At 44.5% G+C, this 71081-nt stretch overlaps 2 protein-coding genes across 3 annotated transcripts; one reads left to right on the top strand and one right to left on the bottom strand.

Moving 5' to 3' along the window:
* The first annotated feature begins 20533 nt into the window (after positions 1 to 20533).
* LOC130855927 (caspase recruitment domain-containing protein 8-like) lies at positions 20534 to 58641 on the top strand. 2 transcript variants are annotated; one of them, XM_057740020.1, is made up of 17 exons: positions 20539 to 20800; positions 30474 to 30505; positions 34749 to 34793; positions 39629 to 39670; positions 40014 to 40043; positions 43593 to 43637; positions 43997 to 44044; positions 44197 to 44243; positions 44339 to 44388; positions 44682 to 44899; positions 45011 to 45261; positions 47402 to 47536; positions 50322 to 50460; positions 51716 to 51769; positions 52039 to 52119; positions 55058 to 55330; positions 56979 to 58641. In XM_057740020.1, the coding sequence occupies exons 1-17, from the start codon at positions 20769 to 20771 to the stop codon at positions 56996 to 56998; spliced, it is 1542 nt and encodes a 513-aa protein (XP_057596003.1). In that variant the 5' UTR covers positions 20539 to 20768; the 3' UTR covers positions 56999 to 58641. The 2 variants fall into 2 exon arrangements, 1 of the variants encoding a protein (XP_057596003.1); XR_009054394.1 differs by lacking the exons at positions 50322 to 50460; positions 56979 to 58641 and having other exon boundaries at positions 20534 to 20800; positions 55058 to 55195.
* A 5256-nt stretch (positions 58642 to 63897) lies between these two features.
* Positions 63898 to 70524, bottom strand: IL12A (interleukin 12A). The gene is made up of 7 exons (XM_057737805.1): positions 70509 to 70524; positions 69699 to 69853; positions 66632 to 66745; positions 66223 to 66264; positions 66105 to 66146; positions 65856 to 65999; positions 63898 to 64381 (listed from the first exon to the last, which is right to left on the bottom strand). Exons 1-7 carry the CDS (start codon positions 70522 to 70524, stop codon positions 64229 to 64231), a joined length of 666 nt encoding a protein of 221 aa, XP_057593788.1. The 3' UTR covers positions 63898 to 64228.
* Positions 70525 to 71081: the final 557 nt, after the last annotated feature.

Genomic DNA, 71081 nt, shown 5'->3' with positions numbered 1-71081 from the left:
AGATACAGAACTAGTAGGCTATCTCTACCACTGGGCAACACAGCTGAATTCACTGTCAATTCGAATCTTGCCAGATAGAGAGAAGGCAAAATGCAACCCACGAGGCCCTTAGGCATAAAGATTTAAAGGGTACAGTTACAATATCTTGCTTAGAGATCATCCCTGCTTCATCCTACTTCTAGGACCCGTAGTTGCAGCCCTGGTCCCAGAATCACTGCATCAGTTAGGAAGAAAAGGAAGTTGAGGTGATGTGGGGAATAACTGTATAGTAGTACTAGCATCATCTGCACACCCTCCCTCAACTCCCCCTAGAAAAGCAGAGGAAATCTACTGAGTGAGGAGCTCTCACTGGCCCCCCTCATGTTGAGTGTGAGCACACACTCAGGAAGGTGTGTAAACCAGCCCTATGTGCTTTTATCTCCCCCAGTTTTTGCAGTAAATGTTTCAATTGCCCCTGCCAATTCTCCATCAAATCACTGCTCTGAGGATGATAACATGATTTGTCTATCTGATGTGGTATCTCTTTGCCCACTCTTGGACACTACGGGCTGTAAAGTGTGTTCCTTGGTCTGAAGAAATGTAGCTCATTTCTTGGTCCAAATTGGTGCAGTATCTTCTGCTCCACTCCTTTTACAGTTTTTTGAGCATTTGCATCTACCGCTGGGTATGCAAAGCCCAATGTGAAGTAAGTGTCTATTTCTGTCAGGACCCATTTATAGCCTCCTGGGGCTACCGGCAGTGGCCCAATATAGTCTACTTGCCAGCTTTGCTCAGGAGTCCTTCTCCCTGGGAATCTGCCTCACAGCCACCTGTAGTCTCTGCCTTGTTGGCAGACAGGACATTTCTGGTTGGCATTGTGTGCCTCTGCGGGAGAAGGAGGATTAAGTCAACAATCAGCCTATCTCAGCATGACGGCAGCTCCCCCCAGAGCCACTCATTTCGTGGACCCCGTTGAACACCTTAAGTGAGTGCACCAAGATACCCACTTGCTGGTTCCAATCACAGTCGGATCCAGGAAAGAGGTTCTCCTGATGGGCATCGACACGTCCTATTTAATGCTCCCCTTAAATTCCCATAGTGATTTCCATAGGGCCACGCCCCATACGGACATCCACTTAGGAATCCAGTTTTCCATTGCCCGTCTGCCTGACCATATGGCCAAGCTACTGCCCAAGAGGAGGAATACGCCCAGACTTTGGGTCTCTAATTGTTCAATGCTTTCATCACTGCAAGGAAAACACATGCGATCCAGCCCATGCAGCTGCTTTGTTCTCAAATTTTTCAATTATAATTTTTCCATTAGTTGGTCACAGTGTGCAGCCTTCTATACAGGATGCTGCCCGTCCACTTTAGAACTGCCATCCATAAACCAAGCAGCTTTTTGTAGGTTACCTGAGAGCTATTCATAAGATACCACCCATGTGTCAATAGGATACGGTGGCCCCTCAGATGGTTCCAAAGCCGGCCCTAGAGGAAATGAGGCTACCTGCTTGTGAATATGATGAAAACCTCCTTGCATTTCTCCAGGAGCATGTTCCTGAGTAAACCATTTCCATTTTATTACAGAGCTCTTTTGGGCATTGGCTTCCTTATTGGAGTGTTTCTCCAACGTTACCCAAGACATTATGTGTGTTTCACGTTTCAAGATTATTTTACGTCTTTCAGTCATAGAGGCAGTTTCAATTAATGCCCAGTAATAGCAAACCAATCATTGCCTCTCAAGTGACATGTACCATACTACTGCATCTGAAAATTTTCTGGCCCAGAGGTCACCGCTGGGCAGTGTTCATGGGCTGTTGCCATAAACTCCAGTCTGTGTTATGTATGAGTTGAAGATACTTCGAAAATCATATCAGAGTATGAATCATAACGGCCCAGTTTTGATTGAGCCATTGCTTTTGGCTGTTGTTAAGGCTCGCATTCAAATACTGCCTTCTTTCAGGTAGTTTCATGAGGGGAGTTAGCAATGTCCCCAGGTGTGGAATATGCAGCCTCCAAATCCAGCCCCCAAAGACGCTGTGCTCCTTACTGAGGGCCAGGCATAGGTATGACACCGCTCATTTTTAGTTGCCTGTGGAATGTCAGGGGTGGCTTCTGCCCAGGTTATTCCTAAGAATGTCACCGTTTGGGTGGGCTCTGGGATCTTTGCTGGATTTGTCAGCTATCCTCTATTGGTCACGTGTGTCTCCGCTGCACTTAAATTGTGCTTGCTTTTTCCTCAGTTCCTGATATTATCATGATATTGTCAAGGTAGCATATTACCAAACCAAATTATGGCAGTCAGTTAGTGACTTCAAATAATCCTGGGGCTTTACAGCAAAGGTAAATTAGGATCCTCCCCAAGGGGTGGCAAACTGTGGTTGACTGTTCCCTTAAATTGTGATCAAGAAAAAGATTTGCAAGATCAATGACTGAGTACCAATCTCCTCTCCCTTGTATTTTTATACTGTTGCCACCATAGCAGGGACTGCTAATGCTGTAGGTGACACCACTTTATTGAAGCGTTGATAATCTACTGTTAGTCTCCACGAGATGTCCACCTTTTTCATGGGCCACACAGGGCTGATGCACAGAGAATGTGTTGGCACCAGCACTCCAACTTCTAATATGTCATTAATTAAAGTGGAAATCTCTTTCTGTCCACTAAGCATCCAACACTGTGTCAAATTAACCTATGTGCGGGCAAGCAAATCTATAGGTTCTCATTTAGTATGTCCAATTAATGAGAGCCAAAGGCAAACTTACACGCCTTCAGGTGGTCCAGTGGTTAAGAATCCGCTTTCCAATGCAGGGGACTCGGGTTCTATCCCTGGTCAGGGAACTAAGATCCCACATACCACGGGGCAACTAAGCCCGCGGGCCACAACTAGAGAGAAGCCCTAGAGCCGCAAAGAAGAGCCCATTTGCCTCAATGAAGATCACACATGCCGAAACTAAAACCCAACACGCTCAAATACATATATAAATTGAAATATTCATTAAAAAAAAACTTACATGCCTTCAGTTTTACAATACAAGATATAGGAAGTGTTCCACAGTCAGACGTAATAACCATCTCAGTAATACATTCAGGTGGAGGAAACATAACCACTTCATATTGTCTGTTCAAACATTCCAATTTTCATCCAAACTTTCACCTTAATCCCATCACCATTGCATCTCCACATGCTCCCACACTAACTGTGTCCTTCTGTGGGTTTTGAAATCACTCAGAATAGTTTTTGTCCACCCTCTGGCCAATTTACCCACACATATGCACATGGCCTTTGGTCCCCAGCTAGGGTTCAGGCCAGGGGACCCTGGCCCCATTGTCAATCTTCATCCTGATTAATTTCCTGACCATCACCCCCAGTGATACAAGGTCAGGCTTTTCATTGCCATCTTTGCTTTCCAGCTTTAAAAATTCCTCCAGACTAGAGTAGAGTGGGTTTGTTTAAGGCCCTTTACTATTGGGGCATCAGCAGGAGCTCCATCAGTCCACTCACCTTCCAACAGTGCCTCATTAGGATGTTTCGACCCCATCAATGTCCTCCATATTCTTCCCATTTCTTGATAACTACATGACTATTTCCACCCTGTTGAGACTAGCCGCTTTGAAAACCGCTAGGTGGCGTTTTGGGGGGGCTTTGAGGAGCTTCGGTTTTTTATGTTTTAGCTCAGAAAGAATTTAGCAAAAGGCAAAGTGGTAGATAAGAACTGATTTATTAGATTAGGACGCTTGTGAGGCTAACAAGCAGGCGGGTGAGAGGATGACACGCCCTGAGAACTTAGAGGGCTACAGTTTTATAATTAAAGGAAAAGAAAGGAGGGGGAAAGACCACCTCCTTCCTCATTCTTAAATAGATGTCATGCTTCCATCATCAGCTCCTGCTCCAGGTTAGGCAGGGGAGTTTTCTTGTCCCGATCTGGTCATGCCAGGACAGTCATGGCACTATGGAAATGAGCAAAAAGGTGGTAACATATGCTAAAAATGGTAAATCATCTCAGGTTTTAGTATGTCACCTTTTCCTTATATTTTTGTTTTTAATATGTCTTAGGAATCATTAACTTACTGAGCTCACTGGGCAGGATGTGGGTCTCATGTCATCATTGTTTTATTGTTTTGGGGCATGTCTCATGCGTCTGTTGGCATGGTTTTGTTGCTAAGAAGCCTGCCTGGTTTTGTGGTTTAACAAATATGCTTTCTGTGTGATCATTAACTTACAGGGGTCTTTCATACTTCTTTTTTTTTTTTTTTTAACTTACACTCCCCTAGTGGGATTAACTATTTAATTACCTACTTTGTCCCTTTCCTCTGTCCCTATCACCTTGATTATCCCTCTTTCTCCCCTTGTGCTTCTGTGAATGGGTCCAATTTCCTTAGACTGAGGGTAAACTGAGATAATTCTGATATGGTTTCTTGAACCGTTGCTTGATTTCGCAGCAGTAAGTTTATATGGGGTGTCTGTGCAAAAGCAGCTCCCTCATCACAGCATGTGCTATGACCTGAGTAGGGAGCATTTCATGTGGATGTACATCCTGGTCGTCACAAAGCCAATCCAGTGTGGACTGCACGTGCAGCATCTGAGCTGCCTCACCTGGGGAGTTCCACTCAGTTGACATTCTCAGGGAAAATAAATCTTATAGCAGCTTTTATCCAGTCCCTCAGGCTAGCTGTCCCTTCAGGAACAACCTACTGTGTGTTTGGATCACATATAGCCATCTCTGATTTCTGATTGTTCAATAGTAAGCTGCAGGTCCTGCATCAATCAAACATGCTCTTGTCCTCTGCCGCATTCTAAGCCAAGAAGACCACTCCTAAGTTGTCACAATCATTAGCCATTTTAGTAAAAGTTCAGGAAGCTGATGATATCGATCTACAAAATGAGACAGCTCCTTCACGCAATAGCCTTTGGCTTAGTAGTTTCTTGGCTTTGCACACCCTTAATACCTGGACTACTTCCTTGGTGACTAGAGGTTGTAGAGGTATTATCTGCTGTGGCAACATCATTTGTCTTTTGGGTAGCAGCCCTGAGGGTAGCAACCAGAGCTCTGACCCATCAAATCCAAATATGGCACAGTGCCAGGGTCTGCCCCAATGCTCCTTTTATTTTCATTTCAGTAATTACAGGTAAACATAACCAAGGGATTTTACATTTAACTTGTTTCTCATTGTTTTGCATTTTTTTCTGCATCTAGTTGGCTGACTCTCTGAAAGTTGGGTCTATCATTTCTAATTTCCCTTGGTAACCTTTATCTCAGTAACTGACAGGAGTGTAGCTGCTGTCTCATCCCTATTTTGAGAGATGAGAGAACTGAAGTGCAGAGAGGTTATGTAGCTTGCCCAAGGTCACACAGCAAGAGAATGCCAGAGCCAGTATTTGAAACCAGGCCTCTCTGACTTCATGGCCTTGCCTTTAACCATTAGCAACACTTCCTTCTATAAATAGATTCTAAACCTTAAAAACTAGAAGCTTCTCCCACCCCACTGGGCATTTCTTATATTATTCCATGGAAATTCCCTCTCTTCAACCACTCCCCTCTTCTCCCTTTGGGATTGGACAGTCCACTCAACCTTGCTTAGCTTCAGATGTGTGTTGGGGGCCAGGAAGGTCTTCGGGGCTCCTGTTTGGGCGTCTTATCTGTTTCTAGCCTAGGACCTTTGCTGGGCAGGAGGAGATGGCAGTTCAAATAGATGAGTGATTCTTAAACTTGCCTGTACATTAGAATTACCTAGCGATCTTTAAAAAATACTAATGCCCAGGTTCACTTCCTAAGGAGCCTGATTTAGTTGGTTGATATCTGTCTTGGTCTTTTTGGGCTGCTATAACAGAGTATCATAGACTGGGTGACTTGTAAAGAATGGAAACTTATTTCTCACAGTTCTGGAGGCTGTAAGAAAGTTCAAGATCAAGGTGGCAGCAATTTTGGCATCTGGTTAAAACCCACTTTTTGGTTTATAGATGGTCTGTTTTCTTTCTGAGTCTTCACATGGTGAAAAGGGTGAGGGACATCTCTGGAGCTGCTTTTATAAGGGCATTAATCCTATTCATGAGGGCTCCCCCCTTATGACCTAATCACCTCCCAAAGGCCTCACCTCCAAATACCATCACATCGGGAATTAGGTTTCAGCAAGTGAATTTCGGGCGGACATAAACGTCCTGTCTATAGCCACCATTCATGGGTTGAACAGTTATCCCCAAAAAGGTATGTTCACTTCCTAGAACCTGTGAATGTAATTGATTTGGAAAAGGTTCTTTGCTGGTGTAATTAAGTTCAGGGTATTAGGATGAGATCATCCTGGATTATCCCAGTGGGCCGTAATTCCAACAAGTATCCTTATACGAGACACCCAGAGGAGAGACACGTGGAGAAGAGGAAAAGGCCATGTGAAGATGGAGGCAGCTATGCAACCACAAGCCCAGGAACATCCGGAGCCACCAGAAGCTGGAAGAGACAAGGAAAATCCAACCCCCACTCCCACCCTCCCAGCCTTCAAAGGAAGTGTGGCCCTTTGACACCTTGATTTCAAACTTTCAGACTCCAGAACTGTGAGAGAATGCATCTCTATTGTTTTAAGCCACTGTGTTTGTGGTGATTTGTCGCACAGCCACAAAAACTAATACAGTTGGGGCATAACCTGAGCGATTCTAACACACAGTCAGGGTGGGAACCCCTGGAGTAGGGCGTTTTTTAACAAAATTTTTTGGAGTATAGCTGATTTACAACGCTGTGTTAATTTCAGGTGTATAGCAAGGTGAATCAGTTATACATATACATATATCCACTCTTTGTTTAGATTCTTTTCCTGTATAGGCCATGGAATAGGGCGTTTTGGAAGCATCTCCTCTAGCAGTTTTCCTCAGGTCCAAGTGTAAATGTTTTTCACAATATTGTGATGTCTTGGGACTTCCCCGGCAGTCCAGTGGTTAAGACTCCACGCTTCCACTGCAGGGGCCGTGGGTTTGATCCCTGCTGGGGAACTAAGATCCCGCATGCCACGAGGTGTCGCAAAACAAAACAAAACAAAACAAAAACCCGCAATGTCTTCTATGTTTTTATTATCTTTTATTTTTTATTTTTTTCTTTCTTATTATCTTTTAGCAGAGCAAATATTTCATGCGCCAAAAGCAGCCAGGGATACAAAGTTTATGGTGCTTAAAAATACCTATACTGTATACATGTATAAGGTATATAAGGTATAAAAAGCTTTATGTACAGGTATATAAGTATCTGTATCTTAAGTACAAATCCCCACACCCAGGATTTTTCCCTCGAAGCCTACTTGGCCTGTATCTGCTACTTCTTTGTCTGATTCATGAATTATCCCATCCCTTTCTTCTCCTGCCTTCCTGTCCCCCTCCTGCTGCCTGTTCTTGAGCAGTTTATTCCAGGGCTCATCAGCACCGCTGGAAAGACTGACCTGAGGAAGGAAAAGGGACCATGCCAGCAGCACACCTGTGGCTGCTTTGTCTGCAGGGCTGAGGAGAAGTTGAGAGGCGAGGAGGAGACGACCTTTCTGAGATTTCTGGTGTTTTGCCCTGTCTCTGTATCACTAGACAAGGAGATACTGTTTCTGATGTATAGTCACCTTTCAGTATAAACCTTGAGCAAGAAGATGCTGAAAAATGTTAGGCAGTACCTATATTCAGATAAAGAGACTTTGTTACTCTTTTAAAGGAGTGGGGCGTAACTGAACTGATATTTTGAGAGTTTCCAGGGACTGGGATTCAACATAAATGTCTTTTTATGTTTTATTTGTTTGTATTTTCAACACAAATTTGATAGTCTCTGAGGCCTAAGATATCTCCAGCATACCCTGCCTCTTCACACCTACACACACACACACACTCTATATCTACATCTACATCTATCTATCTATCTATCTATCTATCTATCTATCTATCTATCTATCTATCATCTATCATCTATCTATCTATCTATCTATCATCTATCTATCTATCTATCTTTCTATCATCTGTCTATTCAAACTGATATATATTGATACATGTGTGAAAACATATATATTGATATTGACATGTATACTGATACTTTCTACAATGTGGATGACCCTCAAAAACATTATGCAAAGTGAAACAATCCAGGCACAAATACTATATATTATATGATTCCATTTATATAAAGTGTCCAGAAAGGGCAAACCTATAGAGTCAGAAAGCAGATTAGTGGTTGCCTGAGGCTGGAGGTGGAAATGGGGATGAACTATAAATTTGTAGGAAGGATCTTTCTGGGGTGATGGAACTGTTTTAATGGATGAAAATGTGATGGTTGTAAAATCTGGTAAATTTACTAAAAATCATGGAATTATACACAAGATTATTTTATGGTATGTAAATGATACCTCCATAAACTTGTTTAAATATATGTATGAGTGTGTATATACATGTATATTTACAGATGTCATATCTAACTTAACCCTGTCACTATCAGAGTCGCATATTAAATTTTTTCGTCTTTAGTAGCAGAGCTCCCTTTCCTTTGAGGGGCCTGGGCACCATGCAGCTGTCAAGTCCTGAGAAGTCAAGAAGCCAGCACCTGTGAGTGTAATCTGAGGCCCAGGGAGTTCTGCTCACCAGGCTTTCAGGTTAGTCCAGGGCCTGTCTCCTGCTGGAGAGTTTGGAATTGTGACACTGTTTTTCCCTCCTGTCAGCATCCTACTGGGATATGTACAAAGGTTTTATTATTATCATCCGCAGGAAAATCATTAAAACCATATTACTACTGTAGACTCGACAGAGGGCCTTGGTTTTACTTCCTGTATCCGTCAGGGCGGACTGGGTTATGCTGCAGTAGCAAATGATATGCAAATCTCAGTAACTTAAAAGAACAGTAGTTTATTATACACATGTGCTACATGATGTTGAGGGTTGGTGGGGGGCTTTGCTTCATGTGGCCCTTACTCAGGGACTCAGGCCGACAGAGCCTCCGCCATCTAGATGTTGCCAGTGCCATAGCAGCAGGAAGGAAATATGAAGTATATACTTTTTTTTTAATTTAAAAATTTTTATTTTATTATTATTAGTTTTTCATTGAAGTATAGTTAATTTACAACATCGTGTTAGTTTCAAGTGTACAGCAGTGATTGTTATACATACATACATATATATATATATGCATATATATTCCTTTTCAGATTCTTTTCCCTTATAGATTATTACAAAATATTAAGTATAGTTCCCTGTGCTATACAGTAGGTCCTTGTTGTTTACCTATTTTACATATAGCAATGTGTATCTATTAATCCCACATTTCTAATTTCTCTCTCCCCTGCCCTCCCCAAACTGGTTCTTCAATGCGTCTACCCAGAGGTTGCCAGCATCTTTTCCATTCATATTTTACTGGACTGAGTAAGTCACATGACCTCACCTAACTTCAAAGGAACAGAGAAGTGTAACCTTCCTTCCTGAGAGGAGGTAGAGGGGAGCAGGAAGTGGGTGGGCAATAATAATGCCTGTCACACCCACTTTCACCAGGAGACAGCAGAGTGGGAAGAGCGGACAAGGTGCCCTCCGCTGGGGCATGGTGGCCAACGGCCCCGTTTTGCCTGCGGAGTTTCCTCAGGACATGGCACTTTTTGTGCTAAAACTGGGAGAGTTTCAGGCCAATTGAGATGGTGGGTCGCCCATACTAAGGTCTGCCTTGGGCCGCATATCCTGAGGATGGAGAATGGAGGCATCTCTCTGCCCATGAATACTCCTTTCAAGAAGTCTGCTCCATACCCTTTTGGGCATTTTAATTAACAGTTGAGGTTACTACAGAGTTCTCATTGGTTTCTAGCTCTAAGAGGGAACTGGAGTACTGTCTCCCCTGTCAGGGCCTAGAAGCTTCCATTGCTCATTCAAAAGTCATCACAGGGCTTCCTAGGTGGCGCAGTGGTTGGGAATCCGCCTGCCAATGTAGAGGACGTGAGTTCAATCCCTGCTCCAGGAAGATCCCACATGCCGCGGAGCAACTAAGCCCGTGTGCCAAAAAAAAAAAAAAAAAAAAAAAGTCATCACAGTGTTAGCCTTCACCACCTGCCTGCGGCTTTGGTTGGTGAGCCCATCTCTGGCTCCGGGGCAAGCACCTCATGATAGGAGAGGTCATACTGTGAATGGGGGTCGGCGGGGAGGGTCCTTGAACCACCATCCAAGGAGACAGCCTCCCACCTTGGAGTAAACCTGCATCTCATAAAAGGGCAAAGGGGTCTTTTTAAATGCTTTAACAACAATACTAGGGGCTTCCCTGGTGGCGCAGTGGTTACGAATCTGCCTGCCAATTCAGGGGACACAGGTTCGAGCCCTGGCCCGGGAAGATCCCACATGCCTCGGAGCAACGAAGCCTGTGCACCACAACTACTGAGCCTGTGCTCTAGAGCCCACAAACCACAACTATTGAGCCCACATGCCACAACTACTGAAGCCCACATGCCACAACTACTGAAGCCCTCGCACCTAGAACCCATGCTCCACAAGATAAGCCACTGCAATGAGAAGCCCGTGCACCACAACAAAGAGTAGCCCTCGCTCTCTGCAACTAGAGAAAACCCACATGCAGCAACTAAGACCCAACACAGCCAATAAATAAATAAATAAAAAAACAACAACACAGTACTACCAGTTGTCACACTTTGGTCCAAGTGCATACACACACACTATTTTATTAAAAGCTTTTTAAATCCCAGTATGACAATCGAGGATAACCAGACTGAAGAGTTACTTGCCCAGGTTCACAGAGTGGGGAAGTAACTGGGAAAGGGTCCTGTCTAAGACTGACTCTTAAATCTCAAACTCAAAGGCTTTTCTGTGCCCATTGCAGTCCGTGAAGTAAGTCTATCCTATCCCAAATGGGTTACCTACAGCTAATGAAGCTTGAGCCTCAGATCTCCTTAATTGCGCCGGGCCCTTAATGTGTTTCCATGGTCATGTGTTTTTGTAAAATTTGCAAAAGTGGGATACATTTATATTCTTTTTCTGAAAGAAATGATGTATCAATATATCCTTCCCCTAATGACACATTCTTCAGGCCTCACAAAGCCTGACTGACTCCAGAGCATCAGAACATGCCCTCTAGGCTCTTCAACTCCTCCTCATGCTTCACATGGCAAAAAGGACAGGGCTTTCCTCTGCAAAACTTTCCCCATCTCTCGGTGTAGCCATTTCCCCCTTGTACATTTTCAGAGCACCGTGTACCTCCTATTCATAACCAGAGTTGCAATTTTAGCATTGACTTGTGTAATTATGTGATTATAGTCTATCTCCCCTGAGAGACTGTCTACTCCAGGAAGACAGAGCCCATGTCTACCTTCACTTGCACCTTCAGTGCCCACCAGGACGCTTCTTGGTACGTGGTCAGAGCTCGATAAATATTGCATAAAATAATGTCAGAATATTGTGCATGTTGTGTGCATAAAAATTATTTTAGTTAAGTTTATTTTGAAGAGTTTGTTGTATCCTTAGAAATAGTTGGAGACAATCTGAAATTTTGCAAAATTAAGGCTGTCACTGCTCTAGGTTAATATCTAGATATCGTATCTAAACATATCTAGATAATACAGGATAACACACATACACTCTAGTGGGATCACTGTTTCTACCTGGAGAAATTAAACTCTCAGTTGTCTGAGAATCTGAAAATATCTCATTTTTAATACTCCTTTTGCCTCCAGAATTCCTTTAAATATAGATAGGAGAAAGCAAATTATACAACACCCAGCACACAATCCTTGTGGGATGCTGACAATGGAATTCAAGTTTCAGAGTCATCATACATACATCACTGTAGCTCCGATCTGGTACTTCAGTTATACAATCCTTTTCAATATTAATAGAGGTTAACATTTACTGAATACTTGCTTTGTGCGAGGCACTGAGCTAGTCACCCTACATGCACTAGCTAAATCCTAACATTGTGCTTATAATACTACTATCTTCATTTTACAAAGGACAAAACTGAGGCTCAGAGAAGATAAGTACCTTGTCCAAGGTCACAGAGTGGTGAAGCATGAGGAGGAAAAGATTCCAGGTTGTCCTAATATTGATTCTCCCCTCCTTTCTTTATTAGTAAAGTCTATAAATTCTAGATGAGTACATGGCTGCCAGTATAACGTTTGTATTCCTCAGCCTTCCTTGGATCTAGCCATGAGATGAAGTCCAGACCAAAGGGAAGGGGGCAGAATTCATTCATGTTTATAAAAGGAAGGGATGTGTGCTTTTGTTCTTTCTCCTTTCTCCATTGGCTGGAAAGTAGACTTTCTAACAGAAGTGGGAGAAACTGTCCTGATGGTTATGGCCAGACTAATTCACTGGGATTTAAAGCCAGGTCTGTCTAATACTAGAGCCCATGCTGAGCTAGGCTTTCAAAGGCCTTTCAAGGGCAAATGTGTTTATGAAGAAATTAGCAGAACTCAGCAATTACCTGCTCTTGGAAACAAAAAGGCTTTGGCAATGAACCAGCATCAGGATGGATGTCCACTCCAATACTTATTAACTGAGTGATCATGGGCAAGTTTCTTAACCTCTCTGTCCCTCAGTCTCATCTGTAAAATGGGAATGTTAATAGTAGCTACCTCATAAGGCAGATGTGAGGACTAAGCAAGACAATACACGTGAAAGAGCTCAGCGCTATTGCCAATTATATTAAAAAGAACAGTGAAAATTAGTGATTACTATTATTGCAATTGTTTAACTGTAAAATCAACTGCAGAGCGTTGATAATATTGTTGATAGTACCAAAGGGAATTTAAGATAATATATTTTTATTTATTTATTTTTTTGGCCGTGCCATGCGGCTTGTGGGATCTCAGTTCCCCAATCAGGGACTGAACCCACGTCCTAGGCAGTGCAAGCACAGAGTCCTAACAACTGAACCACCAGGCAATTTCCAAGATAATATATTTTAAATGCTTGGTATAATCTTTAGCATATAGTAGGCACACCACATATGGCAGTTTCTATGAATACATATATATTCAAAATAGAAAAGGACCCCTCTCCCCGCAAAAGAAGGCAAGGAAATGAATGTGAATAAAGATATTTCAGTTTAGATAGGATGGTGTTAATATGTATTTTTCATCCTCTATTTGCAGAGCAGGGATTATAACAATAAAAAAAAAAAAAAAAAACACCTAATATTCCCTTCTCTACTGCTTTAACTGAAAACCTATTTCCTTGGGCAGGCTTTGCCAAAGGCATTTGACCCTGAGACTTCACCCAATTTAAAACCCTGTTGAAAAGGCTTTCACTGAAATGTAACATCAATGACAAAGAAAGAACTGGAGTTAGTGGAATTCATAACAGATGATAAAAGAACCATAGGGTGTGACCTACTGTTAAGAGACAGATGAAAGGAAACTATTGTGTCTTTCTAAAGAAAAAAATAGAAGAGACTCATTATTTGAAAAACCTAAAATAAACATTGATTTTGAGAACAGAAGACCTGAATTCTGGTCTTATCATTATCCTGGTCCTTTAGCTGCCTTTGAACCTCCTAGAATTGGTCATAGGACCTTGTAGAAGAATGTGGAAAGTATGAGGATAAATAAAAAATAATTGAAATGGTCATCATTTTAGTTCTTGAAAATAGTTCAAAAGAAACATTTAAGATTTTCTCAGTTGCTTTCTGCAGAAGACTCTAAAAAATGAAACAACTTCAGTTTGGTCAGTTCCTTCCATCTGGGTTGCTGGGGCTTCCTTTACTGGTCCTTCATATGCACATCATCACTGATATTAATTATTAGCTTTACCTGGTATTGGTTTTAACCACAACACAAGGAGAGAAAAAGGGTTGCTTTTTCCTTGATCCTGGGACCAGCATCTTGATGGGTGCGTCGATTCAGTTAGACGTGTATTTGCGGAATGTTACTAGAGTAATAAGGAACACCTCTTATTGGAATAACACATTACAGTCTTCAGTTTACTTTCACACACATGAACTCATGTGGCTGTGGTTCCAGGGTCACAGTACGAGGGCTTGACGATCTGGGGTCTCAGCACTCTCAGGTCACCCTGTGCCTCTTTTTTCCAATCTGTGAAATGGAGGTACTACTACTATATTTATCACATGGAGTTGTTAGCTCAAATGAAAATATATGCACGGGAATGCCTTGCAAACTATAAAGTTCTTTGTCAACAGAAACTATCATGTTAAAGTAATATTAAACATGAGGAAATTCAGGCTGTGAAATGTCCCTGCACTTGCTAAAGGTGTCTGGGCAGGTAATGGCCCAGCTGGACTCCACCATTCCTCCAAAAAGAAATAGCTAGGGAGGGGAGGTCTGCCATTCTTTCTGGCCAACAGCTGAACCCCCTTGCCTATGTTTTGAAGACTCTCCCCCCCTCAGAGGCATACTCCGCCTCGCATCATTTAAACGCTTACTTGCTTAAGCTGAAAATGCTACTCCTTTTCTGGCCGCACCTAAGCTGGGGGATGGGCTGTGACCTGGGCCCCCAGGCTGCCGTCCTCACTGAGCCCCTCTGTGAGGGCTATTTTGTTCTCTGTGAGGACAGCATTTTGTTCCAGATGTTATCATCTCAACTCTGGCCCTCCTGAAGGAGAGTCTGTGAACCATAAAATCTTTATAGTTCTTTTACATAACTTTAAAAGATTATATTTTATATATAATCTTTTATATAACTGTAAAATCTATAAAGTCGTTATAAAATCGGTGTTCCTCAAACTGTAAGGTGCCTACCAGTCACCAAGAGACTGTGTTAAAATGTAGTGGGACTCAGCAGGTGTGGGTGGGCCTTAGATTCTGCGTTGCTAACAAGCTCCCAGGTGATGCCACTGGTCTGTGGACCCCGCTTTGTGCAGCAAGCCTTTTCTAAATTTGTTCTCAGCTTAACTAACGCCCTGACTAATACGTACAGATTCTGTCGTCAAAAATGGGGGGACAGGGTTTATATATAAAACAATACCGAAGCACATGAGAAGGAAAATGTGCAGTTTTTCAAGGATGACAATTATTGTATTGTCTTCTAGAAAAAAGCCTGGTTTAACTTTGATGTTTAACTTTCAAAATTGAGTCAAAATTATGTTGAATGATATTTTATTGTTCTGCAATAGCCCTAGAGTTAATTGAAGACCTAGTGATGTAAAACTAGATTGGGAAATGATTCGATGAGGGGGTTACATTCTCAGGGGCATGATTGCAGTGGGGGCGTAAGGAGTGCAGGAGGCAGGAGTGCTAACTCCCCGGCTAAATTCACTTTCTTGGATTCTCTTCTTCATATACCCCCTGACTCTCCAAGTAACTGAGACAAAGAGACAAAGTTCAGCTAAAGGCAGAAGCAGAGTGGCCCTCCCTAAAATTATGGTACTAGGCGTCGACAATAGAAGCCTAACGTCTAGTGTCTAAGTCATCTCCAGCTGCCGTAACAAAATCCCATAGCCCGGGTGGCTTAAACAGACATTTCTTTCTCACCGCTCTGGAGGCCAGCAGGTTTGGTCTTTGGTGAGGGCCTGCTTCCCGGCTCACAGATGGTTGCCCTCTTGCTATTTCCTCACATGATGGAGAGAGAGAGCTCTGGTGTCTCTTTCTCTTCTTATAAGGACTTGAATCTCATTTTGGAGGGCTCACTATCCTGACCTCACCTAAACCTAGTTACCTCCTAAAGGCCCCACTTCCTAATGCTACCACACTGCGGGGTTGGGGCTGCAACATATGAATTTGGGGGGTGAGGAGGGGGGGAAGCTTCAGGCCATTACCATTAGATAAAAGATTCTTCTAGATTCTTCTAGATAAATGATTTGGCTTCAGTGCTGGCAGTCTGCCAGGTCTGGGCAAAGTTCCCTGTTGTCAGTGGTGGTGTGTTTTGCTGTCGTGAACAAGCACCGTGGTGAGCTCTGGCTGACAGCGGAGCAGTGGGCAACACCCCCTCTCCCTGTGGAGCCTGGAGGATGGCACGTGTTGTCAGTTGGAGAAGCAGATGCATAGCAAGCCCTAGGATGCCATGAAAAGTACCTTAAACAAAAAAATTGGATGCCTTTGTTCTAGAAAACTAACAATGCAAGCTCCAAGGTGGCTCAGAACTCAAGAGAATATATCAAATGGCCTTTCGAAAGAAAACCAAGAGTTGCTTGAACACATAAATAAAGATTTCCCCCGGCTAACATCAGCATCCAAACATCTTACTGTTGATCTCTAGGCTGCACCAGTCTTTCCAGGGCAGAAACAGAAGACAAGAGTCTAGGACACACAGAAAACAGACAAGGAGAGAAAACTGAGTTGTCTCTGCCATAATTAAGTGAGAAAGTGGCTGGTCTTCTCTTACTCACAGCTTGCATAAGTAATTCTCATCCTGATATTGCAGTATTTGAGGAATTCTCCAAGATGTCTTCAGGAAATCATCTCTTCAAATCTCTGTCCACTAGCATCTCTTCTCCAAAAATTAAATCCACTTACATTTTTAATCTAAAAATATGCATGACTCATACAAACTTCATATATTACAATTAGTATCAAAATGAGGTAATTTAAGTAAAGTACTTCATAAATGGCATAGTCCGAAATAAATAGCTAAATTTGTTACTAAGATGGGTAGAGCTTTGAGATATATTATAGCACAAAAACATATTGAAAAATAGTGCATAGATCATACAATTTTTGAGGCAAACACACACAGTATTTTTTATAATATACACGAAGATGCAGTGAAAATGGTCTGGAAGGGACACTCCCAACTGAGATGACTAATCATCCCAGCAAAGGATTAAACAATAACCACCACACACAAAAACCTAAGCATGAATCTTACCTAGAGAGATCCTCAAGAACAAGCCCCAGCCGGGCCTCAGAGAGAGAAGACACACTATCTTTATGGATTTAACTAAATGTGTTGGGCAAAATCATACACCAATATATTTAAATAAAAGGAGAAGGAGATGGAAAAATAATCACTTTACGCCATTGCCCTCCTCTTCCACTCAAACAACGCCTTGGACTCCACCCTTGCAGGCAAAAAGAGGCCAAAACTAAAAAGTGGAAGAAAATAAAGATGAAGAAGTTCGCTCTGGGCTAGGGCATCCCGATCATTTGCGGGACCCTGGGCTAGAGTACAAATGGATGTCCACATGTAACATTTCTAAACGTGTAAAAGTTATAAATGGAGCAAACACGCTGTTAAATGAAATATATTGTGTCTTCCCGCCTGCACAAATATTCCTGTCAAATATTCATTTGAGGCAGCACTTGGAGAGCCAGCGCAGGGTCCGTGGGCCTCCCTCTTTGTTTTCCACTGCTGGCCTTTCTCTGTGGGGAGGGGGTCTGTGTGCGTGTGTGGACCACTTGGCTTGCACACACAATCTCCATCCATATCCCTTTAAACAGCTGCACCTGGTCTCTCCTGGCCCTGGCATGTGCTCTCTAGTGCTATGTCCCACCCTTGGAAAGTTGGACCTGGGGAAAGGCCTATGCAGGCCCTGGAAGTGAGCTCAGGGCCATTTGGACAGAGATGTGGGGTCTCTCATCCCCTGAGCTTGGTCTAGAAGTGGGAGGCAGGGCACAGGCTCTGGGAGGGCACAGGCCTTGGGCCTCATGGACTCCTTACCTCATGAGAGGTATGACGGGAGGAGGGTCATGGAAGGGTCCTCTGAAGCTAGGGTCCCAGGGTTGGGCTCCCTCTTACACTGGTCTGAAGTCAGTACTATTCTTGGTTTGGGGATGTACTGGGCTCAGGTCCTGATGAGCTAAAGGACTTCAAGGGTCATTTTGACTATGTTATATATAGAACCCACATCAGTGAATTAACCTCATTCTTCCCACTTTCTACAAAACATTAAAAATATGCATCAAGGCTTTCTTCTCTATGAGAGATGCCCAGGACTGGGTCAGAGACTGACTGATGAAACCAGATCCACCTCTTTCATCTCATCATCTTATTTCAAGGGAGTAACAGGCAGAAATGTTGACACTGAAACTTGTTCTCTCTCCCTTTTTTGCAGAGCGAGCATGGTTGAATTTACCTAAAAGTGCAAATGATTCCACTGCACTAACTATAGGATCTTATTTCCTCTTGTATTAGTTATTTTTTTCTGCATAACAAATTACCCCCAAATATAACAGCTTAAAATGACAAATATTTATTATTTTGTAGTGTATGTGAGTCAGGGATACGTAAGTGGCTTAGCTGGGTGGTTGTGACTCAAGGTTTGTCATGAGATTGCAGGCAAGCTGTCCACCAGGGCTGCTGTCGTCCAAAGACTCAGGTGAGGCTGAAGGATCCAATTCCAAGTTCACTCACGTGGTTTTTCAGGCTTTAGTTCATTTGCTTGTTATATCATATGGGCCTCCTGGAAGCCAAAGGAGAATTTCCGGAAGGAGAGAATAGTGGAGACAATGGCATCTGGAAAAGGGTACCTCAGATCTGACAGCTGCAAGGTAACTTCCCAAACCAGTGCCTGCCAACAGGTTCTGCATCAGACCACCTGGGGAACTTATGAAAAATATACCAATAGTATATATATCTTTATAGTTAATAATACTGTATTGTATATTTGAAAATTGCTAAGAGATTATATCTAAGTTCTTGGCACAAGGAAAAAAATGTAACTGTGTGATGATGGATGTTAACTAGACATTAATGGTGATCATTTAACATATATACATGCATCAAATCATTATACTGTACACCTGAAACTAATAAAATATTGTATATCTTAATAAAAAAAGTACCAGATCCTATATCCATTTTTTTTTTCTTTTGCAAGGAAGCTGAAGTCAGGAAAGTTAAATGACTTGCTCAGATTTCCATAGCTAGAAAAAGACTGAGCTGGGGCTGGAATTCAGGCTCATCTGGAAGCCACAGTTCCTGTGAAGAAGCAACATACTAGCATGGCTCACCAAAAACTCACATGAACATGAACCCCAGCTCTCCACTGACCGCCAGGCAGCCTCGTGTGAGTTGGAATTATATGATCTGTACAAATCCCAGTTAGCTTATATGCGAAGAGAGTGTAATTTTTACCTCATGCTGTTATTGTGTTGACTAAGTTATTTTTAATACTCTTGGCAAAGGCCACTAGGAATATACCTAGTTTAAGAAGCTGAATTTATTACTCATTGCAGTGAGGGAAATGCACACCATGGGAAATCCTGGAGGTGTCAGTGAAAGGATATTAAGATATTATTAAAGGACTTGGGTTTTTGTTAGCTGATTGGGGGAGGGCTTAAAAAAGCGGCGGTAATTCTATGAATGTGTATCTTCATAAATCTTATCCACAGAAGGGCAGACTACAGAGAGGCTAAGGCTGTAACTGGCAAAGCAGCAGCAGTCACTCTAACTGGCCAGGACAGCTGTGTATCCATTGTGGCTTGGACAATGTTCATGTTTTGTCTGTGTTCAGATGTGATTAAGGAGTCTTGTTCTTGTCTTCATCCATCATGGTCACACAGGGGCCTTATCTGATGTTGATCTCCTGAGAAATTGTTCCTGTTTATGTTCAATAGAACACCAAGGCCCAGGGATAGTACCAGGACAGCTTTTTCCCAGAATATAAAGTATCTTATCAAAGTGCTGGACTTTGTTCCATCCATCGAGGTTATGACTTTACGGTACACACGCACACTGCCAACACCGGACCTTTGAGTCACAGTGAGGCAGGTTGAGGTGTTCTGGGATGGAGACATTTGTAGGAATTTAAACGACAGATATCCCTTCAAGCTGCAATGCCCCATTTTCTTCCCCAGCTTCAGGCATTACAGAAGCCATTTCCATGAGGTAAAGCGTATTTCAGCCTGTGGGGAATCTCAGAAAGAGCAAACGGGGGGCTGCAAGGTAGAGAACCCATCTTGGACTCTTCCTTCACCTCCTTCCTGCAGTAAAGGTGTCCTGAGCACTTAGTGTGAGTCAGACCAGGGCTAGATGCTGTCTGACACCCACCACCTCATGGAAACGACAGGCAAGTGAACAATCACAGTGAAAAACGGGGTAAAAGAAAACTGTACAACGAGGGCCACCAACAGTCTAAGCAGTGGCTCCCACACTTTCCTGAATATTGGAATCACCTGGATCTTGAAAAAACACGCATGACTGAATCCCACTACGCCAATTTAATTGGTCTGGGATACCAGTGGGAGCGTCGAGATTTGAAAAACTCCCTGGGTGATTTGATGTGCTGCAAAGTTTGGGAACCATTGGTTTAGTCAACCCATCCTTACAGTTCGGGGTGGGGGTTGGGGGTCACATAGCCGTTTAATCATATGAAAGCTGTGATCCCTCCTTCCAGACACTTGTATTAAACCACAAAATCTGAAAGAGAATTTCAGGGGGCTCACGCATCCTAAGCAGAGAACCTGGGAATTCCTTGGAGAGGGAGCATCTCGTGAAAACCCCCAGATACAGGAGTATCCAATCCCAGTCAGGGTGTCACGAGCTCTCCGTGCCCTCCAGAATGGCGCTGGCCCTTCTCTTTCACAGACGCCTCGGCCTCAGCGTCACCAAACCCAGTTGCCGCAGGGCGGTCAGCGGCCACCGGGCGGCCGGTGTGCGCACGTGTGAGAGTGTGCACGCCTGCGTGCACGCGCGGGGCCGCCGGCGAGCGTGCGTTTCCGTTAGGGAGCCCCGGCCGCCTCCGGCTGCGGCTGCAGCAGCGCGCCCGGCGCCCCCTCCCGCCCAGTCCCCTCCCCCGGTGGCTCTCGCTCGCCCTCCTCCCTCCCCCGGCCGCGTCGGCCGCCTCCGGGTGCGCAGGGCAGCGCTCCGCCCGCGAACCCCGCCTGCAGGCGCCCCGGCGCGACTCGAGCGCCGAGCCCCCGGGCGCGCGTGGCGCCGCCTCCCAGACGCTGAGCGACGATGAGCGGAGGCGCGGGGGTCGCGGCGGGCAGGTGAGCGCAGCCGCGGGGCCGGGGGGTGGGCGTCTCGGGACGAGAGCGGGCTGGGCGGGGGTGGGGGTGCGGCTGGCCCCGACATCCGACATCGCCGCGGGGAGAGGGGGCTCTGCCCTCTGCCGCGCCCTCCGCCGCGGGCTCTGCTCTCCCCCTTTTCCGGGCGGGGCAGGGGCTCCACTCCCGCGCCGGCATCCCCGCTCGGGCCGCACAAACAAAGCGCCCTTCCGCGGCGGCGCCTGCCCCGCGCGGGCACGGAGCGTGGGGGAGGCGGCGCGCCCTCCGGCCCCGACTCCGAGCCCCTGCCGCCGCCGGAGGCCTGGACGGCCGCACCTGGGTTGGGCCGGCGGCGCCGGGGTCGCGCGCAGGTGCTCGCGCGGGAGGCGGCGGCGGCGCGCGCCTCGGAGGCCCCGGGCGCCCGGCCTGGAGGCGGGGCCACCGGCTGCGCTGCTGCCCTCCCCCCCCCCCCCCCCCCCCGGTCGCCGCGGCTTCTCTGCGCCGGCTCACGGGCCCCGCGGCGGCGGCGGCGGCGGCGGCGGCGGCAGGTGGGCGGCGGGCTGCTGGGGAGGAGGGCAGGTCTCTCGGCGGCAATCCCTTTGCTCTCCGCGCGCCCTTCCCGCCTTCGCGCTGGCTCCCCGCCCCCGAGGCCGGGCTTCTGCCGTCCTCGTTTGCCCCCAGCTCTCGAGCTTCACCTCTCCGGAAGCCCTTGCGCCCTCTGCACCTGGAGGAGGACTCACCGTCAGCACGTCGGCCGCCCGGCTTTCAGGTTGTTCGAGTTGAGAGCAGGATTATTTCCTCAATCCTCTTTTGCCCATGCGTGGAACACCCCCGCCCCCCTGCGCCCATCATCCCCTCAACCGCCCCCATGGGGCCTCAGCAATGTCTCGAGCACGGAAGGCGCGAGATCAACATTGCTTGATGAATTTCTGTTACTGTAGAGGTACCCAATGCCCCTGTTGGTCATCAGCGTCCCCCAGACCTTTAAAAGTAGCCGCTTTTTACGTGGGAGTGTCTATGAAGAGCTGATTTGGGATGTTGTGGTCAGGTTCTCCAGGACTCACTATCTGCAAAAGCAGGCTTTTAGATGGAGTGTTCGGATCTAGTGGTTCAGCAAATGACACGTGATGGCTTCTTTGTGAAATGTATCCTTTAGGTAATCTCATTGCAGTAAGTACTAGCCAGAAGTCCACCCAAAGCAGAGCAGAAGCGCTTGGCAAAGATTGAGACTCTGCAGAGAACTGCAGAGAATTTACTTATCAGACAGTCGCTGCCACAAAACAGTTTCTACGGGATCAACTAGAGGAAGAAGAGAATGGGGGAGGTTTAAAGTGTTCCTGACTTCAGTTTTTCGTGGATCATTCATTGAACATTAGGCCCAGCTTCTCTCAGGAAGGAAGGAAGGATTTGTTTGTTTGTTTTGTGGTTTTTTTGTTTTTTTTTTTTCTCCTCTATTCTTTAGAACACTTGCAATCAGGAAGACAGTCTAGAAAAGTCTGTTGTGGTAGGTTTTGCTGTTGAACTTCTTGAAGTTAGCAGGAAGTGGCACAAACTGTCCACACTCGGACACAAACTGTGTCCATTTGGGACTTCAAAAACACTTCTTTAGAGGTGGTCAGTTAACAGCAAAACTTTCAGATAATTGTTAAAGAGAAATTTGAATAAAATTTTGGCTAAAAGTAAAGTTTTGTTCCTCAAAAAAAAAAAAGAGGAAGTGAATTGAAGTATAGTGTGTGAAATTAGCACAGTTACTTACACAAACAGAGCTACTTAAACATCTACCAGCCTTCCCAGTATTACTCTGAAACATGGACCCGCCCCAACCGCTTCCCATGAAAACTTGTTAGTCCACCATCTCTGATCTTTCTGGCCTCCTCAGGGAAATTGTTGCTAATGTGTCATTTACACATTTCAGTGTGGCAGCAAAGTCCATTTAATTGTGTCATACAAGTGGGAGTTGCACTTCTCAGTAAACTGTAAAGCATCCTACAGATGTTGCTATTGTTACTTGTAATTTTTAGTAGCTGCACAATATGTCACTCTGATACTTAGCCATTCTCACATTTTTGGCCATTTAAGCTGTTATGACAGATTTTTAAACACTAAGAAAGTCTCTACCTTATATCTAATTACCACATTCTTTCTATCATTTATTTGTCCAATGAATATATATATTTTTTAATAGTGCAAACTATATGCCAAACAATGTGTTAGATGCTGGGGAATGTGAAATCCTTGCCGCCCCCCCCCCCCCCCCCCCCGGCCCCCACAGACATTCATTCACACTCCTCTTGGTCCTTTAGTTCCCAGGGGTTATAAACGGCTTATAAACAAAGCACAGCAAAGCAGTGCAATAAAACCATTAATCTAGGTGTGTATGAGACCTGGGCTCAGGGAGGGGAGTAGAGAAGGGATTCCCCTCTGCTGAGCTGAGTCATGGGAGTCACTCCACCCCATCCGTCCCCAGTCAGGTGAGCTCTCCTTCTTGCCCACCCTGGGCACTTATGATTTCTTTCTCTTCCTTCTTCTTCCTCTTCCTCCTCCTTCCTCTTCCTCCTCCCCTCCTTGTTCCCTCACTGCTAGAAATGTTCCAGTTGCCTCCCTTTTCCCTTAAACCAGCTTAGTTCCAGCCTTTTCCCTCTTGGCTGCACTTCCCTTTGGAGTACATGAGACAGAGATTTCATTGGCAGTTAGTTACAAGGAGAAAGAAGGGAGTAAACCCTGAAACTGTTCCCCCTAATTCCCGCCAACCCACAGCTACCATTTGGGCCATACCCCAATGCAGTCACCTCTTTGCCTCACCCCCCTGCCACCCAGGGTTGTTCTCCATTCACAAACGTGGCCCACAAAGCTAAAGTCCTATATGATACTTTCCCTTTCCCAAGATGCTGAAAACCCTTCCTTTGCGTGTACGTGTATGCAGTCATACAGAAAACACAACATCTTAAGTGCACAGCTTCATGAATTACCACAAAGTGAACACATCTGTGTAACCACCACCCAGGTCAAGAAATAGAACATGGCACCCTAAAAGCCACCTTGTTTTCCTCTTACTTTCCTGTCCCTTCTCCCCAAAGGGACCAGAAATTAGTTTTGCTAGTTTGTAAACTTTATAAAAATAGAATCAAACAGCATATACCCTTTTGTGTCTGGCTTTTTTTGTGCCATTATGTTTGTGAGATTAATTCTCTTGATTGTGTGTAAGCAGTTTTTCATTCTCATGGCTTACAGGATTCCATTACATGACGATAGCATATTATTCATCCATTCTCCACTTGATGAACATGGTAGTTTTCAGGTTTTGCCAATTACAAATAATGATGCAGTGAATCCTTTAGCCCTTTGATGCCCAAAGACCTACCCATTTCACTGTTATTTTTTTCCTACTGGTGTAACTGATAAAAGGAAGGGATAGATGAAGGAGCCAGCCTGGAGAGCCAGACCTGTGGATTTTTTATCTTTGCCGGTACTAAGTGTCTTTCGAAGCATTGAATGCTTTGCTCTCATTCAGGGACCTGAACATAGAAGAAAAAAGCAGTGGGATGGCTTCCATTGCGGGTGAGCTGATTGCAGTTGGTAGTCTTTGGACTGCTTAGAATAAAAGAAGTTGGGTGATGATGGGAAACCAGCTTGGCTTGGGAAGTGTCCCCTGGGGGTGCTGACAGCTGGTGGCTTATGGTGCCCATATCTCTCCTACCGCCCCAACTGTCCCTTGTGGAGCCCCTGACCCTCCCGCAGGGCCTGGTCCCAGAGGGCTTGGTGCTCAAGAAGTCCCTCTGTCCTGACCAGTGTGGAAGGGGCTGTGTAGGTGGCTTCCAGAGCTGGATTCTGAGTGAAGGCAGTTTCCTTGGAGTATGCTTTAAAGTCACCTAGCCTTCTGAGGGGTTTTTGTCATCTGGTGCTACAACTTCTTTTCAGGGTGGTCTGGCTTTTGTGGTCTGGGGAACTGAAATTTTCTTTGGGGAAATGCTTGGGCCTTTTGGGCTCAACACAGGCAGTGTCTGAGCCGGTAGGATGTCAGGGTGCCTCCCAGGGTCAGACATTCCCCGTGAAAGATGCTGATGACAGCAGATTCTGGGACCCTGCGTTGTTGACTTCCTCCTTTGCTCTCAAGCTTCAAGTCTTCCCAAGGTGGACATGCAGAGACTATTCAGTGGACTGAATGATCGCCACTCAGCATCCTGGAGTTGCCATCAGTTTGGTGACAGAGTTCGTTTCTCCACCTCCACCTCCTCTCATTTTCTGTCTTCCCTCCTCCTGACCACACTTGCTTTCCTCCTGTTCCTGGACCTCTATCAGTTCCTTCCTGCCTCGGACAGAAGCTGTGCGACGCACCCCCCCTCCGCCCCCCCCATTCGTCTCTTGTCCATTCTTGCTTGTCCTATGTAGCTCAGTTTAAATGTCACTTCCCCAGGAAGCCGTCCCCAGTTCTTCAATCTTAAACAAGTGCTCTCAAAGCACTTCCTGTCTCGGATACAAGAAGACAGTCTTCCCCATCAGGCTTTGTTCACTTATGCCTGGCACATAATCCACCCATGTCTGTTAAATGGATGAATTAATGGGTAAACCAAGAGGCCTGAGACAAGTTGTAAGATCGTCTCTGCTTATAACTTGCTTTGTGATCTTGGGTGTCTGTTAACTTCATCTCTCCTGGAGTCCATCTCCCCTGCTGTAAAATAATGCATCAGACCGGAAGATCTTGTCGTTTCCTTGCCACTTCAGTTTTTATCTGAGTCTAACAGTGAGAGGATCCTGTTTGAGGAATGGTAGCACTCTTTGAAAATGCGAAAGCTGGCCTTAGCATCGTGGTTTAAGTGGCCTTAGTTGTATGCCTGTGTTCTCAGCATAAAAGCTCCATTCTTCCCAGTTCATCATAGCCTGCTCTGGGCTAAAACTATAGCTTCTGTTTGCTTCTGTTTTGCTCTTCCCACATCATATACATTTACTTATTTCCTGATCTGCTTTCTCTTCCATTAGTGTGCCCCTTGGGGACAAGGTTCATGTGTCACGTGTTACTTTTATATCTCCTCCACTTAGCACAGCACCTGTGAGTTAATTTCATTGGATTAAAAGATATCTGTATTATAGAGAGTATTACTTTCATTAGGATTATTCTCTGGAAAGTATAGTGTCTCATGATTATGCAGATTAACTCTAGTTTGTGACTAACATAAACTATTTTCCACTTTCTTTACCCGGTTTAACTCCTTCTGGCCTATTTCCCAGAGGGTTGATGGGGGCCAAAAGAAGTAAAACGCTAGTTGGTTTAATTCTGGTGAAAAGTTAAAGGAGGATTTGGGGCTTATTATGGATTTAATTATGCCTAATAACCTTACGTTAGTTACTACAAGGTGACCATAGTTGAGAATTACCTTCACAGACAGTAGGAACCTTAGGAAGAGAGACTGGAAGGTAAGTGTTTTGTTCTTACCTGCTTGGCAGAATTTTAGGCTTTTTGTTTTGAAATGTACCGATGAAAGCTTGGGCTCTGTAATCGGATGGACAGGGTTGGTGGATAAGTTGGCCAAGGTCTCTGAGCCTTATTTCCTCATGTGTGAAATGGGGATGATACTAGTTCAGCATCAGGCACTAGAAAGGTTGCTGCAGTGAGCCTGTTGTGCCTGTCAGGTCCTTGGCTTGGGTTCAGGCACACAGTAAATATTTTTAAAATATTAACTATTATATTGCGGTTTTATTTTCGCTTTAAGAATTGTTAAAGACCTTTAACTGGAGAATTATTACTTATTGAGCCAAATTTGAGTGAAATCCTTCGGGCGCCTACTATCCACCTGTCCAGGCTGCAGTTAGGCCGAGTACAGAGGTGGGAGAAAGGCTCCCTCAGGGTGGATTTTACTGCGCCAAAGTGCAGGGTTTTTCTCCTTTCACTAAGGGGAAGGGGCCTGTACCAGGCGGGGCCTGGGAGCTGATAGGCATGAGGCGACCCTGAAATTATACCTACTCATCATGGTTGAATCCGGATAAAAGTGTAATGAACTTTAAGTGATATGAAGTAAATGTCCACACCCCTTCCCTGCTGATCTTCAGCCCCTGAATCACACTGGGAACATTTGGAGTGGGTGCTCTCTCTCCATGGTCATCGTGGTTTTCCTTTTAACAAACCACATGCAAGAAGCAGAAAGGAGGAGAGAATGTGGGAACTAGCATCCATGCAGTGTGTCAAGGAGGAAGAAAGTCTTCCTCTACCCTTCTAGGTTCTTCTGGTGTAAGGATTAAATTGACGAGACACAGAAACAGGAGAACATCACCGGAGAATTAACAGGAAGAAATCACACAAAAGTTTAATAACAGGTACACAAGGGAGATACTGAGGGAAACTTAATAACTCTCCAAAATGGCCAAAGCCCTCACCTTAAATACCACCCTCAGCTAAAGACATGGAGGATGTTGAGGGTGGGGAGAGTCAGTTCTGGGAGGTCACCAGGAAGAGCCCGGTAATCACGGGGAAGGTCGTTATGCAGATTTAAGTCACTGCCTTCTCCACTGATAAGATACAGATTTGGACACCCTTGCAGATGGAGATTTCCCTTACAAATGTAAATGTTTCTTACAAAAGGGTAACTCCTGGTTGGTTTTCAGTGCTTTTTCCCTTCCCTGCTCTTTCTTAGAGAATAACCAGCTTAAGATAATTAATATGCCAAAGAGACATATTTTAGGGTAGCAAATTCTGCTCCCCTGTGAAGTGGTTAGGCCCCCGTGGGTCCCCTGGGGTTGCTGCCTCCAGCCAGCTGTGACTCGTGGAGCTGCTCTGTGGGCGGGCTCCTCCACCTTGGGGCTAAGCCTCTTCCTGCATGACTGTTGGGTGTTTTGGTACAGAGAGCTGACCCTCTACCCTGCAGCCTCACTACATGGAGAAAGTAAAGGTTTTCCATAAAGGTGTTCAGGTTTTTAGGAGAAGTTCTGATATCTAGGCACATGTATACACATGGAAATAAAGATAAACAGCTGTAGAAAGGGGAATATGGAAGACAGTTAAGAGAAAAATGCGATTTGTCACTGGGGACATAGAGTGGGTTTTAAGCAGACATGTTTTGTGCAATAAGAATGGCTAGCTCTCAGTACATGTTCTCATAATTATTATGTAAATTAAAAGGCACAGTGACTGCCTTATAAGAGGTAGGAGTCTGGAGAAAAAAGATGCAATGGTTGGCTTGTTCTTTTGTGCATTTCATTGGGAACCATATTTTAGCCTTTCTTAGTGTCTTTAAGCGTTTCCTAGTTTCAGGTTTACCACCACTCTCTGACCTTTTGAGCTGGAGTTTAGGATTAAAAAAATAAGAGGACTTAGGCCTGAAAATGAAAATACATGTTTTTCTTAGAATCATGGAGCTTGGGAAATACCAAATACTTGGGAACGTTTACCAGAAAAAATCCTGAGTCAAGGAGGTTTTCAAAATCTGGAGGCTCCTGACTAACTTGACTAAAGAAGAGAAAGGAAAGGGCAAGCAGTTGTGCAGCTGCTTTTACTGTTTTCTTCCTCAGTTTACTTTCACTACCAGCATTGGGGTTTGGGGTGAAGTGGTGGCGAGTGAAGGGAGACATGGTACCAGGCAACTGTTGGGCTTGAAGTCATAACGGCCTAGGGTCAAGTGCTCCTTTTCTGTCTGTTAGCTGTGTGACCTCAAGGAAGTTAATAAACCTCTCTGAGCCTCAGTCTCTGCATTTGTCAAATGGCCTTCATAAGCTTATTGGGATGGTTCAATGAGAAAATGCAGAAAGATTTTAAATACCCATAAGTGCAAATAACACCATTGTTGTTTCCTTCCTGCTTTTTCATTTATTCATCAAAGATTCTGATTCAGTGGGCCCAGAAACAATGGTTTTTAGAAGGCACCCTGTAGAGTTCTCATGTCCTCAGTCCACACGTTGAGAAATGCTGTTCTTAAGGGATGAGGAGCAGTTTGGGCATCAAGGGAGAGGGCAGGGCTGTCACTTATATGCACACACAACTCCAGGGGATGCCCCCACATTGTAGCACATGTTCACGGAGCACATATAGTTGGGGTGCATGGCCTTAGGCCACAGGCAGTGAGTCTTTTTTGGGGGAGGGCGCAGAGAGTGGTGAGTGTGTGTGAGTGTGTGTGCGTGTGCCTTATGCAGGGTATGCGTGGGACACTGGAGAGCTTTTCCTCTGGGGGAGCACGCAGGGTGGGAGACGAGGAAGCAGGGTGGGGGTTCTTGTGTGCCGTGCCGGGGAGCTCAGGCTTTGTCCAGGACGTACTGAGAAGCCACAGAACGGTCTAGGCAAAGACATGATTAGGTCATGCTGATGATCCCATGAGGGACGAACCAAGTGTGTAAGACAGTAATTATGGGAGAATATAATCAACCAGCCGGGTGAGAGCAGTGAGGGAGGGAGCTTGAGCAGAGGCAGAAACAGTGTGCGCTGAGGAGGGGCCAGATGTGAGAGATGTGTTGCAGGAGGCTTGGGAGCACCTGGGCTTGTGCTGCTTGCTGAGCAGCAGGGAGCAGGGGCCAGTGAGGACTTGGAGGTTCCGTTAGGTGCCCTGGTTCTCTGTGAAGGCAGGTCCGGAGGAGCAGGTTTTCTTGGAGAGGGGAAGGCAGTGATGAATTAAGTGCTGTCCGTATTTAATTTAAAGTGCTGAAGTGACCCTCGGGCCCTAGGCACCTGGAACTCAGGGAAGAGGCCTGGAACGGGGCATAGATGGAGGCTCTGAAGCCTTGGCACGAGGCAGTGTGAGGAGGGTGCACTGATGTGGTCCTGGGACACAGCCCTCCAATCCCCAGGAGGCTGAGAGGCACCGAGGCCGGGGAGGGGGAGGTGGGAGAGACTGGAAGCCACAGGGGGAGCCTGCCAGCTGCTTCATCTGAAGAGAGAGCGGTCACTAAGGATGGAGAGGGCCCACCGGCTCTGTCAGGCAGGAGTCCTCGGTGGCTCTAGCACAGGTGGTTTCGGTCATGTGGGAGAGCAGAAGGCAGGTGGCTGTGAGTCTGGGAGAGGGTGGGGAGACTGGGAAGCAGGGAGCGTGAGTTCTCCTCTGAGACCTGCACGAGCACGGCAGAGGGAGTCCAGGCGGTGGTGAGGTGGGAACGTCACGTCAGGCAAAGGAAGGACCGGTTAATTGAATGGGAGCTGTCTGAGCCCTTAACTCTCAGGCGCGCTGTGTCCGAGGGAGGAGGAGGAGAAGCAGGTGAGAAGCCGTGGGAGCGGGAGGGCGGCTCCAGGAGTAGCTCTCGGTGGGAACCAGGAGGAGGGGCTGGAGGCAGGCGGTTGGCCGAGGAGGATGTATCGCAGGAGACGCGGCAGAGCAAGGGGCGTGGCGGGTACGGGGATGCCGTGCAGAGACGCCGTGCAGAGACGCCGTGCAGAGACGCCGTGCAGAGACGCCGTGCAGAGACGCCGTGCAGAGACGCCGTGCAGAGACCCTGTGCAGCGGTGCCGGCAGTGCCTGGGGGTTGAGCTGTTGAGCGGACAAATGGGGTTTCATGTGCAGGATCCCTTAAGTGCCATCCATCCGCCTGATTTGGAGTCAGGCGCTAGTGGGTGGGGAGTGAAACGACAGGAAGAGCCTTGAGGAGGGAGAGTTCACCTGCAACATTTCTAGAGAAACATAGTATGATCATTTTGAAGACTTTCATAATTATTTTGTATAAAATTAATATCCATTTTGTAAAACTTTTTCTTTTCTTGTTCTAGTGAGGATCACAATGCCTCTTCTGAAGAAAAAGGTATGGAACTCTAAGTCAGTGTTGAGTTATCGAAAAACTTAACCTATACTGTGTGGAAATTTGGGTTGTTGTTTTTTTTTTTAGCTCTTTATTGGAATATAATTGCTTTACACTATTGTACCAGCTTTTGAGGTACACCAAAGTGAATCAGCTGTATTTACACATATATCCCCATATCCCCTCCCTCCCACGGCTCCCTCCCACCCTCCCTGTCCTGGCCCTCTAAGGCATCACCCATCATCCAGTTGATCTCCCTTTGTTATACAGCAACTTCCCACTAGCTATCTACTTTACAGTTGGTAGTGTATATATGTCTATACTACTCTCTCACTTCGTCCCAGCTTCCCCTTCACCCCCCCGGCCCCCCCCAACCCCGTGTCCTCCAGTCCATTCTCTGCATCTGCATCCTTATTCTTGCCCTGTCACTGGGTTCATCAGTACCTTTTTTTTTTTTTTTTTTTTTAGATTCTGTATATATGAGTTAGCATGCAGTATTTGTTTTTCTCTTTCTGGCTTACTTCACTCTGTATGACAGACTCTAGGTCTATCCACCTCATTACATATAGCTCCATTTCATTCCTTTTTATGGCTGAGTAATATTCCATTGTATATATGTGCCACATCTTCTTTATCCATTCATCTGTTGATGGGCATTTAGGTTGCTTCCATGTCCTGGCTATTGTAAATAGTGCTGCAATGAACATTAGGGTACATGTTTCTTTTTTGGATTATGGTTTTCTCTGGGTATATGCCCAGCGGTGGGATTACTGGATCATATGGTAGTTCTATTTTTAGTTTTTTAAGGAACCTCCAAAGTGTTTTCCACAGTGGCTGTACCAATTTACGTTCCCACCAACAGTGCAGGAGAGTTCCCTTTTCTCCACAGCCTCTCCAACATTTAGGAAATTTGTATTTTTAAGAAAATGATTTATTAGTTTTATTTATTGGCTGCCGTTGCCTTGTTACACTCATGCATTCACCAACTTATAGAAATGTGTTGAAGTAATCAATAGGTTAGGATGATGGGATAATGACAATTTTTCAGAATTTTCTTTAAAATTATTTTTCAACAGATTGTCCAAAAAAATGAAATGTAAAGAATTTGGGTCTTTGTAGTTTTTATAACTTAAGGATAGAAAATAAATGCTCTTACATCTCTCTCCTTTTAAAGTCTGGTTCTAATGTTCTTTTTTTTTTTTTTTAATTTTTTTTTATTTTTTATTTTTTTGGGGGTACACCAGGTTCAATCATCTGTTTTTATACACATATCCCCGTATTCCCTCCCTTCCTTGACTCCCCCCCCTCGAGTCCCCCCCACCCTCCCTGCCCCTGTCCTCTAAGGCATCTTCCATCCTCGAGTCGGACTCCCTTTGTTATACAACAACTTCCCACTGACTATTTTACAGTTGGTAGTATATATATGTCTGTGCTACTCTCTCGCTTCGTCTCAGTTTCCCCTTCACCCCCCGCCCCCCCCCATACCTCGAGTTCTCCAGTCCATTCTCTGTATCTGCATCCTTGTTCTTGTCACTGAGTTCATCAGTACCATTTTTAGATTCCGTATATGTGAGTTAGCATACAATATTTGTCCTTCTCTTTCTGACTTACTTCACTATGTATGACAGATTGTAGTTCTATCCACCTCATTACGTATAGCTCCATCTCATCCCTTTTTATAGCTGAGTAATATTCCATTGTATATATATGCCACATCTTCTGTATCCATTCATTTGTTGATGGGCATTTAGGTTGCTTCCATGTCCTGGCTATTGTAAATAGTGCTGCAATAAACATGATGGTACAAGTTTCTTTTGGGATTATGGTTTTCTTTGGGTATATGCCCAGGAGTGGGATGACTGGATCATATGGTAGTTCTATTTGTAGTTTTTTAAGGAACCTCCAAATTGTTTTCCATAGTGGCTGTACCAACTTACAGTCCCACCAACAGTGCAGGAGAGTTCCCTTTTCTCCACACCCTCTCCAGCATTTGTGGTTTCCAGATTTTGTGATGATGGCCATTCTGATTGGTGTGAGGTGATACCTCATTGTGGCTTTGACTTGCATTTCTCTGATGATGAGTGATGTTGAGCATCTTTTCATGTGTTTGTTGGCCATCTGTATGTCTTCTTTGGAGAAATGTCTGTTTAGGTCTTCTGCCCATTTGTGGATTGGGTTATTCTAATGTTCTTTTTAACCTTATTTTAAATTCAGTAAAGTAAGATGAGAGAAGCACTGTCAACTGAATTCTATAAATGTTCTATACACAAGGACTAGATATTTTCTTTAATATTTGAGTATTGTCATCAATTTTATATACTTAATGAAAATAACAGCACATAATTCTGTTCCTGAAACTGGGTCAAATAAACACTCTTTTGTTAAAGGAAGATCTTTGTCTAGGTCTGGGTGTTGCTGAGGGTCGAGTTTTCTTTTCGGCCTGTGCTGCCTGTTATTAAAAGCTGTGAACCGTGTGTGGTGATGTGTTTCTTGCTTTGGCTCCTTCTCTTTATCCTGTGCTGCATGGTTCTGAGTCCTTCTGGAGGGTGGTTCCATGGCCACTTTGGGTCTTGAGGAGGGAGAGAGTGACCTGTGTCACTTGACTGCAGAGCGGCTGAGAAACGCCGCAGCTCATTGCTGGGCCATTGTCTTACTTTTGCAAGTAACCCTCCCTCATTTTTCCAGCAGAGAATAATAACCTGCCTAATGAAAGTATTCTGATTAAAATCTAATAATGGTTTCTGTAACATTTGGCTGGAATGTGTAGTGTATGGGGCTGTCATGAATCTGTCAAGTGTGGGGTTGGATCTGGTGGGCTTTTCTGCTTCCTGGCGCTGACCTGAACCTCACCCATCCCTCCTTTTGCCTTTGCCTGTTTCTGTCTGCCTGAGGTGCCTCTCCCATCCTGCACATTTAACCAAGGCTTGTTTGAGCACCACCAAATTCAAGGACTCACCGTCATTGAGTGGTCTCAGTTTCTCTCTCGAATCAGCAAAATACCGACCTTCCTTTGTCTCCTATTGTCCTGATCTCTTCATTTGTCTAATGCGTGGCCACTCCTTGTCCTCACACAAGCTGGTTTCTGGGATGTGGATTTTCTCCTAATTTCTGCAGAATTCCCATCACACAGTGGACACTAAGTCAATGTTCATTAACTTAAAGGGGCAGTAGTCTCTGCCCTCGCCCAGGGGAATTAATCAACCAGTAATTAAGCCCCTGTTGTTCACCAGCCAGGCGTGGGTGAAAATTCCAGACAAACAAAATGGAAGAGTGCTAGTTCCTGTTCTGTGAGCAGTCTAATTGAGTCTGGCACATAAATACGGACAAGGGGCGTGGTTACTAAGGAGCAATCCTTCCCTACACAGAGATGATCTTGCTCTATTTAACATTGTTGGTAACTTCTGCAACAGTTAGCCCTTCTACTTTACTGTGTCTCCATTCCCATGGACCCACACTGGCCTAGGCTCTCATCACTTCATATCTGGATTTCTGCAGTGGCCTCAGTGTCAGGCTCTCTGCAGTCTAATGTATCCTGAGCGTCAGTATCCCCCAGTGCCCACCAACCTCTTGGGGAACACCAAGGTCCGTTCCAGCTTGAAGCTCTCACATAAATTGCACATCTCCATGTCATTCTCCTGTATTCGAGGCCCTCCCTGGTCGGGTCTCATCTCATCTGGCCAACTTCAGATCCTTACCTCCAACCTATTTGTGTCATTTCACTAAATCATTGACAGTTGTTTGCCTAAATTGACTGTTAACTGGGGAAGGACACTGATTCTTTGATACAGTAACATTATTGTCTGCCCTTCAGTTACAGAATCTAAAACCAGGTGCTTTTTTTCCCTTTCTGGTGTCAAGTTACTTAGTTGCCAGGGATGTTTTTAGGGAGCTGCTGAGTTAATCAAACAAAGAAACAATGCCACTCCTTTGGCACAAAATTGAGAGATTGCCAGGGATCCAACCAAATGTAATTATAAAGTTTGTTGGCTTTCTGTTGGCCCTCTATTGGGAAAGGCTTATGGTTTCTTGGTCTAAACCTTTTTTCCTTTGAGAATATGGCATTGTTTACCATTGGTAACTGGGCATTAATTTGACATGCAAGGCTGCTTTGGCTCTAAAGAGGTGATTCAGTTTATAGAAGCGGGTGCTTCTGTTATTTTTGGTTTAGCAGCTTTTACAAAAATGAACATAATCTTCTATTTTATCCTTGTATTTATGCTATTAAATTTTCTTTCTCAAAATTTAGGTTGCCCTAGCCCCAACCTAGATACTTCAAAGGACTCTAAATCAGGTAAGGAATATCATTAATATTGGTAAATGCCCAAATGAAATTTTTACAAAATAACTAATTCATAGCAAGATAAATTACAATTTATTGTTCTGTTTTACTTCAAACAATCTGAGTGAAAGGTATGGACTTTCATCTTTCTACTTGAAAGAGTTGAATAAATTTTAAACTTTCATGACTGTATAGCCTAGTGAAATCAGTGACTTTAAAGTTTGGTGATAAAGCTATACTTAGTGAAACTGAGAATTTTTCTGATGGGGCAGTCAGGCCATTTTCTAGATTGGCTCTACTAACCTAAGGCAGGGTCCTGTGTGAGCCCAGCCCGGTGGTGGATACTTGGCTAGGGTAGTCCTGGGAGGGTTCCCTGAGGAGGTGACGGTTGACTTGAACTCTGAAGGATGAATTGAGGTAACAGGGCAAAGGCGGGGTAAAGAGTTGTCTTAGTTCAAAAGACTTGCAGGCCCCATTGTGGGAAAGGTGCACAGTGCTTGTTTGCAGAGACTGAAGAAGGTCAGAAGACTGGAATCAGAGAGAGAGGGGAAGGGTGGCAGGGGCACGGTGTGTCTGCAGAGACAGGTGGGGGGTAGTTTACATAGGTCCTTTGGATTAAAAAATCTGTTCTCCAGAGAAGATGTACAAATGGCCAATAAGCACATAAAAGATGCTCAGTGTCATTTCAGGAAAATACAAATCAAAACCACAGAAAGACGCCACTTCACACACACTAGGATGGCTATAATGAAAAAGATAATAGCAAGTGTTGTCAAGGACCTGGAGAAAATAGAACCCTCATGCACAGCTGATAGGAATGTAAATTGTCACAGCCACCTGGGAAAACAGGTAGTCCTCAAATAGTTAAACAAATTACCAAGCAATTTCTCTCCTCGGTATATACCCAAGAGAAAGTTGTGCGTGAATGTTCACAGCAGCATTATTCATGACAGTCAAAAGTTGGAAACAGCCTAAAAGTCCATCAAGTTTTAAATGCATAAATAAAATGTAGTGTACCTGTTTGTATTAGCTTGCAAGGACTGCTGTAACAAAGTGCCACAGACCGGGGGCCTTAACCAGCAGAAGTGTATTGTCTCACAGTTCTGGGGGCTGGAAGTTTGAGCTCAAGGTGTGGGCAGGGTGGGTTCCTTCTGAGGACTAGGAGGAAAGATCTGCTCCAGGTCTCCTTCCTTGGTTGGTAGGTAGCCATCATCGCGACCACATGATGTTCTCCCTGTGATGTGTCTCTGTGTCTGAATTTCCCTTTTTGGTAAGGACACCAGTCATCCTGGATTAGGGCCCACCCTAATGACCTAATTTTACTTGAGGTAAATACCTCTATAAAGACTCAATGTCCAAATAAGTTCATGTTCTAAGATACTGTGGGTTAGGACTTCAAACGTGAATTTTGGGGGGGACACAATTCAATACACAGCACCATACGATGGAATATTATTCAGCCGTAAAACAGAATGAAGAGCTGATACATGCTACAACATGGCTGAACCTTGGAAACATGCTCAGTGAGAAAAGCCAGATACAAAAGCCCATGTATTATGTAATTACATTTATATGAAATGTCCAGAACAGGCAAATCTATTAAGGCAGAAAATAGATTATGGGTTGTCTAGATCTGGGAGGAATGGGAAGGTTGGGAGAGTTGGTTAAAAGGCACAGGGCTTTTTTTGGATGATGAAAATATAAAATCGATTGTCACGGTTGGATGTACAACTCTGAATATACAAAAAGCCATTGAGTTGTACACTTTGACTGAATTGTATAGTATGTGAATTAGATCTCAATAAAGCTGTTAGAGAAAAAACAAATTATATTGGAAGAAAAACATCTAAAGCTTGTTGTCCAGAAAAAAATCCACGTGGTAGCAGGCTTGGACTGGCCTGTCACTGGAGTTTAGGAGTGAGGGTGACCTATTAGTAAAAATAGCTACCACTTATTAAGTGCCTGCTGTGTGTGAGGCCCTGGGCTGGTCACTCTTCACAGACATCTTATTTAGTTCTCAAATTTGTGCTGTGAGGCAGAACAATGGTCCTGGGGGCTTGAGCAGGCTCACAGGGCAGGGAGGCAGAAACAGAATCAGGAGTCCTAGGTCCAGAACCAGAGGGAAAGTAAACTGAAAGGATGGCCCCAGCCTCCATCTCCCAGGGACCTGGGACAGAAGGTGGGCCTCACCCATGGCTGGTCCAGGCAGAATTACAGCCGTACAGAAGTCCCAGACTGTCAGGGGGAACCGACAGAATAAAGAGAGGCTGTGGTGGGGCTGCTTGGTTCTTTAAAGCAGGGCAAAGCATTCGCTCATTCACACACTCCCTCATTCATCGAGCCTCTGCAGGGATGGGTGCTGGGGAGTCGAGGTGATGAGGCATGGCCTGTGTCCTCCAGGGCTCACAGACCAACAGCTAAGCAAGCAGCTGCTGCTTGGCGATGGGGTGAATGCCACAGGATGGATCAGGAAAGAGGCACGGCTCACCTAACTCGGTGGGCTGGAGGGAGACGGTCCGCAGAAGTGACGTTGGGCTAGTTTTTAATGGATACCTAGGAGCTCTGGAGGTGGGGTCTGGGGAAGGGATTTCCAGGAAATGGGATGGCATCTGTAAGGGCTTGGAGGAAGGAGTGGTAGTCATCCCGGGGTACAGCTTGGAGAACGAGGAAGTGATTAAAATGGGTTGATTCTAGTCCAGTGGTTCTCAACCCTGGCTGCACACTGCAGTCATCTGAGCATCTTTAAAAAAAAATGCTGCTGTTCAGGGCCCACCCCAGACTGGTTTATCAGAACCTGTACGGAAGGGCAGAGTCCCTGGCATGGGTGTGTTTAGAAAGCTCCCTAGGTGGTATCAGTGTGCAGCCAGGGTTGAGAACCGCTGCTCTGTGCTTCCAGCCCTGGGGGACCAAGGCCATTTCTAATCACTGTGATTTCCCAGCACCTACGTCAGTGCCTAGCGGCCCTCCACTCAGGCATGCTCTCCTGCAGGAGCCTGCCTCCTACGCCCCCTCTCCCCCCACATCCAGTCAGTCACTGACTCCTGGGTGTTGAACTGTGAAGTAACGAGATGCATGTTTGCAAGTGTAACAACATGGTTCAGAGTGCAAGTTCAGGCCATACTGCCCAAGTTGAAATCTTAGCTCTAGACTTCCTGGGCAGGGCATGCGGGGGTAGTGGGGTGACGGTAGGGTGGTGGTAGTCTTGCATAAGTAAATTAACTGACCTCGGCTTACCTCATTGGGAAGTGAGGGTTAATGTGTAAATAAATCTAAAGCCCTTACATAAATATATGTAAATATATATATGCAAAATGAGTAAATACATGTAAATTAGTGAATACATATAAATGAGTAAGTGGATGTACAGTGCCTGGCATGTAGTGAACATTCAAAGAAGCTGCTCGTAGCTGCTATATTATTTTATTTTTTAAAATAAATTTATTTATTTATTGGCTGCATTGGGTCTTCGTTGCTGCAGGTGGGCTTTCTCTAGTTGTGGAGGCTACTCTTCATTGCGGTGCACAGGCTTCTCACTGTGGTGGCTTCTCTTGTGGAGAACGGGCTCTAAGCAGGCAGGCTTCAGTAGTTGCAGCATGAGGGCTCAGTAGTTGTGGCTTGTGGGCTCTAGAGTGCAGGCTCAGTAGTTGTGGCTCACGGGCTTAATTGCTCCACGGCATGTGGGATCTTCCCAGCCCAGGGCTCGAACCCATGTCCCCTGAATTGGCAGGCGGATTTGTAACCACTGAGCCACCGGGGAAGTCCTTAGCTGCTATATTATTGTTCTCATCTTTCTTCTCAAATCTTTTCACTTCTCTGTGTAACTATTGCCGTCCTTGGTTTTGGTTGTCAGTAGTTGTGTGTAGGGAGGGAAGATTTGAGAATAATATTAATAGCTTCCCGTGTATTTACTCAGGGGATCCTGAGCCTGAGTGGAGGGTGAAACAGGAGGAGCCATTGAGGGGTGGGAGTGGCGGGGGTGAACTTGGCAGAGCCGATTGTGCCTGGGCACTTGTCTGGTCTGCCAGGGAAGGTCAAGGGCGCCCCTGGAGGTAGAGGTCGGAATCCGATTTGGGAGTAGGTAGAAAGAAGGCTGTTGTGGGGAGTGCGGTGGTGTGTTGGTCGTTGGGTGGGGTGTGGAGAGGAGCAGAAGGCAAATGGAGGACACACAGGGGTGGACGGAGAACCCAGACAGACGGGAGAGCTGTGCGGGCAGGAGGGAGTGGTAGGTGTCTTCACCCTTGGGAACCGTGGGTCTACCCATGGGAGACAAGGGTCTAGAGCTTCCTGGGCCTTTGGGGATGTTGGGGAAAGAATTCCAAACTAGTTGTGGGAACAGAAGCCTGATTGCAGTGGATGGAGGTGCTGAGTTTTGGGGGTGAGGAAGGGGAGGGAGCATTCTTGGGGCCCACTCTTTCCAGAAGTAGTTGAACAGTGTAGACTGTCCTGTGCTTCAGGGAAATGGCATTTACACTACAGAATTCTGCACTGCTGTATCATCGAACTTGTGCATGGAACCTTCTAGATGCACAAGTGCAGGGGCAAGGCAGGAGCAGCAGGAGCAGGTCAGGCTGGGTGGGACTTGGGTGACACCCAAATAAAGCAACTATTGCAGCCAAAGTGTGATTTGAGCTCATATTTAAGCAATTAAAGTATATTTTATTCACCTCCAAAGAAGGATAAGGCCTCTCATATGTAAACCAGGCTAGTTTTGGACTCAGTGAGAATGGATTAAAAGAAGAAATTACTTGAGTTTGGATCTGTTTTATTATATGTATTATTAAAAAAAAAAAAGTTCCTACTTTTTATTCATGGCGTGCTTCTCCTGGCACATGGTTTTCTTTTTTAAGGTGAGGATAGCAGTTCTGAGAGCAGTTCCGAAAGTGAATCTGGTGAGTTATGTGTGTGTGTGTGTTTCTTTAACTACAGAATTCTAGTTAAAGACACCTTTAATTTTATTTTAAAGTAATGCCTAGATCACTTACATTGCTTGAGGACATAGTAATTACTAGTGTCTTTTTTGTGAAGTACCAAAAAAGTCCTTACATGGGAAATAATTTCTAATTGGCAAGCAAAGTGGCAAAACAGGATGAGCTGAAGAAGAAAGGCAGGAAATGGTCGCTATTGGTGAGAGGCAAACATTTTACCTGTCCTCCCATTAGCCTGTGTTTTTCTTAGTCGTCATATGAATGTGATTTAGACCTTTTCTTTTCTTTTTTTTTTTTTTTTTTGTAGGTAATGAAGAGCCAAAACCAGAGAAAACAAGTGAGTATATCCTTCCTTCCTCTTTCTTTGTTGTTGTTGAAAGGAAGGAAGTAGGCTAGGCTTTGGGATTTTTAATTTGCAGGTTGTTAGTTCATGTACCTTTTTCTGTGTAAAATTGGGTTCAACATTGCGAAACGAATAAGCATTTTGAAATTTGGGCTCAGTACGCTTGGAATACAAGGGATGTGTTCCTGGTTTGCGCTGATGCAGTTCTGCTCCCGCGGTTCCCAAAGGAGACGAGATTGAGGGACCGACGGGAATCTGCAGTGTCGCCACAGTGGCCTTGGCTTCCTTCCCAGGTGGTCGCTGCTCACAGTTCATCGCAGAGTAAACTGTTTGCTGCTGAAAATGTTATGACATTTGTGGTTGAAAGTTACTGGCTTGCTGTTCTGGCTGCTTGTGAACAACTTGAGTATGAAACCATTGTAAAGACATAGCTTCTAAATATAAAATTTGGTTTTGGTCTGAAGTTTTGTGAAACACTTAAAAAAAATAGTTGCATGACTAAATTTATATTTTAACTGATTTTATTTTACCGTAGGATTTCTTCCCCCCAGTTCTTAGAATATAATCTGCTTAGGAACACAAATACTGTAGCAAGGCAGTCAGAGGGTTCCTTTGTGGTATTTTAAAATAAATGAATTCTCTTCACTCAGAAGTCCTTCTGTATTTAATCTCATCCTCTCTGCGGTTTCCCAGTGGGGAACCTGTGAAGGTAATTGCAAGCTCCTTGCAATCATGTTGTGTGTTGATAAGAACCTGTAATTATTTCTGTATCACACTCATGGAGTAGATGTCATATTCCGATACCCATAAGGGAAAAATGTGTATCAGCTCTCCTACTCCCAATCTCATTCTTTTTTTTTTTTTTAAATTTATTTATTTACTTATTTTATTGGCTGTGTTGGGTCTTTTTTGCTGTGTGCGGGCTTTCTTTAGTTGCGGCGAGTGGGGGCTACTCTTCATTGTGGTGCACAGGGCTCCTCACTGCCGTGGCTTCTCTTGTTGCAGAGCTCGGGCTCTAGGCACGTGGGCTTCAGTAGTTGCAGCGCATGGGCTCAATAGTTGTGGCTCACAGGCTCTAAAGCGCAGGCTCAATAGTTGTAGCACACGGGCTTGGTTGCTCGTGGCATGTGGGATCTTCCTGGAGCAGGGCTTGAACCCATGTCCCCTGCGTTGGCAGGCAGATTCTTAACCACTGCGCCACCTAGGAAGCCCCCCAATCTCATTCTTACTACATTATAAGGATTTCTTGCCTCAAAATGCAGTCAGAAGTTCAGCCTCCTTAGACTGGATAAGGATAGAAATGAAGTCAGAAAGCTGTGTGTTGGGATCCGGTCTTTGTTGTCCCTAGTTAATAACTGAGTACATGGCCACAGGGACACAGAGTCCAGAGGCAGAGCCCTCAGGGTCCTGGAAGCCAGGCCTGGATCAGGGCCTTGCCAGGGTGGCAACCAGTTGAAAGGTATTTGAGTCAGGGAGGCTCGATAGGCTCAAATTTGGGTGGATTGTGGGGTCGGTGCAGTCAGACGGGGCATCTGTGGGTCAGGTTGCTGCTGGGCCTGGCCCTTGGCCAGATTCTGCTTCTGGATGTTCTTTGGCGGTGAAAGTGGGTGGGTTGAGGATGCTTGTCCTTGCAGCCCCAGGGCTATTCACGGAGCCCTGCCTTCCCCCAGAGTTATTCTCTTTGTTAAAAGACCTTTTATCCTCCACATCGGGGGAGAGAGCACAGAGGGGCCCCCCAGGAACCTCCATTCTCAGGTCGGATGGAAGGACCAGGCAGGCCACCCTGGGGTGCGCACTTCTCCGTGGGCAGGCTGGCTGGCAGTGCAGCCCCCCCCCCCAGCCCCCCAGTCATCCTCCTGGTTGGATACGCCTTCTCCTCTGAGCTCTGAGGTCACCTGTATCATAGGATTAAAGAGAAGCTGCGGTTTATGTGTTGCAGAGAATTGCATCAATTTTTCTGCTTTGGCTGGGAAGACCTGGTGGAAGATACAGTTTGCTGGACGGTTAGGATTCTCTACCTCTTTCCTTTTCTCTGCTCCCAAAGCAAATAGCAAGACACAAAAACACGGGATGTGGATGATAGGCATTAAATAACTTAGAATTTTATGATGCTTTTAAGGACAGCGGCTGTGGAAATATGAGGGAAAGATTTTGTGGTACAGGATTTAGGTCAGTATTTTAGAACCTTCGGATCTATTGTATTCTGAGTCCAGAATTCTGAATACTTTTAGTCTCTGTTTTCTATTTCGTCTTAATGCTGTTTTTTAAAAGCTGCTTCTCTCTTGTAACCCCTGGTTCCTGTATAATGGACGCCGCGATGGCAGGCAGCTTGTGTGGCCAGGGCTGGGGCAGCATCCTGGGGAGATCCTGCACCTTCTGGGCATTGGTGGTGGCCCAGGGCCGTCCACATGTGTTGAACATGCCTGTCTTACTAATGGGCTCGTCCTCTCAAAGGTTGTTCCGATCTTTACAATATAAAACCAGGCATTCAACACATCAGGTCTTACCCAAAGTGAAGGGTTATTGTCTGCCTTAGAATTATTTAAATTTTTAATGAGTCTCACCCGTTGCCGTAGCAAAGTAATAGTTGGTAACAGTGAGCACGCACTGAGCACTTGCTGAGTGCCAGGTGCAGTCGCTGCCTGTAATTCAATTTACTGTCTTTCTGGGGGCGGTATTATGTCAATCCTCATTTAACCTATGAGGAAAGTAATGGACAGAGAGGTTTAGCACAGAACAAGAGAGCCCAAGCTCATGCAACTAATGGCTGGTGTAGATAATAGGAAAATTTACCACTGTTCCCTTTCATTATACATTTTTGTATTCTGGAATTCTAGTCATTCGGAAAGTGAGCACTTACCACGCCCTGGGGTTGCAGTTCTCATGAAGCTTACGTTCTAGTGGAGAGAGACAGGAAGCAGAAACACTGAACTGTATAGTGTGCAAGGTGGCAGGCAGCACCCTGAAGAAAATGAAGGGGGAAGAGATGCGTCAGGCAGGCCCTGCTTTGGTGGGGGGTGGGGGGCATCCGGAAAGCCTCCCTGATAAGGCCATATTTGAGCAGAGACTGCAAGGATGTGAGGGACTGGGCAACGTGAATATTTGTTCTAGGAGGCAGTAAGTGCAAAGGCCCCGAGGCAGGAGCATGCTTTGGTGTGGAGAGTGGTTCAGTGTAACTGGAGGGCGGTGAGTGCAGGGAGACTGATAGGAGATAAACTAGCAGGGAGCCAATGGAAGGAGTCTACATGCTAAATCAGAGACTCTTACAAGATAATTCCAGTCTAAATATGCCTGAAATCAGATGTCAGCTCCTCTCTTACTTCCAAGCTAATCTCTAACTCTGTACTAGCCTGAAGGGCTGAGGCCAGTCAAGCTCTACCTTGGGGATAAGAACTCCAGCTTAGTTCCCGACTCCTGGCCACCATGAAGGACTCTTCATTGGGGGCTGCAGCTGTCCAGCTGAGACGCTGGCCTAGGTGAGGAGTAACTAGTGAAGAGCTTGTTCACGACCACCTGTGCCTTAGGTCCTTCTTGTCTCCACAGATGGGGAACTAGGAGAGTCTTCCACCGAGGAAGCGTCTGCTCAGGGTAAGAGTGAGGCAGTGCCCTTGCCTTCTTGTTGTCTCTCGTTCGTCCCGTTCTCCCTGTGCCTGTGGTGTGAGGGGAGGAGGAGGAGAGAGCTGTCGCTTCTGTGTCAAAAGACCAGCTGAAGGCATATATGTGCCAAAGTGCGGCGCATGGAAGCTTTCACGTTCCAGCTTGTTTTCGTGCCTTAGACCTGCATCGGGGCTCACACACACGATGTGTCATGTGTCACTGAACCCACGCACAAAGGTGTTTAGTATATGTTCAAAGGTCCTGTTGGTTGTGAAGCTGGAGGTGGGGGTTTAAGTGATTTACCCTGTGATTGACTTGTGCCAGTACATGTGTGACAATGTCTTTTTCAGTTGAAGAATGGGAGAATAAAGAACTGCTCACAGATCATTTTAATTCAGGTATGAGCTTAATGCTTTAAAATTCTCTCATTATTGCTGAGGGGCCTGTACCTTTGAATTTTGTAATCTGATCATATATATATTTATTAAAAAATTTTGTCTGAAAATGCCAATCACGTTCCTATAAGTAAAACTTTTTCTCTATCATTTAGAATTTAATAAAATCCAATCTCACTGTGAACACTGTAATGCTGAAAATGTAAGTATCCTTTAATTATAAAGGATGATTCTTTCATTTGTTTTATTTAAGAAAACGGCATTTACTTATATGTTGTATATGTGCTTTTTGTCCAGAAAGACAATGAACTAGTGACTCCCAGGCTCCTTTCCCGGGGACAGTTTTTGTGAGTAATTTTTTGTGAATACAGAAGACATGATATCATTAATAATTTAACTTTCTACACAAAAATAACCCCAAGTAGGAAAAACACAAAATAGCATAACTGACTTCACACGTTTTATGTAATTACTTAGATTGTTTTCTTTGATAAATAATGCTGCTTCAGAATGTTATCGAGTTCCCTTAGTGCTTCTGAGTGAAATTAAAAACAAAAAAATGGATTAAAAAATAATTTTAAGAAGTCCCCACCTAACCAAACATCAGGACTAAGCAGGTGTTCTTGTCTGTCCAATGCAGACTGAAGGTGGACACAGAGGGAACGTACCAGTGCAGGGAGACTGGTCTGATATTTGAGGTTAACAGAAAAGTTGACATCAAATACTGCATCCTGTCCTGGAGCAAATACGCAGACCTGGTTGTGAAGCCCTGGGTTGTCGGTGGACCCTTGTTTGATGTTAAATGTGACCCGACCTGTCTTACCTCCATTCAGTTTCCACATTCCCTCTGCTTGGGTCGTAAGTACTTGTTTGCTAAAAGTTTAATTAGTGTGTGCGTGTGTGGGTGAGAGAGTATGTGTGCAACCCACACAGCGCCCGGAACACTAATTCACCTTCACCTGTTAACAGAGCGCGACACGAGCATGACATTCAAAGTCTTACATGTTAAAAGTACTGGGGCCTCGTTAGAATACACTGTGGACCATTCTGCAACCCATGTCAAATGGCACGTGAGCTCTCTTTCTCCTGTGGGACCTGTTATTCAAAGTGAAGAAACAGTATTCCACCACGGGGCCGTCATTCTGTACAAAGCCATCGACCACAACCCATCCTTGTCCTTTCGAGTGTACGTAGCAACCAATAATGAGTCCTTCATCAAGGTAAAGTCAATGCAAGGGGATGCTGAGTGTTGAGCGCGTTGTGTTTGCACTTTACGCGACATCTGGGTGGGTCCTGTCCCTGTTGGTGTAAGCACCCCCCGCCCCCGCCCCGCCCCGGTGGGTCTGACTTGGTGCTCGCCCACAGAGGTCGTAAGGTCAGTGCCTCCGTGCGGGCCAGGTCCTCAGACCCGTGGATACGGGTGTTTGTACACATAAACAGCGTGGTGAAGATGGCAGGGAGACAGCTCTTCAGAGGTGGGGATGGTGCTGGCACGCAGGCCTGGCCTTGGAGAGGGCTGCCTGGTGGGCAGCCTAGGCTGTCTGTTCTCTGCAGCCTTGCTGCTCAGCATGTGGTCTGGGGACCAGGGCACCAGGAGCAGCTGGCCCACGTAGGCAGGGAGCTCTTTAACATGCAGAATCTCAGCCCCGCCCAGACCTGGAGACTCAGAGCCTGCACTGCGCAGCCTTCCCAGGTGATTGGGACGTTAGAGCTGGAGAAGCACCGGCTCCGGAAACAGAGGGCGGCCGTTTCAGGTCTTTGGGTCAAGGGTAGGGTGACTGGAGGTTTCTCCTTGGTTTACAGCTTTGCCAGTAAGATGGACCTCTTAGGGTAACTCATTCCAGAGCAATTTTTTGGATAAAAATTGACCTTTGGTTCATGGGCTTAACATTCTGGGTTTTGTAGTGGGAAACATTCAGGAAGCACTCAGCATGTTTAAGGTAGAATGGCCTGAGGGAAGGGGTTTGGATAGTCATAATGGAACCAGTTTTCCAGAACACAGAATAAGGCTATGATGTGTAGTTTGTTTTCTGAACTGTGTCATTGAGAACAGAGAATTGAATCTCCTTTCATAGCCTAACTCACTGTCAACACAATTATAATGTCTTAGAGGTGGATGGAGCACTGAAATATACTAGATAATGCACTGACTCAAAATTATACTTTCAGATTCGAAATCAGGGTTTGACAGCAGTGGAAAAAAATAAGCATTAGAGCTATAATAAAGTGTACTAATTTATGAGTTACAATTTGAGTTACAGAATTTATATCAAACTACCTATTCCCAGTGGTTTTAGGATGTAACATTTCCATGCTTTAAAAATGTTATACTGATCATAATTAGCAATATGTATTAAAGTACAAAAACTTTATTAAGTAATAGGTTTTTAGTTTCCTTCTGAGAAAGTAGAATATGCTTCCTGTAATCTCATTAAAGATAATACTTTCAATTGGGAAAGTAGTCTTTAAAATGGTATAAAAATAATCGCGTCTAAAGTATAACTAGCATAGATTTGGGATAACTACTATTATTTAATGAACTTTATATTTTTTAAAGTAAATACAGTTAATTAAAAGAGCATTATCCAGACTTCCTGGGAAGCTGGAGCAGGGAGCTGATTGTATCAGCAAATGTGGTGAAGGATGCCACCAGAACAATGGGCAGCCTGACATGGGTAGGGCAGGATGTCCTTCCTGGCTGATGTTTTATTTTTACACCTTTCTTCTCGGGTTGATTTTTTTCCTATGTAGGAAAAGATTTCCTTGAACTCTGCCTCAGGAAACCTAAACTTCATGTTCAGCTGTTCAGCTGCTTTACCAAGGGAGGCTGGGCCCAAGGTTACATTAACCTCTTGGGGGCATTTGAACAATACATATAAAATCGGTGTCCCCTTTAGGGCCACGTCAAAGGGATGGTTGTGAAAATAAGGATGGAAGAATATCAAGTGTGGAGTAGAGACAAACTCTGAGTAAGCTGGAACCATGTACCGTAAAATAGTTGCTTTCTGTTTACATGATAGGCCTGTAGTTAGTACACATGTGTCACGCTAGTGCTAATTTAATTTTCTCAAATCCTTCAGAAGCAAATTGTTGGTACCACACAGGGTGTAAGTGTTGCTGTTGGCTGTAGTGCTTTTGCAGGAAGATGTTTGGCGATCTGGGTGCCTGAAGTGCAGATCAAAGGCGACTCAGCCTCTGTGGCTTTTTTTTCCTTGTGAGGGCTGTGAAAGCTACTCCCTCGCTATCCTTCTGTAGGAGGAAGTGAAGATAATGCAGCTGGTACACACACTGCTTGGGCTTTTATGTCTCTTACAGTTGTTGCAGATGGATTTCAAAACCAAAACCTATTTCCACCTTTAGGATATTTCCAAGTCTGTAAAGCACTCCTCTAAGAAATTCATGAAAATCGATAAGCCTCCCGTTTGCCAGAAGTTGTTGCAGAATGGGAAGAAGTACAGGCTGATCAGTGAGCCGGAGGCTGAAATCACCCCCGAGGTAGATATTTTAAAAACCACCCTGGAGTAGCACCAGGGATGTATATTTCTTAGATATGGTATTTTGAAGATATTCAAAATAATGCATTTTGTTCTCCTTTTTTGTTTCCCACTTTTTAAGAAGGCAGTTGTCTTGCTAAACTTGTCATTTATTCCAAAGATGCTGTTGAATTTCAGGATTCACCTGCAGTCATCGGAAAAATAGACTATCTAATCTCTTTCTCTTTAAAAAGGTTTTAAATTTTCTTGCATTTTCAATTAAATTCTTCAAACAATGTTAGCTTCAAAAGGATATAAAACTTAAGTTTAATTTTAAGGCACACAGAGCATTAAAGGTTAATGGAAAAGAGTTGCTAACAAGGGATATTGGGCTTTTCTTACCGGAAAAGCATTTGAAAAATAGTTATGGGAACAAATTGTCATTAGATTTGAACTATTCACTGTACACACCATGACATTTGTAAGTGATTTTGGTTTCTCGGAAATGACTTAGTTATTTTTAAAACTTATTTTCATTATGTGCTCTGAGCATATGCCATAGCTTATCTAGCCCGGACATCTGCATGGAAATTCCTTTTGTACACCTCCTTTTGTTTGTTTGTTTGTTTGTTTTATAATTTATGGAAAGTTGAAAACATATTTTGATTCCATGAAATTAAAATGCGAGGCAAGAGAGCTAATCGCAGTGGTCCACATTGCATCGTTTTATTATATTATCAGATGCCTCGTGCCCTGTAGAAGCAGTCAGGTTGATCAGACAGTCTTCCATAAGCTTCCTTCCTTTCCTGTTTCAAAGCGTCTCTCCACACCCTTTGAAGCATTTGAGCCTTACAGCCACACGGCTGAGGAAACTAATGTGCAAAGCAGGCGGGCGATCTGTCCAGGCCACACACCCGGGCAGCAGAGAGCTTGGCCCGGGGCTCTGACTGCCCTTGGCTTCTAAAGCCACCGTCTCCCCACTGGGATCTGAGAGGTTGATACTCAGCCCTTCCGAGCTGTTCAAGCCCTGGCAGATGGTACATCAAGACAGCCATGAGAAGCAAGCTGCAGCCTTGTCAGGGAAGTGGAATTAAATTAGAAGGGTGTACCTAGAGCAGTGATTTTTGGCCTTTGCTGCATAATGGAATTCTCTGGGGAGCCTTAAAAAAATTCTGTGGCCTGGGTCCCACCTCCAGAGATGCTGAGTTAATTGGTCTAGGAATGGCCTGGGCATTGGGCTTATTAAAGCCCCCAAGGTGACTGTGATGTGCTGCCACATTTCAGAGCCACCAGGAGAGGGAATCATACACGTTGAATGTGTGGCTGTGCCCAGGAAGAGACGCAGGGGGCCCCAGGAGTTCTTTCTTACAGAAGGTGTTGATACCTGGGGGGCTTTAAGTAGTCCGTTCTGTCACTAACGGTGAGCTCTCTCTTCACCACGTTTCTGGCCGATAAAATGGGGATAATCTCCCAGGATTGCTGTAAGGATCATATAAAGTAATGGTTTGGGGGCACTCTGAAAGTTGTCAAACTCTGTAACTATAAGGTGTTCTTTTTAGTTTTATACCATTAATGATTTGCTTAACTGACATGGATCACAAGTGCCTGTTACCAGTCAGCCTGGGATAAGAGCTAAGAAATAAAAAGCAAGTCACAGTCTTTTCCCTCAAAGAGGCCAGTGTAGTGGGAGAAATACTCCATTTGTGAAAAGGAATAATTTTAACATAATATGGTGTTACTCTAGAGGTGGATACTAAGTGCAGAGTGGGTTTCCAGGAACGCTTTTCACGTGGGTGATGTTTGTTCTGGGTTTGAAGGGTGAGGGGTTCCACGGAATTGATGAACGCTCTCAAGCTCTCCTGGAAGAGGGGCCACAGGTGCCTAAGTGAGGGGGCAGGGATGTGCAGCTTTGGGAGAGATGGAACGTGGAGGGATTTAGGAGGAGTAGGGCCAGGGGAGGGCACTGCCCAGCTTTGTAGGCACTGCCCAGCTTGGTAGGCCCTGGTGACTGACCCTTGGAAGGTTGTGAAGATAATACTAGTGACTTGGAATGGAAAGGGAGGGGGACAGGTTAAGACCTTTGGTGTGTGATGGCGATACCCAGTGCAGTTCACGGATGTTTATTAGAAGTTGTATTTCTCCTGCCAGGCTTGCTAGCCAGCCTGGAAAGGAGCAGAGGAGGTGGAGGGCAGGGGGCAGTCTGTGTAGTTAAGAGCTCACATGTTGGAATCACAAGGTGTGGATTCAAATTCCAGTTCCACCACTTCCTAGGTGTGGACTTGGGCAAGTTCATTTGCTTCTCTGGCATTCTTTATCCATAAAATAGTGATACAGGGATTTACTGGGGGAAGGCGGTGTTCAATGAGGAAATATGGGTAAAATACTGCATGTACTTCTGTAAATGTGGAATCAATTGCAGGCTGGAGAAAGATCTAGGAAAAAGATGGTGAGGAGTTTAAAAGCACCTGGAAGGGTGGCCGGTGGGTGAGCACAGGTTCCATTTGGGGAGTATGAAACGCTGAAAGCAGGAAAGGGCTGAAAAGGTACACTTTAGAAAACTAGGGCCACGGGACTAGAAGCTTCAATGAGGTAGAAAAGCAGTTTGGAGTAAAAGTAAGGAGGCGCTAGAAGCAGGAGGGGGAGAGGATGCGTGATTAAGGAATGAGATTTCCAAGGTCAAAATGTCAGGGAGCGTTCAAGCACTAGCTCTTCTCATTGCCATTATTCCTTATCTGACATGTTATGCTGTTAATTAACGCAACTTTTAAAGTTAAGAAAATCACCCCCCCCTTTTTTTTTTTTTAAAGGAAATTGAATTTGTGGATGGCTCACTTTTAAAATTGAAAAGTTATATTGAAGTGTATTTGGAGCAACCAGTGGAGTTTAAATTACTTCTGGTTGAAATGGATTCTGAGGAAATTGTATGGAAAGCAAAACTGAGAGAGTGTGAGTGTTTTGTATCTTGAATTAAAACTCTGATTTGGGTGGGGGTAGGGGTTGGGTGGGAAATCAAGTAGAGTAATCGTCTGTCCCATCATCATGACATGAAAAAATTCAATTAAGAGAAACAAAGTGCCAGCTCTGGTTCTCAGGCACCCACCGTCCAAATCCCAAGTCAGTAGGTACAGAGAACCCATATTTGCCATCAGGTCTTTGTACTCTAGAAACAAAACCCTATCTAACCAGTTTGGAATTTTGTCCTACTTTAAGCAGGAAGCTTTTCTATAGGTGTGACTGCTATTCTCAATATTATGCCCAGTTTGAAAGTCAGCCAGTTTGAAACAGGCCCTTTTATCCAAACTACCCAGGAAGAGTCCTAGTTGGGACTCTGAATTTGAGATTGTGTTATTTTTGCTCAGTATTCATTAATTTGTTCAAATAAATAAACCTGAAAGATGTTACTTCTTAATCACAGCAAATGCCACAGTAGTAAAGGTTTTTAACATGTAGCAACCTGAAGAACAGATGTTCTTCTAGACAAAGTCTCTTGGCAATTTTAAAGACCGCTTTTGAAGACTTCTTTTTTTAAACTTATTTAATAATAATATTCTGCATTGTAAAGTGGTTCTGGTCTCCATCGTTTGGGGGACCTAACCTAACAGTTAACTGAAACTGCCCTTCACTCTTAGGCATCTTCACGAAAGGGACCTGCGGAAGGCCTGCCTGACACTTAGGCGTCTGTTAGAGCAGGGGCTCAATTTCACACGGGGCAGGTGGTGTCGAATCACAGGTGAAGTGTCCGGAAAGAACCCCTCAAGTACAGAATGATAATATATATGTGAGGTTCTTATACATGGAGTACATATACGTATACGTAAAATTTAAAGATGCTTATTTTTATGGCTTCCTTCACCATGTGGCACGTGATGCCAGTGTTCTGTTGACAGTAGTTCTAGATTTCAAGAAATACGGAGCGGATGACATTTCACCTGTCAGATGGGCGTGGCAGATAAGACAGTGGTGTACGAATGACTGAAGTCTGGGAAACACTTGTCCCGCAAGATGTGTTGGAAGGAGTACTTGTTATTTATCTCATGAGTTCAAGCCCAGTGCATTTGCATACATGCCAAGTTAAAGACTCATATTTGAACTTTAGAGAGATTGCCAAGACCCTAGGGTTTCACGTGCTTTCATAAGTTGATTGCTTTACTTCCAGCTTCAAAACCACTTTTTCCACTTGCCGCTTCTTATACTTTAACAGGTGACTGGGTTCAGGATAATCAGAACCCGAACATTTCAAAAAGCAGCACAAGTGGTAAGTGCTCTTAACCAGACATTAAACTCGTCTATTCCTTCATCCACTAGAATTTTAATTCTGCTGTGCAAGTACAGTGACGCTAAGGATCTGTTCCATGTTCCATAACTCTTAATCATCTGAATCACCTTTGAATCCATTTTCAATTTGTTTCTATCTGAATGATGATTTTTTAAAAAAAAGTAACAACTCTAGTTTGAAGATGGGTAGATAATAAGAATCATGAGGGAAAGCCAATTTTTGTTGTTGTCGTTGTTGGTTTTTTAAAGGTAACAGGCGACGAAAAATGAGCAGCAGCTTACCTGATGAGGCGGTCTATGATAAGAGAATGAAGCAGGCTGACACTTCAGGTTTGTGAAAATGTCATTCTTGGCTTTCAGTCGTTTTCCCTCTTCTACCCCGTTGACATTCATCCAACACGTGCGCTTTGGGGTCAGTCTTCCTGGAGCCACATCCTGGGTGTGCTTGCCCTCCCAGATACTTTCCCCTGTGTCCCAGCTTCTCAAGCCTGCGTAAGGGTCCTCCTTGGTCTGCCCCAGCGTACTTTCTCAGCTTGACTGCCCATGCTTCCCCTTCACTTGGTGAAAGTAGAATGGGGGGCCAGGGAAGCTCCTGCAGCCCGTAGGGGCAGGGGCTATGGCCTGTCCATTTGTGCATTTTCCCACAGCGCCGCGCCTGCAGCCTCTGATGTAGAAGATAATGAATGTTCATTGAAGGAGTGTGCATTGGCTGGCCTCAGAGTTCTTAGCTACATTCCAGGGAGGGAGCCGTCAGCTCAGTTATTGGAGATTGAGGTCAACTTAATTTCTTCCAATTAAATGGCAGAGACCAAGACTTGATAGTTGTGAAAATACAGTAGAGATTTAAACATTTAAAAACAATACTCCAAGGAGCCAGAAGATGGAGTATGTACCTCAAAATTCAAGTCCAGCCAGAACTCACAAATTTAAGTTAAAAAACCCAGACTCAAATTATATGAGACAAGATCTCAAGGCTTTTGGGGGCCTCATGTCACTCCCCAGATTAACCCTTTCATTAAAATACCTTTTATTTTGTTACTGTACGACGATATGAATCTCTAAAAGCAGATAAACTGTATAGATTAAAATAAGATATTCTTGACTTGCTATGGCAGGAGGTGGTGAAGATGGCATGTGTCTGATTTTCCTGTTATGTCACTAGAGAATTGTTTATTTCTATTAAATGAACATCAAAATAAGTGAGGCTCTGGAATCATTTTTAAAACCTAACCAAATTGTGAGACATATTTTTTCAGTTTTATCAAGATATAGTTGACATAAAATTATATGTACTTAAAGTGCACACTGTGATGTTTTGATATATGCATACATTTTGAAATATTTATCAGTCAGGTTAAACATCTGTCACCTCATTTTTTTTTTTTTTTGGTGGTAGTGGGAATGTGTAAGACCTACTCTCTTAGTAAATTTCAAGTATGCAATACAGTATTATTAACTATAGTCACCATGCTGTATATTAGATCCTCAGAACTTATTCATTTATAACTGAATGGGAAACAACTTTATGTTAAATTGATATATAGGAAAAGTCTTTCTTTTCTTGTCGTTATTTGGCTGTTTAAAATTAGCTCCATCAGTAAGTAGCTAGAAATAGAATTAAAATGATCAAATACTACAGGGAAAGATTAAAGATTTGCAACCTTTTTAGAATTGACAGTGTGGTAGCAAATTAATTAATAATAATTTACTTGTTTAGGTATTTTCACAACATTTTTTGAGATACTGAGTCACTATCCTGGTAGTTTCAGACTTAGCATATCACTGTGTTGCTTTTAAAAATATAGTCATCTCTTAACCTTAGCAGAGTCACTTTGAGATCTTGTTAAAGTTTAGTTTCAGAGTCTGATACAGTAGGTTTGGGGATGGTCCTGAGAACTTGCATTTTTTTAAAAATTAATTTACTTGATTATTTATTTATTTATTGGCTGTGTTGGCTCTTTGTTGCTGCACATGGGCTTTCTCTAGTTGTGGCAAGCAGAGGCTACTCTTCATTGTGGTGTGTGGTTTGGTGGCTTGTTGCAGATCACAGGCTCTAAGCACGTGGGCTTCAGTAATTGTGGCACATGGGCTCAATAGTTGTGGCTCACGGGCTCTAGAGTGCAGGCTCAGTAGTTGTGGCGCATGGGCTTAGTTGCTCCGGGGCATGTGGGATCTTCCTGGAGCAGGGCTTGAACCCATGTCTCCTGCGTTGGCAGGCTGATTCTTAACCACTGCGCCACCTAGGAAGAACTTGCATTTTTGACGATTCCCTGTGCAGTTTTCATTGCAGCAGTTTGAGAGGGAGGAGCACACGCCCATGCATCAGGAGACCACTGGGGGGCAGGAGCCATCCTTTAGAACCATTCTTCAGTCTAGAACATTAGAGAGGAAACTGGAGTGGGTTAGGGTCCAATACAAACGTTAGGTTCACTTTAATAGATTGTTGGCTGTAGGTGAGTGAAAGTGTTACAGTCCTGGAGGAGGGGCAGGAAGGAGTCTTCCTCCCTCCCATTCCATTCTGTCCTCACCTCCAGTGTTTGTAAGGCCTTGAGGATCCTTAACTGAGACTGTACCTGGTGAGCTTTGCTGCACCCTACGTAGCACAACCAGTCAAAAAGTGTGAACATAATAAAATCCAGCTTACTGCTAGGGCTGATATTTTTTATGGGGCCAGTGGTTTGCATTGGCAGACATAAGCCCTTTCAAGATGACGACACTGTTTCTTAGTGAGCCACAGATATTATAGATAGCATGCCTCGTCTTTTCTGTGGAATGTGCTCTTTCCCCTAATGCCAGGAGATGGCAGAATGGAGACTGCAATTCATATCTCTTGCTGTTCTCTTCAGTGACCACTGAAAGGTACCATTTTGTATGTGGTGTTAACACTTAAAGATGCAGAGATGGGCAAGGGCAAAAGCTGTATATTTTTCTTTTTGAGCCACATAAGTTATTTTTGGTGCTTGATTTTTTTTTTTTTTTTACTCCAGCCTAATTGTACTTTTTTGTTTCATTCCCTGGATTATTAAATTATTGTGCGTGTTATATACCCCAGTTTAATGTTGTATAAAATTGTTCCCTTTGGTCCTTAAAATAGTTTGGAAAGCAGGGATTTTTGGCACTTAAATAAAATTTTAAAAGCCGTTTAAAAGCAGCTATTAAAGTTTCAAGTTATGGTTTCTTTTTTTTATATAAAGAGAATACATTTTCATTGTGAATGGCTATAAATGAAGTGTTGAGAGCAACTACTGAATTCTTCATGTGCTTTTAGATGGAGTGAAGACTAAAACCTTGTTAACAGACTCTCAGTTGATTAACCTTGCTGAGAAGTTGGGGAATGAGTGGGTAAAGATTGCCATTGCCAACCTGAAGTTGAAGATTAGTGATATCGATGCTATCCTGGAGAAGAAAGAAGATGTCACGATCAATAAGTTTAGGATGCTGAAGAAGTGGCAAGAAAAGGAGCAGAGTAACGCCACAGCTCAGAATTTATGTAACTGCTTGGAAAACGTCGATTCGGTTGAAGTCCAGGATGTGCTGAAGGGTAAGCAGGAAATTATCTTAATTAGTCATTTACTTGGAATCCAGCTGTGTCTTTGCAAATAGTAAATGTGTACTATAGAATGTGTAGCTTACTTATAAGCTCGGGTTCAGGGAATTGTGCAAGTGCCGCAGCAGTAGGTATGTGGGCTGCCATGCTCTAAGGAAAGGTGATTCGTGTGTGGAGTCAGAGGAAGCATTTGAATACCATCTCAAGTGCTGGCTAGGTTTATGTCTAAGCAAATTCTTTTTTTTTTTTAATTGAAGTGTAGTTGATATACAATAAGTTACAGGTGTACAGTGTAGTGATTCACAATCTTTACAGGTTATACTCCATTTATAGTTATAAAATACTGGCTATATTCCCTGTGTTGTGCAATATATCCATGACTAAGCAAATTCCTTACCTAACTTTAAGCCTTTATGTTTCCATCTGTCAAATGGATGCAAAACTCCCCATGTCCTGGGTCTGTTGTGAATTTGAAAAGAGGTAATGCATGTAAAGCTCCAGGCAGGTAGTGAGGTTCAGGCAAGGGTAGAGAATGTCCTTCCCTGGAGACCTAACTGGTAGCATTGAGCCTTATAGGCTGTCTGTGGTGCTGAAGCAGTGCTCCACTAGGTGGCACTAGTGAACCTCCAGCAGCAAAGAAGGGACGGAACAGAGAGCTAAGGGAGTTGTTTCTGGTCTCAATCCAGAAAACCACAAGGTTCCTTCCTTTGTTTTTAAGCACTTCTTTTTTTGTGGCTTGACTTAGCATGTTGTTCGAGGCAAGGTCAAACCAATTCACAGCTTTGATTATTATTATATTGTTACCATGATTAACAAATGTTACTTCTCAGAAGCCTTGGCAAGTCAGAGAGAGGTTTTTATTTGGACTTTTCATTGCAAAAGTGTGACAGCACCCTAAAAGCTTATATGAAAAGTAAAAGTCTGGGGTGACCTCTCAGGATGCTGCCAGGTGTGGTGGGCAAGCTTTCTGAACTCCCCCACCAGTCTCTGGATGCAGAAGCTGCAAGCAGATAGAATAGTCAGTTTCAATATCAAATTTTTCATTCTTTTTCTTGGCTATGTTGAAATTATGTAAATCACTGAGGCCCACATGTGGAAATCTGCTTATTTGCATATAGGCACTTCTGTCTGTTGGCAGTAGTGCTGTGATAAGAAAATAATCACAGCCTCTTCCATCAAAGGAAGGCTTGGAAATCTGACTATCTCACAAATCCTGTAGAATGGGTAGTTGTTTTTATCTGCTCTTGACCTCACTAGATGCTTGACTTGCTGTCACAAGGATTTGTGACATTATTTTAGCGGTGAAAGGGACCATAAAAGCTTATTGGTCCAATCCCCTCATGAAATAGGAGAAAAATCTTCTGTGAGTTAAAAACAAACAAAAAGCCAAAAATTTACCAGTCTTTTATGCCCTTATGTAGCCAAAATAATCTGGGTGATGGTCTGAATTTTGTGTTTTTATCAGGGCCTTTTAGTATCTTGTAATCACAGCCTTAAAAAATAGCACGGGTTCATCTTCAGCTCAGGAAAACGCAGTTACTGTCAGGAGTTCCTTTTCGAAATGGACAAGTGACTTTCTTGAAAAGCACGTGCTCTTTGCCCCCAAGAACAAATCCCAGAATTCATTTCTCTGTTTTGTTAGGTTTCTTACAGGAAACATGACATTTGGAAGATGAGCTGGAAAAGGAACTCTCAGGAACTTTTACCTGCAAAGACCCTGTGCGTGGCAGCTGAGCGTGGCCTCCGGGACCCAGAGCTGCACCTCCTGTGGAGGCAGCTCCTCTCACAGGCCGCCCACAGCTCCTGTCCTTCGGGGGCAAAGGGAATGAAGTATCTGGAAACCTTGAGGAAGAAAACAACCTCTGCAATATCGAGATTTTTTTTTTTTTTTTTTTTTGCATCTCCTGCTCACACCCTCCCACCTGGGTTCCCCACCCAAACAGATACACTTACCAAGGGTGCTTAGAATGACTCAGTGCAGTCAGGTGAGAAATGTGGTAATTTTCCTTGTGGAGTCTGTGAACTATGAAATATATATCCCGTGTTTGAAACATTTTTAGCAATTAAGTGGTGGAGTACTTAAATGGCACCAATTTCATTTAGCTTTTTTCCTAATGACTTTAATAATGAAGAGAGGTTCCTGTTCTTTTAGCTCCCACACAGTCAGACACTCCTGTGAAGCCGGGTACAATATGTCTTTTTTTTTTTTCTCAGCCGTGCTGCTGCGAGGCATGCAGCATCTTAGTTCCCCAACCAGGGATCCAACCCATGCCCCCTGCAGTGGACACATGGAGTCCTAACCACTGGACCACCAGGAAGTCCCCCAATATGTCTTTATATGTGGGGTGTGATTTCCGTGTCTCACATTTACCAACCAGTCTGGCTAGAGGTCTGGTAAACCTTTAAACCGATCATGTTACGTGGTCCTAGGGTGATTAGAAAGGAATGTAATCCTCTCCTCATCAGTGTTGATGCAAACACCTCATCTCACTGGGGAAGTTCCGCTGGGTCCATTGTCAGAGTCCCTGCAAGCTTCATCAGCCTTCTGAAATCACCAGGTCAGACACTGTATTTCTTGACTTTGACCCCTGGATCGTTTACTTTGGGGTGGGGTGGGGGGAGGCGCGGGAATGCCACTGAGAAATAGCCTTAGCCAGGACCAAGGGAAAACTGTCATCTCTTCTTGAAGAGGATTTGCCCCAGGGAATCATGGGCCATATTGGCTCTTGTTAATGGTGGAAATCTTTTTTTTGTTTTGTATGTGTAGATATTGTCACTCTCCCAGAATCATGCATGTGGTGATTAACATTTTGGATATGTTTTGTTAACTTATTTGAAGAAAGTATAAATTACTACTAGCCTCCTGTAGACATTAGCTGGAGAGTAAATTTAATCTCAATGAATTAATCAGAGAAACACATACTTTAACTATAGCTTTGCCTGTGAAGAACAAATTTGCTTTATAGGGAAGAACGTATTTCTGATGATCAGGGATCCTGTGGAATGCAAATCAATGTCACTTTATGAGTTTTCTTTTAATTGTTCTATGTTTTAGGAAACACATGGAGTTTTAACATTCAGAAGTGTAAAATACTTAAAAGGACTTGAATTTTTTAAATGTTTATTATTTTTTTATAAGTTGTTTTCCAAAGAAAAGCATAATTTCAGAGGTGCTTTGTATATAAGCTGGTTTCCTAATTTCCAGCCTTTTTCCTACTATGGATAAAGGGAAGAACAATAAATCTGCATTTGTACAGTGCTAATACATCTTCTTCATGTTATCATTTAATTATAAATTACTTTTTAAAGCATCATATTCCTCGATTGCTATTGTCTTGGCTGTTTGGGCATTAGTTGGTTTTGCTTCCAGATGCAATCCTTGGGCTGAGACTGAGTGAGTGTAAACCAGGGTAAACTAACCTGGAAGTTTGCACAGATTCAGGGGAACCTACACATCCCCTAACCCTTCTCACTCCAGGAATGATTTAGAGATCCCCCTCCTCCACCCACCTACTCTCCTCTGTGGATGGGAAGTTATGTTTGTTTTTTTTTTAAAACCAGGTGGATTCGTAATTAGTTCTTTGCCTGTGCATCTCTGTAACAAGATTTTTCTGCACATTTGGGACATATTTTGTTATTTTGCTGGATTGCTTTAGGGAACAAGCTTTCTCCCCTGTTTCATCTTGTCGAAGTGTGTTTTCACTCCCGTTTTCTAAAGAGGCCACCGTATTTGCTGATGTTTAAGTGTGTTCTCATGAGGACGTTGGTTTTCAGCAGCTGGCCCAGCTTGTTGCTATTGCTTGAAGTCCTTCTTGGGGTGAAGCAGCACACTGCTTGCTGAAGGCAGGAATCCTGACTGCTGGGAGTGCAGTTTTTCCAGCCCACATACCAGCGTTTGCGCATTTCTGGTGATGGCTCTGTGGCTGCTGATACTAAAAGCCTGGGGTTGAATTCTGAGTGTGGAGTTCCGAAGTTCTTCCTGCTTTTTTAACTGGGACCTGCAGCCTGGAGCCTCCAGAGGATTTAGATCCAATTAATTCCAATCATGATGTAAATTCCTAGGTAAGCAGCCTGGAGTTAGGCTGTCATCTTTATTCTGCAGAAGTCCATTCTTGCTGTTTGCTGTAACCTTTGGCACGCGTTTCATTTTTAGAAGGGCATCTGATCTATGCATTTATAGCAGTGTTTTATTTTCAGGCAAGTTGGGAAATCTAAAAGATGGTTTTGTGACTTATAAGAACTTAACTGCAGGAAGGGGCTTGGATGAGTTCTGTTTTTTCTTTAGCTGTAGGAGCCTTTTGTGAAAGGAAATCTCACCTGGAACCTGCATTGGTAAGGGATTCAGAAGTGGAGCTGCTCTAGTGTGGGGTTACTGAGGGCTGATGGGGGTGTCGTCGAGGTGCCCTGCCAGACCCCTGACCCATTCCTGTCAGAAGCATTGTGGGAACCAGCCGATGAGATGACTGCTTGGGTCTCTTGGAGCTGTTGTCCAGGAGTTTGTATCTACGACGTCTGCAACCCGAAGTAAACCCCTTTCCAGTTCACTGGTGATGTTTCGGTGGCACGTTTGCTCCTGAAGGATCACAGAATCCCAGGCCATAGACGTGTAAGTTATTTAAATCAGCAGGCTCGTGGAGGCCCATCCAGCCTCCCTTTCCCTCTGCAGCGATGACTGCAGATGACAGCCGGTGCTCCGTCAGCCTGGGCTCCAGAAGAGGAGCCTCGTGAGTGCAGAGCCCCCAGCTGATCCACAGTGAGCAGGTACCTCGAGCAAGGCATAAGCCTTTGCTTTAAGCCAAAACACCAAAAATGAAAACAGCCTTCATGAATTTTGAATTTTCTCCCATTCTAAGCACGTATGATGGTGTGGAGCCAAGCAAGCATGTGCATTTTACAATTTTTAACTTTCTTTAAAATAATTGGGAGTAATTTGATTTTTAAAGACTGAAGACTTTCTTATTTATTCCTAGATTAGGAAAAGAAATAAGAAATGTGTGGGAACCCACAAAAATTTGCCTTTCTCTACCATTTTTGAGTCCTGGGGCCTGAGAACACAAATACATGAGGAACATGACATTTCCGGTACTTGAAGCTCTCGCAGTGTAGTGAGGGAGAGAGAAGAAGCATAAGTAATTATGACGCTGTTTGCATGGTTATGATGACTTACTGTGACCTTAATGTGAGAGGCAGAGGGTACCATGGTTGCGTGCATAGGCCAGATCCAGGCTGCCTGGGTTCAAATCCCAGCATCTGCCACTTACCATGTAAACATCTATGGTCTCTTGCTTTAATTTCCTCATTGTAAGAAAGGGGAAGGTAATAGTGCCTATTCATAGGGTTTTTGGGAGGATTCTGTGCGTTTGTGGTAAACATTTGTAGAAATATGCCTGGCACTTAGTAAGCACCGGGTAAGCATTAGTTCCTGTTGCTTCTGAAAAAGGTTACGTGAGCGTATTGTGTCTGATGTTGCATTGATATCATAATTTACACATAATTTTAATATCATACTCAAAGATACATACAACTAAAGGTTTTGACTTATTCTGACCAAATACATTTCAACCGAAAAGTTTATACAATTCAATTTTTGAAAAATTGTTGTTGGGTTTTGTCCTTATTTAAAAGTTTTCTCAGCTCAGACTGCTGCAACAAAATACCACAGACTGGGTGGCTTCAACAACAGACGTGTGATTCTCAGTTCTGGAAGTTGGGAGGTCCAAGATCAGGGTGCTGGTGGATTTGGTATCTGGTGAGAACGATCCCTGGTTTGCAGCAGGCCACCTTGTCACATGGGGGTTGGGGGGAGATCTCTCCAAGTCTCTTCTTATCGGGGCACTGCTGCCACGAGGAGGGCTCCATGCTTATAACCTAACCTGCCAAAGGCTCCGTCTCCTAAAACCATCACACTGGGGATCAGGGCTTCAACATACGAATTTTAAGGGACCACACACGTTCAGTCCGCAGCAATGTTGTAGGTGCACTTTGCCTTAAACTAGGAAGCCACAATTACACTAGCTGGAACCAACTGTTTTGTCCTCAGACAAGGAAAACAACTGCATGGCCGAGGGTAACACGGCCACGGGGACTCCTAGTCTCTGTCCGTGCTGGCAGCAGACAAAGGTGGTTTTCTCCCTCTTTGCTCCCATGTTTTCTTTCATTCTTAGGGTGTCTAAGGCCCTTGTGCATCTCTTGAGCTGTCCCGTATCCACCTTCGGATGTCTGGCCAGACTGCTCCCCAGAACTGACCCCTTTCCCCAAAGCTCTGGGCCCTCAGTGTGGCCGCTGTCAGCTGTTTTTTATGTTAATTCTCTAATTCAGTCATTTTTAGATGGGAGAAACACACTTTCACTTTATTTCATCTTTTATAAAGTAATTTGTTATCAAATGTCTCTAATAGGCTAGGCCTGGGGGCTATTTTTAGGGAGGATCTTGGTCTTACTAAGTTCCTTTGCTCCCACCCTCTGCCCTGGGAAGGCAGGATCCTGCTTTTTTGCTGTCGTGTCTTGCACCAGACGGCCTCCTCTGCTGAACACCCCTGAACACTGAGGTCTTCAAGCAATCTAACGATTTCAAAAAACTGACGTTGGGCACTGACTAGATGGATGCCAGCACTCTACTGAGTCATTCAGCCCTGACAGTAGTGCTGTGAAATCGGAGCTACAGTTTTCTGAATTTCGCAGATGAGAAAATAATAGCAAAGAGGGTTTGACCAATTTGGCCCAGTCACCAAACCCAAAAGCTAATAATCGTTGTCAAAAATTGCTTGCATTTATTGTGTCTAGATTATGTGCCAGGTGCAATGCTAGTGCTTTACAGGAGTAGCTCCATTTAACCCTTGGTTGATCAGATCAAGTTCCTAGTATTATCTTCATTTTTTTTTTTTTTTTTGGCCCCACATCTTGCGGGATCTTAATATTCCCTGACCTGGGATCAAACTTGTGCCCCCTGCAGTGGCACTGCAGTCCTAACCACTGGACCACCAGGGAATGCGCTATCTTCACTTCTTAGAAGAGGAACAGGTAGGGAGAGGTCCACACAACGTGGTCACGTCACACACGTTGTAAATGGCCGACCCAGGCTTAGAAGAAAACACCCAGAAGACTGACCGTGTACTGAAGAATGGAATTAGTTGTGAAGATGTTTCTTGGGCCAGTCATGGTTTTGAAGCATATGTCATGGCGATGTCTGGAACCAAAATGACAACTGTGTCCCTTTGTATATACAAACCCAGTCCGTGGCGCCGTCGACAGGCTTGTCTCTCCTTGCTTCTGGGCACGCAACCACAGACAACTGGCCAGACGACAACGTCGCCGTTCCTTGGGGGTTGGGGGAGCGGGGGGGATGGTTGCCGCAGCCACTTCAAAGCCGTGGGGTTCTCACCACCATCGAAGCTGCCGTCCTCAAACCCAACACACGTAAAGGCAAGAACCCCCTATTTGTGAATCACCTGCCAGCCTTCCAAACTTGGGGAGACGTCCCTAAAGGAAAAGAGGTATGGGATGGCGTCTAGCTTGGGGGTTTCTACCTCACTGTACATCAAGTGGGGTGAGACTCTGAAAAACGAGTAAGGTTCCCCCACAGGTGAGCATCTGGGATGGCCACATACACACTCCCCACCCTGTTCACAGGGATGAGAGTTGCGATCTGGAGGGGAGGAGTCACATGATGAAAGGTAGGGGGGACGGGATGACCTCTGAATAGTTCATTTCTTATGGTCTTTTCGTATGAAGGAGGAATGTGATTATCAGAGTTTGAAAAGTACGTGGTATTCTGTCAGGTAAATCTTTTTAAATTCTCATGGTTTAAAGAATTAAACACATCTCGTAAGCCAAAGCGAGGCAATTATCCATGTGGTTCAGGCAGAAGTTCTATATCATTTAAAGCAAAGGGAGAGGTGTTCTTGTAATTTAGAAACAACGTGCCCCCTGAGAGTCCAAAGGGTCACAAAAATGAGAATAATTTAACTACGAGAATAATTTAACGCGTAGAAAGCCCCTTAATGATATTTTTCCCAGTTGGAGGATGTTATTATGTGTTTGTCTAATGCACAGTATGTTATGGGGCTGTGGTTAATATGGAAAAACATTTTAATGTATTTTACTTTTAGAATTAGATGTTGAACAAAAATAATAAAGTATACTCTCAAAAACTGTAACTCACTCAAACAGCCTCAGTATTAAGGCAGATCTAGTCTTATGAGGCTCCCTTTAAAATAGGAGATTAAAGGACCTAGGAAATGGGTAAGAATATCATGACATTCTTTCCAAGGTGATTTTGTTCAAATTTCATCAGTCTTCAGTTTCCCCACGATGTGTATTTTAACACTCAAAATATTCCAGTCACATTAGAAAAATACGAGAATTACTTTAATTCAGTCATTTTATTTTTAGAACAACATAAGGTATATATCAAATCCACTTGGCAATAAATATCTTAATAAATATAACATAAATAAATATAAGTTAGTTCACATGCTTTCATGAACACAAAATTATATAAATAAATATTTTAAAATAAATTATGCTTGAGTGTTTGTTTCTACAAATCCTTTGGTACTGAAATAGCTTATAAATTCTTGTTCTATTAAAGGGAAAAAAAGAATAACATGTTCTGTGAGGACGTTTTCCCTCCTTATCAATTTGCTCATGAAAACTTAAAAATAACTTATCCATAGTAAATGTGAAATAGACTTGATCAAAGGAATCAAGTGGATAGAACAGTCACATCCTGCAAATCTGGGGTGATGTCTAATGTAAACAAGTGTGAGAATTCCTGTACCAGCTGAAGTAGGAAGAGGTCAAGCCACCCGCACTCCAGTTCTTAACCTATTACAATTTCTTTGGTTCCAATTTTTATAAAAATGACTTTAAGGACAGGAGACACCTAAGCTTTTTAGGAAGAAAGATAGCTCATCATCCTGTCGATGGTCACCGCACGAATTCTGAAGGCATGAAGAAGGATGCAGAGCTTGATTTTAGTCTTATAAAAATCCAGTTCTTCCAGGGGGGGTTTCTGTGGCACAATCCCACTGTCGGAATTCAGGGCCTAGCAGAATAAATATCGAGCATGACATAGACGGTATTCCAAAATTAAAACATTCATCTGTAAAAATGGGTGAAGCCAATACATGTCTCAGAGCCTGCAACCCCCTCCCTCATTCCATCTCCTAAACCCAACGCAAATCTACGCCCAGCCAGATGGGCAGGCAGAACCTGAGAGAAGAAATGCTCATTATCCAAGCACATGGGTCTTCAGTGAGCTCTGAAAAGACCCTGAAAGCGATTTAGAAAATCAGCAGTGGGAGTTGCATTTTAGAAAGGAACAATTCTGTTAAGATGACATCTGCTGTGATAGCTAATTAATTTTTATATGTTACATTAAGAAGCTACATCCTTTTTAGAACAGGGAGATGAGAGATTGCTATGGATTGGAAACTCTCTGTCAGTATCAGACCTGTTGACTAAAGACACTCTTCTGAGATAAATAAACCTGGCACTGGGTCTCCCAGTTGAGCCCTTTAATTTGATAACAATGAAAGACCATCGATTTGCACAATGATCCGTATTTTTGCTTGTACTTTCTCACAAAAAGCCTAAAAGAAAGGTAGGGTGGGTAAAGTCATCCCATTTTAGAGAGGAAGAAACTGAGGCACAAAGGGGCAAACAGCCTGGACATAGTTGTCTGATTACTGGTGGAACTGATTTCACTCTTGGTCCTGAAAATGAAACATCATCTACAGCTCTCTAGGTGGTAACATTCTTTGATACTTGTATTATGTTCACTGCCTTTCAAACAAGTAATTTGGCACCAAAAAATTAAAAAAGAATGAATGACATAAAAACAAATTTCTTTCCAGGCAATCATTTCTGACACCGTATTTTTATCCTATGCCCTGGTCACCATGGCACTCACCCTGCTCTTTCTTAAGTGGATAGTTCTACGTTTTATATTAGCATCATGTGCTATGGTGATTCAGAAAATCACAAAGCAAGTTCTTATCTATGAGTAACACTGTGGATGTCCCCAGGTGATGGGTCATAGCCAGGTCACTAGCCCTGCTTGTCTTCTCCAGCAGTATTTGCAGATATACATGCCAGCCCCTCACATGCACATCCCAGAGACGTCACGGTGAGCGAGAAGGTGAGTGTAGTGGAATCCCGCTGATGGGGGTTTAAATTCTGGCTCTGCCACTTCCAAGCTGTGTGACCTCGGACACGTGGCTAACCCTCTAAGCATGGGTTTCCTCCTTTGCAAAGACCCCAAGTGGTTGCCACGGGGGTGGCATAAGGAAATGTATGAACACCTTTGCCCAAAGCCTGGTGCATACCACGTGGTCAAAATGCAGGAGGTTTTCCCTCATGTGACCGGCTCATGCTGCCCTCTCTCTACAGGGGGCCCTCGAGGCTGTCTCCCCCAGCATGTAGCCCCCTTTGGAAGGGGGCATTTCAGGCCTCCCCCAGTCCAGGAAGGGGGACCATCGGGGACCCTGGCTGGCTGTCTCAGCTTGAAGAAGCCTTACCTGCATCAGCTCAGCAATAGATGCCAGCATGTTCTCATCCAAAAAGATCTGCCTCTTAGGATCCAACAGGAGCTTGGCATTCATAGCCTGGAACTCCATGTGGTACATCTTCAAGTCCTTGTAGATACTGCTGAGGCACAGGGTCTGGGTAACATGGCAAAGTGGGGGAGGAATCATTGAGATAGGCTAAAAACACCCCCCCACCCCTTTCCCCGCTGTTGCATTTGAAGAAAGAGTTTTGTGTCTTACTGTCATAAAAGAGGTCTTTCTAGAAGCCAGGCAACTTCCATTCTAGAAGAAAAAATAATCAGATATCAATGGCATGAATTCATAATAACAAGCTGAAACCTTCAATTTTCTGACTTACGTTAATTAAAGAGGTCTCTCTGGATGCCAGGCAACTCTCATTCTAGAACAATAAATAAATAAATACATACAAAATAAAATAAAATCACACATCAAAGATATTAATTCTTAATATAAAAGTTCCTGATTTTTCTTCTCAAACATATCTTTTTTTTTTACTGTGGTAAAAAATACATGTAAAATTTACATCTTAATTATTAAGTGTACAGTTCAGTAGTGTTAAGCATATTTCACACTGTTGTGAAAAACCACATTTTTATAAATTTTTTTTCAAACTGAACTTCTACAGCGGGACCTGTTGAAGTCTCATGATGATGGACCCCAGCAGCACGCACATTTTTGGAGGATAACGAGGTCTGATGCACAGCCCTTAACTGTATTACAAGCATTGGGAGGAAAATCCTCTATACCGTGGCTAATTCCAGTGGTAAGCAGGCCTCCACTGTGCTGGTTTTATCTTTGGTGATATCTTCATGATCGATCTCTTCAGAAGTGCAGGAGTAAAATTCTAGGGTTTGTCTGGCCTGTAAAACAAAAACAGAAACCCACTTTACGAGATTAATAAGGCACCCGGCTCTCCATGATGCTGGCACCGAAGCAAGAGCCGGCTGCCCTTGACCTCCATCTCTGACCTGCAGGAAATTTAGGGTCTTCATAAGACAAAAGGAAACAGATCATTTACACTCTCTCTCCCTTCCTCCTCCCCTTTTGCTTATGACATGTTTCTCTGGATGGTATGCTTTCCCGTTATGTAAACGCTATAAATCATTTCAACAGGCTGTGCTAATCAGCCTCTACACCACGCTGAGACACTTGCTGCCGGTGAAAACAGTTTTTTCCTTTTGCCAAAGTGCCTGTGTTTTATGAATATCTTTTTCAAGTATAGCTTCTAAAGGGGGAATGTCAGGTCACCACTTGATGGATATAACAAACACGGAACCCTAAAGACAAGTGGAGATTTAATATGTGGTGTACACACACACGCACACACACACACAGAGATGTCATCTTACAAGCATGTTGAATATAATTAAGAAATTCATCTTAAGAAGTCGATTTTTTGATTAAAGATTGAGACATTTTTCCATTTAACAAGCCTGATGTGTGCCAGGCACCATCACCATGCTAGGTACTAAGGACCGTGACAAAGAAGTGGACTACGCTATGCACCCCCTCCCCACCCAGGATTCCAAGTTCAGCTGTGGAGACAGGCGAGTGCCCAAATGACCAGGAGACATGCTGGCGGGTGAGAAAGGCTGAGAAGGGTCCGAAGACTCTGGCAAGGGGGTGGAAAAGAAAGCAAAGGCTTCCCCAGAGATGGGACACCTACAGAGGAGGGGGAATTTCAGGCCATGAATCAAACTTGAGAGTACAGAACATGCTGGGGAACAAGTAGTAAAATCCCTGCCTGCGGCAGGCAGAATACTGCCCCTGCCAGAGACATCCACCTCCCAATCCCCGGGACCAGAGACTATGTTATGTTACGTGGCAAAGGCGAATTAAGGTTGCAGATGAAATTAAAGTTGCTCATCAGCTGACTCTAAAAAAGAGACGTTATCCTGGAGTGTCTGGACGGTCCCAGTGTAATCACTGGGTCCTTATAAATGGAAAAGAGAAGCAGGAGAGTCAAGGTCAGAATGATGCAGCACGAGAAGGACTCATTTGCTGGCTTTGAGGATGGAAGGGGGGGCCACCAAGGAATGTGGGCTGCTTTTGGAAGCTGGAAAAGGCAAGAAAATGGATTCTCCTCTAGAGTCTCCAGAAAGGGATACAGCTCTGTTCACACCTTAATTTTAGACCAGTGAGACCCATTTCGGATTTTGGACCTCCAGGTCTGTAAGATAGTAAATCTGTGTTGTTTAAAGCCACTGAGTTTGTGGTAACTGGTTACAGCAGCAATAGAAAATGAATACACTGTTCCTGGAGGTGGTCAAGCAGACCGAGACAGCCACTATCCTGAGCAGGTTGTGAAAGCTTAGATTTGCAAGTATACTTCAATAAGAAAAAAAATCTCCAAATAACACAATAGTTTTACTACTGTGATAACTGCCTTCCTTTACTCCAAAATGAAACGGTGACGGTCTCTCTATTATTATTGCATGGTTAAAAAAGATGACCTTCAAGAATCTACAATATAGTGCCAGCCATATAGTAGGCACTCAATAAGTACTTATGAATAAATAGAGCAAAAAAAATTAGATTTGAAAATGTGGGCCCACTGCTATAGTTCTTCAGATCTTTTCAGGAGAAGCTGGTAATTTGGATTCTTATGAAAGGTCTACTTTTTTCAATGGCATCAAATTAAAAAATCAAAATGAAATAAAAAAGACATGGGCCAAACTCTACAGATCTGTGGGCTAGATACGGCCTATGAATCACATGCATCTGCCACCTCTATTTTCTCTGCAAGTAGCCAGCTGATTTGTTCTGGCAAATTTGACACAGGAATCATATTAAAAAATCAAATTGAGTTCTGCAATCTTTTGACCTTTGGTGCTGCATCTGGAAGTAGAAGAGTCAGCTTTTTCACATAAAACATCTATTTAAATTGGAGCTCCTAAATCTTACCCATATCGAACCTTTCTTTAGGAATCAAAGCACTTATCTCTGCAGTTTTCACTTGGTGAGCTGCCTTTTTAATTAAGATGGATTGAACTGTAAAGAACAACTGGCAGAACATTATGAAAGATTAGAAGGGGAAAAAAGAGTTCTTTAAGAAGGACTTGTGGCATTAAGCTTACTTTAAGATATTCATAAAGCAACAAGCGAGAAATCTTCAAGAAAGATTTACTAGAGAGCAGGAAGGCAAAAGGACATCTTTTAAAACATCAGTCTTAGGCCATTGCAGCAAAAGCAGTAGATGTTGGAGTGCTTTTAAAGGAAGAAAAAAACAATTTTTTTGCATTAAAATATGAAAGCTAAGAAAATGAAAATGACGGAAGCTATAAATAGAACTAGATAACTCTCTCCCTAGAAAATGAAGCCTGGATGTGCACTGTCACAAGCTCCCTGAAATGTGTTGCTCCAACAACAAACAGAGTCACCAGACTGGAAGCTAGAGAGGAGCATGAGAGGCAAGACTAATTCATCTCTGTAGCCCCCAGAGCACAGAGGCCGCCCCTAATAACGGTTTCCTGGATTGATAAGTGTGTCAGAGGAACAGTGTGGGCCTGACACAATTCCATCTCTGTTGGCAGGCTACAGGGAACACTGTAAATATCCACTTTCCTCTGTGTAGACATAGCCAAAACGAATGCCATTATAATTTATTACCACCCCTGCTTTCTCTGGAGACACAATTTCATTGAGACTCTTTAGCTAATAGTTGGGCCATTTGTAAAGTTCCCTCTTCCTCTCTTGACAGCTCCTGATTAACTTCTGCAATTTCTCTGCAGTTCCTTCAGGTGACCAGGGGTTCGGAGATGCCCCTTCACTAGGGAAGCTGCAAAGTGCGAACAAGGACACTGAAAAGCTCACCTTCTGAAGCGTGTTGCTGACAGCCCTCAGCAGGTTTTGGGAGTGGTTGAGGCACTGGAACGTTCCTGGGCCCGCTGTGGTGGTGGGGAGGTTCCTGGCCAAACTAAGGTGGTCCAGGTGGTGGAGGAGGACCAGGGTGGCCACAAGGAGGAGGCCTGCAAGGGAATCGAGGGGCAGGACGAGCTGGCCTACCTCCACCTTCCATCTCTTCTGGCCTTCTCCACCCACCTACTTCTTCTGGGCACCAACCTCCCTCCGCCCGTTTCCAACCTTCCTTCCACAACTGAGAAATGATGAATTGAGTTCTTGGAGGACAGTGCTCTGTTCTAGGGTTAGACGTCAACTCGCTGTCACGGCCACTTGGTGAGTTCACACAAGGGTGTTGGACAGAGTTCACCCAGAAAAAGTCTCCATTTCAGGAGGAGGGAAAGTGAGGCCAGGTGGTGAAGCGAACCAGGGTTTTGTAAAGAGAGGGGTGACACAGCCTCGCTTTGAAGCCGGCTGGGATTTGCCTTCTTAGAGCTGTAGGCGAGGGACCCTGGGCAAGAAGCCATCCCGTGGGGCCTCAGTCTCTCATCTGTGAAGTGGGCATAATTCTTAGCTCACGGGGCTGTTTCAAGGTTAAAACAGACGATATCCCGCGGAGCGCGGGGTAAGGCCGCAATGTCTTTCCGCCCTTCCTTGTCCTCTGCACGAGATCGCTGACTGCCTTCCAGTCTCCGCGGAGCGGGTCCCAAGTTTCTGCCTCGTCTCCCCGGCCGCCGCCCCCCCACCCGAGCGCCGAGCGCCAGTCTCGGGCTGGTTACTCACTGCGCGGCGGGCACATGCTGAGCGGCGCTGCGGGGACCCTGCACCGAGCGGACAGCTGGACGCAGACGGCTGCACGCGGCAGGTGAGGGCGGTGGTTGGGAGGCCGACCCAGGGGGTCACATTTTTATAATTGCCCGAGGCGCGGCAGGACTTTCCCGGGACTCTGGTCTCTTGCTTTCTTTCTCTCTCTGTCTCTCTCTACATCAGCTTCTCGGTGACACGTGGAGTCTGGCCCGCGGGGCTTTGCAGCGCTTTCGGATTAACAACTCCCAGCGCACCCGGCCGCAGTCGTTCCGGGACGGCCCCGCCGCCTCCGGCCTGGCCCAAAACGAAAGCGAAATTCGCGCAAAGTCGCGGCGCAGGGTCCCCGGGCAAGCCCGACCCCTTACCGCCCCCCCCCGGACGCCCCCCGCCCCCAGCTACCCAGCCCTGGCCCCACCGCCCTGCAGCGCCCGCTCCCGCCCGAGCGCCGAGTAGGGCCACCCCCTCTCCATCTATATTCGGGATGAGCCCTGACCTCTCGTCTGGTTCTGGATGGGGGTGGGCAAATCATTCATTTCTCATTCATTTTTT

The sequence above is a fragment of the Hippopotamus amphibius genome, chromosome 6 (assembly GCF_030028045.1).
Source record: "Hippopotamus amphibius kiboko isolate mHipAmp2 chromosome 6, mHipAmp2.hap2, whole genome shotgun sequence".
Lineage (NCBI taxonomy): Eukaryota > Metazoa > Chordata > Mammalia > Artiodactyla > Hippopotamidae > Hippopotamus > Hippopotamus amphibius.
The sequence above is the reverse complement of the archived record's forward strand: the minus strand, read 5'-3'. Positions and strand labels throughout refer to the sequence as shown.

Bases quoted from the DNA above. Each gene is read 5' to 3' on its own strand.
- LOC130855927 (XM_057740020.1), top strand. From the start codon at position 20,769: ATGAGCGGAGGCGCGGGGGTCGCGGCGGGCAG. The intron at 47,537-50,321 runs GTAGATATTTTA...TTTTTTTTAAAG, and splicing joins AGGCTGAAATCACCCCCGAG to GAAATTGAATTTGTGGATGG. The intron at 50,461-51,715 runs GTGAGTGTTTTG...ATACTTTAACAG, and splicing joins GAAAGCAAAACTGAGAGAGT to GTGACTGGGTTCAGGATAAT.
- IL12A (XM_057737805.1), bottom strand. The intron at 66,147-66,222 runs GTAAGTCAGAAA...TTTTTCTTCTAG, and splicing joins GAGAGACCTCTTTAATTAAC to AATGGAAGTTGCCTGGCTTC. The intron at 66,000-66,104 runs GTAAGACACAAA...CATGTTACCCAG, and splicing joins GAAAGACCTCTTTTATGACA to ACCCTGTGCCTCAGCAGTAT.